The sequence below is a fragment of the Lampetra fluviatilis genome, chromosome 2 (genome assembly GCF_964198595.1).
Source record: "Lampetra fluviatilis chromosome 2, kcLamFluv1.1, whole genome shotgun sequence".
In the NCBI taxonomy this organism is placed as follows: Eukaryota; Metazoa; Chordata; class Hyperoartia; order Petromyzontiformes; family Petromyzontidae; genus Lampetra; species Lampetra fluviatilis.
In genome coordinates this window covers 3,812,340-3,884,428 of record NC_136276.1, presented here as the reverse complement: position 1 = coordinate 3,884,428, position 72,089 = coordinate 3,812,340, and the positions used below count along the sequence as shown (strand labels likewise).

General features: G+C 41.6%; 1 protein-coding gene across 2 annotated transcripts; it reads right to left on the bottom strand.

Moving 5' to 3' along the window:
- Nucleotides 1-15,550: 15,550 nt before the first annotated feature.
- On the bottom strand, nucleotides 15,551-49,306 carry LOC144939962 (glucocorticoid-induced transcript 1 protein-like). 2 transcript variants are annotated; one of them, XM_078866742.1, is made up of 8 exons: nucleotides 48,072-49,305; nucleotides 42,368-42,513; nucleotides 31,001-31,093; nucleotides 26,911-27,024; nucleotides 22,409-22,561; nucleotides 21,092-21,359; nucleotides 18,258-18,378; nucleotides 15,551-17,400 (listed from the first exon to the last, which is right to left on the bottom strand). In XM_078866742.1, the coding sequence occupies exons 1-8, from the start codon at nucleotides 48,526-48,528 to the stop codon at nucleotides 17,004-17,006; spliced, it is 1,749 nt and encodes a 582-aa protein (XP_078722868.1). In that variant the 5' UTR covers nucleotides 48,529-49,305; the 3' UTR covers nucleotides 15,551-17,003. The 2 variants fall into 2 exon arrangements, with proteins under 2 accessions (XP_078722868.1, XP_078722870.1); XM_078866744.1 differs by lacking the exon at nucleotides 31,001-31,093 and having other exon boundaries at nucleotides 48,072-49,306.
- Nucleotides 49,307-72,089: the final 22,783 nt, after the last annotated feature.

Sequence of the window (72,089 nt, the reverse complement as noted above, 5' to 3'; positions counted from 1 at the left end):
TAGCGTCATGCCCAGACATTTGTATACTATAGTCATAATTTATAGCCACTGCTGGATGAAGACACCCTCACTGCGTGTTTGGATGTAGGTAGGCTCGCGAACAACACTTGCCTCAATAGTCTGTTAAGGCTATACGGGGGGGGGGGTCTTTATCTTTGTTGGGTTGGTGGTGAAGGGGGAGACGCTCATTTAAAGCAATGTTGCAGGATGTTCCACGAAGAGAAGAATGAGGGCATTATGATGGCTATCCCAAAACAATGACCGTTTCAGGGGGTTTCCAAATGGACGCCCACCTCGAGATTATGCCTGAGCCGGGTCCCGCTGGATTCAAGTTTCTCCATGCAGCCAGAGAAGGAGCCGCACTCATAAATATGAAATATATTTGAAGCATCATCACGACTTCGTCAATCGTCTGCTGTGTGCAGGCACCTCCAAGCCATCACCATCTCTCGCGATCATGACGCGCAATAATGCACCCAGCACCTCAAAACGACCTGATTTCATTACTCCATCTCCTTCGGCATGCAATGTTGAAATGTACATTACTCCATATAGCTCATGAGCCCAGGTCAGATATTCGACTTGTTGGTATCACCTGCGGTTGCATAGCTTGAGTGGTGAATGTGGTGAACAACAGCGAATTATGTGACAACAATTTGAAATAAGTGGGTTATCAATTAATTCACTCATCTTATCCATAAAACCAAATCTGTACGAATAAAGTTTTAAGACTTTACGAGGTACCGACTTATGTTCTGGCACATCGACTGAAATAAGCGTATTATTTTAAGCACTGGTATTTCATTTTCAAAAGCTGTCTTTTGAGCCCTGTAGAATGTCATGTGATGTCACATATATGCAGCAGATAGTTTAGTGTATAATGACATTCGTACAGTCAACTTGAAATATATAAATGTGTCCCTTTCGTCTGCAACCAACCATTATCATGCAATGTAATGATGCCAATTGTGCACTGATATGCCAGTGAAAACGTTTCTGTCAATGCACAATGCATTTTTTTGCGAAGGCCAGGTTATGTTATCACGTGATACGACCATATTCTATTGCGCAGCAATTGTGAATTTTGTTTTTTTTGGCTCGCACTACATTGGGGTGTAGGGAGAGGCGTTCAGCAGCGTGATTTAGGAAGTGAGAGCAAATCCCCTTCTGGTTAAGGCTTTCTGGCACTCGTTCAGCGTCACATTTTAATTGCAAACACAAATACAGCAAAACACGCGCATCTCCGTGCAATGTGACACGAGAGAAATTCGATACTTGAATAGGCATGTAATTATCACGCGAGAGAACATTCTACATTCAAAATCTTAAATGGTGAAGGTAACCCGGTCGCGACATTTAGCAACATCGCTAACTCTCTTGGTCAACAATAAAAAAATAAACTTGACATATATATATTGCACAAATCTATGGCAAACATATACGTAGCTGAGCTGAAAATATTTCCCTGCCTAGGGAAGTGGCAGGGGCATCGGGGGGGGGGGGGTCCAGAAAATATTCCATGAAAAATTAAGCCACGTATACAATGGCTCCACTTAAGTTTTTCATTTGAACTTAAACCACGGCGGCTGTTACTGATTTACAGTGGACTGCTTCCACCGGACTCAAGTTATTAGCTGCAACGTTCAATTTGATTGACTCTCGTATTGCCCGCTGGGATTCGCTGCGGGGATTTGTGTAAAGTTGACGCGCGATCTATGATGCCCCTTGTGTTGGCCGAGGCTATTATTGCAAGGCTGTAGGAATGCGCGCCGACTAGCCCATGCTGTAATCAAATCTCCGTGTAAATATTGAGCTGATTTATTGCCCAAGCGGCCCTACCTTTCTCACCAGACGACGGTGTAGGAAGCGACGAGCTTGTGATGTTTCCGAATACACAGTTAATATTCTGCTGTCATTTTTGTTAAGGCTATGCACGGACTGTCCACATTTTTTTCGTAATGTTCACTGGAAAAAGTCGAGGCTTGTATTTCAACGCATTTCAATATCCAAACGACTCTTCGACCGATTGTTGTGCTTATCATGATTCTCGTGGTGAAAATTAAATGCACGTATTTTTTTTGTAAGGCCAATACTGTTCATGAGGTAATACAACTACAATATAATAACAATATTATCAATCCACAGTTGCTGTTCCACTCTTAGCAGTTTGCTATCACACTTACAATGGCCAGAATTGTGTATTCTTTGGTTCTTTCGGTTAAGTCACGTCTAAAAATAAAATAATAAATTAAAATAATAGCGACGTTTCGATTGCAACACAAGCAATCATCATCAGGCATAAAAGAAATAGCAATACAAATCTAACTAGAAAACTATAGACAGACATACAAGCAGACAGACATCACAAGGACACACAGAGAGAGGACACATATCGGCACAGAGAGAGGGGTCGTTTCTGTGACGGTCCCTTAAATATAGAGAGGGGGGGCGGGGACGGAAAGAGGGAGGGGGCAGAGAAAATTAGCATATCAATGAGTGGACGGCAACGTGTTGCTGCTGCGCAAGTAAGATGACGACGTGGCACGGCACACAAGCTTGAAAATTAGGAGAAAGGCACACTAAAATTAAATAACCTCGCAAAATATCGAAATGTGATGTAATGCAACACAGAGAGTCGGTCAACACACAATTAACGCATAGCCTGGTTGATTACGTATTTCAAAGATTGCTAAGTTAGAATTTAAGTGTGAACATTCCAAAAAAGAGGACACAGGCAGAGAGAACAAATAGCCAGAGAGAGAAAAAAGATAAGCTTAAAACTTCCCCGTAGAAGTGGTTCAATCTTAATTTTGGAGCTTTCGTGACTTCAGGAATTATTCTTTGGTTCTTTCGGTTAAGTCACGTCTAAAAATAAAATAATAAATTAAAATAATAGCGACGTTTCGATTGCAACACAAGCAATCATCATCAGGCATAAAAGAAATAGCAATAAAAATCTAACTAGAAAACTATAGACAGACATACAAGCAGACAGACATCACAAGGACACTAGAGAGAGGACCCCCATAAGAAATGCGATGGCAGTTAAATGTAAACCTCTCTACACTGATTGTCATCCTTATTTTACCAAGAAAAAAAAATATCTGGGGCTACAGTAAATAAGCATCACTCAAGCTTTTCAACAACATTTGGGCAATTGTGTATTTTTTTTGCATGTGGACAGAAACCAAAAGTGGCTGGAGAAATCCCCCGTGCGTACAAACGGAGAAACACTCAACCCTCAACCTCCGCGAGCTTCTCACTCTCCTGCCTTATGGACACCTCATGGTCCGACAGCTGGAGGAAGGGGGGGGGGTGTCTCATGCACACGTTGGCTTTATCTCGACACGATACCCGACCCACCTCGCTTACATATTCACAGGTGTGTGCCACCACACTTTGGAATAATGTATTAATTTATGTTTTATGGCAAAGTACAAGCAGAGGAGGATCAAATTATAGATACCGCGCCGATTTATAATGACCCTCTTACGTTTGTCGCTCAGCGGGTGATTGTTGACGAACATTCAACAATATCCATCGACCTTTCGTCCATCTACAACACAGTGCGGTGGAAGGGTCTCCTGCTGAAACTGACGAATGTCATCCGAGTACACACACCCCCCCCGCCCCCGAAATTTTCCCGAACAATACAATGCTGAGAGTAACCAAACTTTCCGCATGCACCTCGCTGACTGACAGAGCCACACACACGCACACCGGAGGGTGAATAATGGTCCCTCACAAGGGCCCGTCCTGGCAGCGGTCTCATTCGAGCTCTCCGTCAGCGGCATTCCATCAACAGAGTCTCGCTAATTCGTTTTACGCGGACGACGTTGCACTGGCAACCCAAGCTTCAAAGACGCCGAGGGTGCGTGGAGAAGCCTGGAGGCGAAGCTGATAATACTTGACGAGTATTTCAGAGCGTGGCTGCGCTTGAAGCCCCAATGCAGGGAACACGTTGGTATCCTTCCATTTGAGCAACATCGAAGTCTTGAGGTCAGTCAAGGTCAAATACCTCGGAGTCGTCTTCAACCAGACTCTCAGATGTCGTCATCACCTCGAAGCCACCAGCAAGAAGGTGACATCGAAGGGTCGATATCATCCAAAAGTTGGCAGGGACTTTCTGGGGATATGACACTGGAACCCTTCGGACATGAACGCAGACTCTGGTGCATTCTACAGCACATTGGGCTCATTGACACCGCAATCAATGCTGTACTGCGTGTGGTGAGCAGCTCCATAATATTCCGCCATCGAACATTGGAAGGGATGCTGCAAAGCTTGGAGAGCATTGGAAGATCCTCACTTTGGAAATTCCGAATCATCCCTTTGCATATTGCCATCAAATGCCTGCCACCCTCCTGTCTGAAGTCGACGTAGGCATCGGTCACACGCCTCGACTCTTCCGTCAGCCAAAAAAGGACCCTGCCACTCAGCAGTGCGAGATGTGGAAAAAAAAGCGGTGTCCCAAACAACAACCTTCTTGAAGACCCCATGAAGTGACAGCTCGGCTTCTCTGTGCCTCAACGACAGTGGGGACCGCTCTCAGCCGTGTCCAACCAACACGTGGACGGGGTGGATATTTCCCCCATAATGACAGATCAGGGAACACACGAAACTTCGAATGTGGTGAGGCGCAAACCACTCTTGACTGCCCAGCACAACGCGCGTATATTCTGGTGCAACGAGCAGACTACACCAGTCAGTTACCGCAGATGTTGTGGAATGGCTCGCAACATTAACGATAATATAGCAGTAGCCTGCTGTTGTGTTGTTTTTTTTTTTAAATGCCGTTCGAAATAAGAAGATTGAAGTGTCAAAACAATGGATCCACATCTTACGGAGTGTGGAGCGATGTATCACAGTGAGTGTATTGTTACTTGGGAGGAAGACATGCAGATGTTCTGAATCTGTGTATCTCTTATCATAATATATATTTTTTTCTCTTCGTGGGGTATCTATGAATGGTGCATCCAGCAGTTCGGACACACAGTGAAACTTTCCTATTATGATCTTGATTTGAAGCTTTCGTGACTGCAGGAATCCATACTCTTTGGTTCTTTCGGTAAAGTCACGTGGGTATAAAATAAAATAAATCACGACGTTTCGGGCGCAACACAAGCGTCCTTCATCAGGTGGGGACCACCACAGCGAAAACAATCGCTGAAGTATGCCAAAGAGATGGCTGTAACAAGGTGTAGAGGAGTAAAATGGGGACACGTGCGATGACGTCATGTGCGCTGGGCGGCTCGATGACGTCATGTCTCGTGGAGTACTTAAGGGAGACCCCATACCGAGAGCGAGGTCACTGTGGGAACGGGTAGAGTGAGAAGGGTAGAGAGGGTACCAGGGTGTAGACTGAGGGACGAAGTCGTGAGTCTGGAAGGACGCCGGTGGTAGCCGATGGAGGTGCTTCTCCCTCCGGTCGGTGGAGTTGGCAGAGTCCCCGATCCGACACGGAGAGAGAGAGACCGGAGCTAGCCGAGCAGGGACCAGGACTCAGCGTAGGACCCCTGACCCCTAACCCCTGGGAGTTGTGTACCCGTGTGCTAGATTGTAACATCTCTAATAAACCTTTGGCGAAAGCCATAGCATTACCCCCGTCTCCGAGTGCGTCCTGGGAACTCCTCAACAAAGAGATTATATAGCTGAGGGGGCGGGGGGTGAGTGTGGGGGTGGGGAGAGCTGCAAGGATGTTCCTAGAGTTCGGACTCAAGCTGTGCTAGTACGTTGGGTGATAGTTCGTCCTTTATTGCTAAGCCGTCAAGCACAGGGGACACACACGTGTAGATGCACATGACAGGGTCACCCCTTTTTTCCCGCACAAAAGACTCGGACAGTTGGACAAATGCAGTGGCTTCTCGGAGACTACTTCTGGGTGGTTATTTTATACGCAAAGGCCCGGATAATGATATCCCACGTCACCCCCTCTGCAATGCGTAAAAGCTCAAATACGAAGAAAAATTACTGCTCGGGTTAATTTTGCACATATCAAGTGGGGGCACATTGAATAGGCTTAGCGGATAATAAACCTTTATGGCCTTTTGTCAATTCGCTGCTGATGACAAACTCCGCAACGCTGTGTCGGTTACAAGGGTCATTTGTCATGCTTCACGACGCGAGTCAGGGTTCGTTTATGAATGAAGCCCTGGGACCGGTTCGGATTACACGTAACGCCGACGGTAGCTTCGGCTAAACATTATATTTAGGTCACTAAGTTCAGAGTGCAGTGATATTGTGCCACTCGTCCGAACCCCTTAATACAAGGCACTCGAGTAAGAGGAGTTTTAGTACTGTATTATACGTGAGCCCGTAGAAACGTGGGCTGTGTTTGCTGCATATGCACAGAGAGGATGCACTGGTAGGTCATTGAGTTCACTCCCTGCGAATGCGGCGATATGTGTGTGTTCTTGGGTAAAAAAAAAACACTCAGGACGGGCGGTAACATTTCCCACTAATTTTACAGTGCGATTAACCTCAGTGGGTATCTGTACTTTATCATATTATGTCACATAGCCTGGCGATAAATGCCAACATACACAAGGAAGTTATCGGGCAGCAAAGCAATGAGAGAGGTCATGGACAATTCTGTCACAAGCGAGAACCATTTCTCGGTGTTTGTTGAGTTTTTTTTTGCTTAAACACCATGTTTCTGCTGGACAATACATATATATTTTTGTTGCACATGCACAGACATCTCAGCAGCAAGTAACATATCAGTGCAGCACGGCGCTTGGCGCGATGCCACTAAACTGAGTGCAAAGCGACGCGCACAGCCAACTGCATCATGTGACAACTGACAGAACACGAGGGTGGAACGGATAACTTTTGGAAAGGGAACAAAACGCGTGAGCCAGATTCGGTGTGAAAAATGGGGCTGACATGCAACACAGCTCCATATGTAAATCCGACCTGTTTGCCCAGGCTCCGTTAAACCATCGCTCGGTCCCATTGTAGCACAAATCCTACGTAACACGTCGTTATTTATTTCGCGCAGACGCTCGTATGTGGGCCACACGGCACTACTGTACGAAGAACCGCACGCTTTAATCGTGGGGGGGGTGGGGGGGTAGTCATTATTCCAGAGGAAGGGGACTCATGATCTTTCCAAGGCAAACAGTTCAAGACACACACACTCTCGCTCTCTAAAGCACGCGCCAGAATAATTCGCATTTCCAGTGACATCGCGTATGGGTCATAAATACAAGGAGCCAATTGCTACCGGTTATACTTTCTGTGCCAGCTCTCTGCAAGTTTAAGTACCATGCACATTAAGCATGTCAAATTCTACGTCTTTTGTATCGACAGTGCAACGCTTCTTTAATGCACAGCAATATTTCAGAAGAAATGGCCAAAGGAGAGGTGGGAGAGACAAGTTCGCGTCCTTTAAATATTTAAAACGTTTGAAGAAGACACACGCTTCTCAGCAAGGGCATTGGGATAGGACCCCAGGATTAATTTAAACGTGCATTTTAAAATAGATGAAACTTTTTTGAATGTTACCCTTGGCAACCATGCATGATTAATCTACCAAAGCCTGAAATAATGACACGCGATCTTGCACATCCGGGCATGTCTCAAATATGAAAAGAGAGGAAATCCATTCGGGTGATTTTGTAGCGTGGGTTTTCAAATATATTGAAAGTTTTTTTTCTAGATTTTTTTTTTACATTCAGAATTTATAACGAGGTTAAGGTTCTTGTCTGGGAACGATTGTCTCCTCTCCATTTACACTGCCAAACAAGTGTTGTTACGCGAGAGGTCGCAACACTTGCACACGTTGCTGCATATACACGCAGACATTGATTCTACGCTGCAATGGTTTGTGACGCATAGGCAACCGTGCTAAAAGAGGTGCGGGAGAAAGGACAAATTAAAACACAAAAAGCGGCTCGAAAGATATGAGTTTTCAATCTGGACGATTTAAAAGTGCGTAGCTCCAGTGGCTTCCTAATATGAGATGGGAGAGCGTTCCAGACGGCCGCAGAAGCGCATCTGAAAGTGCGCGCGCGATGCAGTGGCCGTCTTTGTTCGATGGCTGAGCCAAAAGCCAAACGCCACTGCGAGGATGACCGTAGTTTGCGTGAAGGTTCACCTGTACGTTTGCTTTCTGTGCAACGTGTATCTTACCTTCCAATGGTAGCAAAAAAAAGATAAAATGAGGCCCCAGCTGCATCATGATTTTTTTATTTTGAAGGCAAATTTAGCATCTCTAAGGGGCAATTTTTTTTCCAATCATGTTGCAGTTGAGACTAAACCACTGTCCACTCCGTCTCAACGTAATCTTAGTTCAAGCAGACGCCTACCGTGCCTTGACTTTAATGAGGGTACTGCTGTTCAAAAGAAAGGTTTCTCTTCGTCTAATACCCAGTTATTTAGTGACCTTAACCTCTTACCACTTGAAAACCAATGTCCCTGAAGATGTTTCTCCATGACTCGGGGACTATTAGTCCCCCGAGTGCTGGGTCTGTAGGCGTTCCATAACGGAGGGCTAACACTTGGGAGTCATATTGTAAAACGTGAATATACAACAGCAATGGTGCATAAACACGTTCTCTCCACAATCGATACTATGTGGAAAATAACTTGCATTTTTATCGGCACATAAAATAAATGACGACCTTCCTTGTTTCTCCAAATGCTGCTTCGAGGCTTTTATTCAGAGCGCTGAGTAGATAAATTATCACAAGCTCGAGCAGAATTTATCTCTAAAAGCAGACATCACCGTTTTCCGTGCTCCTGGTGTGTCCAAGGAACATTTGTTGTGTGCAGCAGCTACTTCACAATGCAACCATTTTACTTTTTCCTTTGGATGAAACGCACAACAACAAAAACAATGAAAGGACATAATATCATACACGGGATCAAAAAGATTGATGACTACCGAACATAATTCCCTTCGAACAATAGCATTCCCTGCCAAAAAGCACTAAAACAATGATAGCTATTTTCAGATCACAGCTCTGCAGAATAACATCAGCAGCATAAATTTGTCAGTTCTAATATATTGTTGTAAGGAGTAATTAAAAAGCCATTCAGTTTATGAAGAAAAAATATTTCCACAATCTACACTATTGTAATTTTAAGCGCTGAACATGTTTAATTCTAGCTTGAGGGTTTATAATAATAATGGCATTTTGATTGGTGCTAACAGAAACAGTGCTGCAACAATTGTGTGTGGTGCAAGGGTCTTAATCTGCTGATGTTTTGCCAAGATCGGGTGACATTTCACAATTAAGGTTCTGTTTTAACAAACACTGTATGCAACCAATGTCTCAATAGAGATGCCCAATATGAATCTGTGCAAATTGCATATAAATTAAAATTACATATTAATTTGTTCACCTGATTTTTTAAAATATTAACGCTGAATCAACAAAAGGGCTGTACACGTCCACGTTATATTTTTTTGTATCAACCACTTTCAACCGACGATACCGTAAATAAATAATTCTACTGCATTAGTGGGCCAAATCGTTGCTTTGTAAACGACTTTAAAGGCAGACACGAATTTTAATTCACAATTCCTGCACAAGGCTCCTCGCCCGCACTGGCAAATGAGATTCGAGCACCACCACCCCACCATAACTCAGATCCCTCAAATGGCTCCCAATCCAGTCCCATGTCAATTCCCGATCCCTCCCGTTTAAAATTTCGCTCCACTCCCCTTCGCGTGCTCCCTGGCTGCTGCTGTAAACAAAACTCCTTGCAAAACCCTCATACATCCCCTATCAATGGGAGGTCACTCCTTCTCCGATGCTGACCTTCGGGTCTGGAATCCCTGTAACAAGTGCAGGCTAAATACCTTAAAATGCTCCTTTGCCTGTGACTAACTGCCCTCCGCTGCTAAAGTGATACCAATTGCACATTAATTTAAACATACAGCACTTATTAATACTCTACCTTCCTGTCGTCCCTCTCTTTGTATGTATGTATGTTGAACTTCTTTCGCACCGCACGTAGCCAACCATGCTAATCTGTGCACAGCATCTTGGGTTGCGGTTACATTTAGATGCTGATAGAGATCCAAATTTTATTTATACTGGACAAGAAAGCGGAAAGAGAACCACGTGACCCTTCTAAGCAATCATTTAACACGCACACTGGATGTTTCCGAACTCTGGTTTGGAAGGCCATCTAAAATTGGACATTTTTACGTCCAACACGTGTCCATTTCTGCTGGAAAATGTCAACTCATTATTATCTTGAAAACGTTAACATTCCGGACAGAATGCTGTATTTAAATTTCATGGCATGGCACAGGTATAATGTCACGGTACATACCGTGTGAATATGTGACCCGACAGTTGTGTGTTTAGTTTGTTGTCCTTCCCCCGCACCTCCGATTAGCACGGCTTGCTGCGTACGGCGCGAAAGAAGTTCAACCTACATACATGCGTACGTGCAATTTGACCACTGGCACAGGAGCACGTGCTCACTTATTAACAGTCAGTGCGGGACTTGAGAGGTAAGATGCTCCATAACTTCGGTATTTCACCGACTTGTTCACTTGACCAACGATCATTATTGACTGTCCTTTGTCAATCCACTGCTAAATGAAAGCCTGCTCACGCCATGTTCTTTGACCCATATACTGCACATTGATGATCAGAACTAGTCGGTGAAATGGGGGGGAGTGTGGGGGGGGCAGGCCCAGTTCGAGAATCACCCACCACCGATGTTAGACATAGCCCGGGATTGAACACAGGAGGTCGCGTTCATAGCTTCAGGTCAATCGCGAACCACTGTGCCACCACTGCACCAAACTTTACTTGAACTTGGCTTCAGCGGTTTGCACGCAGCCGTTGAAAATCGCCACCCCCTGTCTCATGAATCCCGGTCCGTGTCCCAGCACCTGTCTCATAAATCCCGCACCTCCGATCAGCGCGCCTGGCTACGTATGGTGAGAAAAAAGTTCAACATACGAACACACATTTTAGCATGAGTAGAGTTTGCGCCCCCCCCCCCGTGCCCCCCCTGACTGGTCACCTTTATTAATTTATTTTCAGTAGGTTACAATTAAGATAAAACATTTAAATTAATTACAAGCACCTGCGTTTCCTAATGTGAGGGACAAAGCGAACCCCTGCCATACCCCAAATATAGAAGTCAAACTCCGCATTTGCATTTTAGCCACAAAGCCGACCACCAGTACAAGACTCCTGCTCGATCGTGGTGATCTCAATGGACCATGCCAAATCCAATCTACCGGACAGAAGCACCCCCATTCACAACGAGCGAACGACAGGACGATCCACTCCCCACCTCAGCTACAACGACAATCCAAAGAGGGGAAGCGCAGACTGCAGATGTCACGGAAGTTCTTACACCTCGTCTCCCTGGCAGGCAGGTGCCAACAACTCTCCCTCTTTAATGATTCAGAAACAATGTTCAAGAGCCAAGAACAGCGTGGCGATAACGAACAGTGACAGCAACAACACAAAACAACCACAACAAAAAAAGACCGCCTCACATTCGTCTTTCCGACTGGATGATTCTACCCTACCACCTCATCTCCCGTGAGGGCCCCCACGTATCGGTGGTGGTAATGCCATTGCTTTTCAATTCTCTCGCTGGTCGAATGACCAGCGAATGACCCCAAGGCAGGTAAGCCTCTGAAATACAATCTCTCATCTGAGTCACCAGCCTCTGCTTTGTCCATAATCTGGCTTCCAAACAGAACACAAAGTGACTCAGACCTCCTCCAAATCTGCATCATCTTGACATAGAAAGATTCTGCCCCCCCCCCCGAACCGCCACATCCAGCTTGTTCAGATGGATAGATTCGCGCACTAACCCATGACACCTGGAGAGTTCAGATAATCCTCTGCACCGCCTCCGAGAAGGTGTTGCGAGACTTTGCCCATTCTCGCCCACCCTTCACATGGAAGAGTTCCCCTTCATGTAAACTTTATTTTTGTAAAGGGGCGCCACGGCGGCGAGATGTTATCCTTCTCGCCTGGTATTCAGGAGGTCGGGGGATCGATCCCGACCCTGATGCCTGCGGTATATTTGGAGTTTGCATGTCTCTCTCCCCGTGGTCGTGCGGATGTTGTCTCCGGGTTCTCCGATTTTCCCCTCCACATTTAGAAACATGAATTGTTATTAATTCGATTCTGGTGTTATAAATGTCCAAATGGTGGGCGACTTTGTTAAGCTATCATTTGTGGCCAGGTCGCTTCTGAAAATTGTTTTAATACCTCAGTGGGTTTTGCCGGGGAGGATGGTTTAGTTTTATTTGTGTTTGGGTGATTTGTTTACCTTTCTCGTCCTTTGCACTACTGTGTTTTGTACTGTTGTTGGAACGCTCTTACCTGTCCCTACTGGACAAAGAGCTTTATAGCTCATCGGATTCCTCGGGCATAAATATTTTGATTCTGAACTGCAGGCCCGCTCGGCCGCTGCATGTCCTGCTTAGCCTTGAAGATGGAGCCCCACAATTAACATCATTGTTTGCTTTCATCGAAAAAATAGTGGAACACATACATGGATTTGTGCAAAGGTTGCTCCATCTTTTTCACATCTGTCATTTCTAATAGATTTGGCAATTTCGGCAGAAACCCACTTCAATGGTTCCATCCAACCATGGGCCATCTGTTGGACACATTGTGATGCCAGCATGGCCTGGCACCATACGCAGATTAAGGTGGGGGCATGGAAAGCCAAGTGGGGAAGGGGCATCTGCCTCAAAAGGTATTTAAAAGCCTTGCAATCCAGTGCCATGGCATACATTTTATTATGGTACTGTTTCGTATATTTTCAAGAAAGGCATATATAATTACTATTGGAAGACTGCACATTCTTCCGCCCCCGCCCCCTCTCTATATATTTAAGGCCTCGTCACAGAAACGACCTCTCTCTTTCTGCCGATACGTGTTCTCTCTCTGTGTGTCTGTGTGATGTCTGTCTGCTTGTGTGTCTGTCTATAGTTTTCTGGTTAGATTTTTGTTGCTATTTCTTTTATACCTGATGATGATTGCTTGTGTTGCAATCGAAACGTCGTAGTATGCTATTATTTAATTTATTATTTTATCTTTATACGTGACTTATCCGAAAGAACCAAAGAATAATTCCTGCAGTCACGAAAGCTCCAAAATTGAGATTGAAGAAGAATAACTGCACATTCTTGTTGGCTGTGGTAGCTCCATGCCTTTATGCGATCTCTATGTTCTCTTTATTGCTCTCTTCTTACATAACTCGAACCCAACCACTCTTGATTCTGAATTTCCAATAACGTATTCAAACCAGTTTACGTCAAGATTGAGGGTTCCAGCTACTTGCTCGTGAATTTCCATGAGATGAAATGCAATTAACATGGCATCACTCCGCCCAGGGAAGACCTTTTTTGGTTTAATTACTTAGAAAAAGTGACATCTTCCAGCGTTAGCACAGATAGGAATTGCATTTAGCAAGGACATGCTATTTGCCGCACCCTTACTCAGCTTGGCAGAGCATACAAATGTTCCATCAGCCTCTTCCAACAGATCTAGCCAAGAGAATTGCGTTCACTTCTGGATGGTGGATCGGAGCCCAACTCACGTTTTTATGCCACCTTGTGTATTACTCAAGACAAAATGAAACAACATGGGAGGTTCATTGTTCATGATACATTGTCACATATTGCAGCATATTAAAGGTACAATTTACTAGCATGTCATTAAAGTATGCCTGATGAAGCCTGTTGTAATTACTGGCGAAACGTCGTACTCAAGATTGTAAATGTTGTGGTTTTGCTCTCCAACACACCGGTTGTGCAGTACTAGTGACAAATTGGCATGTTCTGTTAACGTAACAAACCTTACTCATTGGCTTTGTCGGGTGGTGACAAGTTCAACAACATATTTATATATATATTTACGCGATCTAAACAAAAACAAAACCTGTATTAAAGTATGCAGTTACTACAGGTAGGAACAACAGGTTCCACACTGCCCACCAGGGATTATTTGTCTGTCTGTCGTGCATATGTCTGTCGTGCACGAATGCGCTGCCCAACCAAGTTCCTACCTGCCCACTCCGAAGGAACGTGTTAAAATTACACGAAACAATTGGCATTGCGTAAATGTTAAGCCACTAGGGTCAATTCGTTATTATTTATATATGGCACCATGTCAAAACAGAAATGCATTTTTTTACACAAGCATTTCACCGATCTTACTTGGAATGCCAGTCTACCTCAAAAACGTGAACTACGTACGGTATTTTATAATTCCGCAGTCACTTTTACCCACGTTTTTCAAACGTTTAAGGATGCATTTTGAAGACTGTAATAGCAAACTTTGTGCTAATAGAGAATGGCATGTATTGAAGGAATGAGCACATTCGCAGCAACAATGTGGATATGGTGGAAATGCATGACTTGCAGATAGTTGCGTTGATTTCCTGTGGTTTTATGTACTTTACGAATGTTACGTGTTAGTTGCCCTTATCTAGAGTACATATAGCAACAGATTAGGATTATGGAAAGGGTTGACCATACTTGCCTTAATAAGAACGGTTAAATAGATGTTTCCAGCGTTACAAAAGATAAAATGTCTGCCAGCGTTACAAGTACTACACTCCTAAATATTTATTTAAAGTTCACCGCTGCTACATGAAAATGTAAGCTTGCCACCCTCCAAAATAATTCAGAAAATGCAGTCTACGGAGTAAAACGAAAATATAAAAATTAAGTTGCACAAGTTGTAGCATGACTTACCGATGCAAACTTCTCAAAATCAGATCGACATTTTTATGAAGCCGTACATGTATTTTTTACTTTTCCATATTTAGTTTATTATGGTTGTGTTCATTGCAGTATTGTGCAAAGTGGTGGTGGTGGCTTAGAGAGGGCCTTCATCCAGCAGTGGATTGATCATTACTGATGTTAGTACAATGCTGGTATGTGCTATTAGTCATTTTTATTTGGATATATTAAAAGCCACTACTCTAGCTAAAAATAAGTCACGGAGGTGCCAACATTTTAATGGGCAATGGGCAGTAACAGAGCCAGCAGCATTGGAGTTGGCCTTCACTTACATTTGCACTTATAACCTTGTGATGGTAAGGGCAGTGTTCAATGGAGGCAGTAACATGTTATCCATAATACAGACCACATAAATGTAAGTGTCGTTAGACCCGCCACGGCCAATGAGTAAGGTTTGTCACGTAAACAGAACGTGCCAATTCGTTACGAGTAGGGTGTTGGAGAGCAAATCCACAATCATTACAATCGGAGTACGACGTTTCGTCAGTAATTACAACCGGCATCATCAGGCAGAAGCCAGATGTGGAGAAATCCTCCTGTCTAGTTCCTTAGAGGGATATGTGATGACATCACGTGAGCCCCTTGTGCGAATTGGGGGGGGAATTCATTAATGCATTTTAGTTCATTTGAAATGCATTAAATTCTGAACCTACACTTACAAGTACTAAATAAACAATTGTATTTGCATACATGTTTCTGCAGATAAAAAAAAGCTAAGGTCATGTGTATGTCTCTCAAATCTTAACAATCTAAAATACAGATTTGTTTTATTGAAAACATAACTCTTCAAAATGAACAAACTTTGTCAAAACATTTCATAACACTTTTATTGTTTACTTTCAAATCCATAACCAGTTTGCAACGTTCAAAGGGTTCCATATAATCATCACCCACATGTCATGAAATGCCTTTTCAGGATACATCAAGTTGGTTTTACTTGAACTACCTGCCATAAATAAAATCCATAAATACAGCCCTAAGCAATCGGAAAGAGCATGCTCTGATAAAGTAAACTGATAAATGAAAAAAAAATGGAACAGGGGAAGAGGAACAAAACCTAACACATTTAACAGGCACAGAACCATGACGGAAACAGAACAAATACTAAAGCTGTGGCCTGCAATACGTGTGTATGAAGCAAGGAATGATTTCATAACGTTATAAAATAGATATTTCATTTCAGAAAAATACAACAAACAGCATTCAAACGCATATAGAAAGAGCATTTTGTAAAGATCTGGATGATTATACAAGGAACGTTTTGTAGAGTAAAGGTCTTTAAAAACTGGGGTTTTGTGAATTTTTATTTTTTGTATTTTTCTTTCTTTTTTTGCAAACAACCAACAAGGAATGTTTTTTATCCTTTAACATGGAATGTTGTACATTTGGAAACCACTAAACAGTTTAATACTAAAACACACATTTTTTTTTAACACGCAATAACACAATGGCAGGAAATAGCATTATAATACCAGTGTCTAAGCATGAATCACTAGACTGATGTTATACATCACACAGTAGATTTCTCTTCCTCCAAGTCTTTTTAGCCACTGTAGATCAATTCCATTGGAGTCCTCACTGGGAGAATCTTGTAAAACAAATGTATTAATGAAAGGCAACGTGGGAACACCTGACTGTTCATCCTGCAGCATTTCCTCATCACCAGTTGCTAATTCAACTTCAACTACTCTTTTCTTAACATTTTTTTTTAGCTTGCTTTATTGCTCTGTCCTTAATACCCACTGCAAACACGCTTTCAGTGAAAGTTACCTGAGTTACAACAATTAGTATATCGCCAGTTGGGCTCAGCCAAGGGTCTGAAGAAATTACCGAGACTGCATTACGTTAGGTAAAACACATACTTTCACAACATTACATTGTTTGACCTATTCACATGCAACTTTGGGTAGTTCTTTCTTGGAAAACTATACCAACTGTGAAAAGTTAATCTCAACCTTTTAACCCAAAACGCAATGAGACACAAAGAAAAACCAGTATATTGGTTTACAATGGAACTGAAAGGACACATTTTGTGCAATTGCTTAGCAAAAAAAGAAATTACACGGCATTTACCATACTGCGCGGCAGCCTATGTTATACATTTTCCAGTTAAGAAAGTTTATTATTTTGTGCATGTTTGCAGTGGCCGAGAGCTCTGAGACAAGTTACAAGTAATGCCTATAAGGGGAGTGTGTGTGTGTGCGTGTGCGCCAACACGGCTGCTAAGGTGCGTGTGCGGAGGCCAGCTCCGCGGTCAGACAAGCGTGGTTCCTGGGACGGCGAGTGAGGAGCCACACTGCTGTTGCTGCTGTGGCATCGTCGTCGTTTGGCTGGCAGGGCTTACCACCCTGCTGTTTAGCCCATTTGCATTGAGGTTGCTGTTGGTGCTGCTGAAGCCGCCCTCCTCCAGGAGCTGTGCCGTCGTCAGCATGGCCTGGGACGCGGCGTGGGCCACCACCACCATTGTGGCTGAGCCCCCCGTGATAGGCATGGGTCCCAAACCAGGGAAACCTTTTATGGCCAGTTCTGGGGTGAAGAGCAGTGGTTTCATAATGCTGACGGGGCAAAATGCAGAGCTCCTCTTCGGTATGAAGTTCACCTTGTTTTTGTCTGGGCCGTAAAACGTTGGAATCTCACCAAGTTGTTTGGGTCTGCAGGGAAACCGCACACACGTGCATGTCAACGTCAAGTGTGTGTGTGGAATACAATACGTGGAAAGAGATTTGCACATATACGGAGGGCATTTGTACCTATATAGATTTACATTTTACATCGTCTTATATTTCACCAAACAACATATCGCTTTGTGAAGGTATATTCAGTTACAGTTAGCTGAATGGAGAAAAAGAATACACTCCTTTTCATTACTTTTTTAATAAAACAAAATTGGATTTCTTTGCTTATCCAGTTTTGCAAAACGTGCATAATTGTTTTGGAGTGCAGAGAAAATACCACAACCAGCAAGATCACTACTTAATTGGGGAATTTACAGTTTTTGCACAATTGCAAAAGCTAAATTAAATCCTGTGCAAATCAATTTGCAAAAAGCTGCTTATGTGTTAAATTGCACGATGGCCTTTTTAGATTTCCCACTGGGATTCTAGTGGATATAGGAAGGATGGAAGCATTTTTTCTTAGATACGATACCACACTTGAAAATGTGTTTTTATATCTGACGAAAACAGAAATTTCTTTTTGACCACATCCCTTTAGGGTGATACTCAATCTAAAATTGGAAAACTCAAGAAGCAGTAATTACAGGTTTTCAAGGAAAGCAGATCAATTATTAAAAAAGAATAGAATTTGCCCTCTCCGAACACGCTAAAGTTTCAAAGAATCGGGGTAAACTATGTTATTTTTATTTAATCATTGATACTGGCAAAAAAGGTCCCATAATCAGATCAATATTTAACGCATCAGAAGGAAAATATCTATCGGCATTCAGGAAATAACATTTTCAAATCGCACACACAAAAAAAAGGACAAGGCATCAGGTGTCGGTACTCACAAAATTTCTTCAAAGACTTTGACTTTCTCGCAGCCCTCGGGTGGCTCCCGTTTAAACATGTAGCTGTTGTTGGGTTTGGGCGATGTGGCGTATTTAGGGAGTGGAGAGCTGTCACCATTTTCTGCAAAGAGGGAAAAATACATACGTTAACACGAGCGTGATTAATTTAGCACGCGCAAAAAAATCATGCTTTTTTTTCTCTCTTCACTTGGGTTTCTCACAATCCACATTCCACTAAAAGTAGTTTTACTCTCACTCTCTTACTAAGCTCTTCCTGACACACCCTCTCATTAACCCGTGCTCATACCAAAGTGTTTATTTTTTTACTAAATCCATAAATCTTAGAAATATAGGCAAATTTTATACCAAAAATAATGAGTATTTTAGAGTAGAATTACAATACTGCAATGTTGAAATGGCCAGACAGACAAATACATCATAGTGCTATGTTCTATTAGAAGGGAAGTACAGAACGTATTCGTTTATATTGTGCTACAACTTTTAGTTTTCACTAGGATGACTCATTCGCCCAACTCGTCATAAATAGGCTTTGCTCTCACTCCTTAACCTACTTTTCCTCCACCCCCCTCTAACACTACTGCACTTACCAAATTGTCCCATCTCTTTACTACCCCACCAAAGCTTTTCAGAACACAGGGAGGAACAGAATGTATACCCCGTGAGTTAAATTGTAGAATGGCAGTTGTGAGCGAGACCAGCAGATAAACACGCACACACACATAAAATATAAATATATGAAGCTACATGTGCTGTTAAGAACTACAATCTATTCTAGGACACAACAGAAATGATTGGTTTCACGGTTGGCTGCGTACGGTGCGAAGTGCAACATACATAAATACAAGGACAGATTTGTTGGGGGGTCCTGTTTAACAATTGCCAACGTTGCCATCTCAGTGGTCCAAGGGAAAGCCTCAGCAGTAAGGGTGGAGATTATGGCTGGAAACCATTTGGTCTGGCAGTCCCTCTGATTAGTTTCACATGTCGTGAGGCTAGTACTCGCCATTTGCATACTTGTGTCCATTAAGAGCTGGACGACTGTCAAGATTCTGAACACGGATTCGCAATTCAACTCGTGAAATCAAATGGAATTTCCAGGGGGTTAGGTGGCTGTATTGTACAGCCCAGCTTGGCGTTCCGGCTTGTAGGGGGGAGGAGGCCTGGTTGTTATCATGGAACAAACACTAATATAAATTGGCCAATGCCGACATAACAGTACCGATGGCGATTCTGTTTTGTGCGACAGACTTCGGATCATGTGATTTCACACAACTTTGATAATTAAAGACAGCTTCTTCATATAATTATTTTTTTCTTGCTGTAGTTGTCCCACCTGATGACGATTGCTTGTGTTGCGATCGAAACGTCGTGATCTATTATTTTTCTACCTACGTGACTTCACCGAAAGAACCAAAGAGTATGAATGGAACAAAGCAATAATACATGGCAGATAAATTATTTTAATTGCAAATATTTTATAGAATTTAAAGATCTTACAGGATTTGTCCCAATTCCATCTGCACCTGATGGGTCGAGTGATTACCATCAGACACAGGGAGAGCTAGTTTACCCAATGGCTCATTTGTCTATAGCTTGCTCATTAAATAACAAAATACCATTTTTTTAAAAAATAAAAACCCACCAAGTTTCTTCACCAAGGCACACAATGTGATACCCAATTAAAGCACTACAATTCAATTATATGAAACAAATATTTTTCATTTCCAAACAACCTGGACTAAAATGTCAACTCAATATACATATACAGTGCGCGCATGTGCTTTTGCGTACCGTTTTTATACATTGCTTTTTGTATTAAACAGGGCCCAATTGTGTAATGCAGTCTTCTTGCCAATAACTTTTGAATGTGCTAATCAGACCTATAAGTTTGCTTGTATGTATACATGTTGAACTTCGTTCGCACCGTACGTAGCTAACATGTCTAATCAGAGGTGCTTGCTTAAACAAAAGCTACTGGATAACATTGGGTCTGGAAAGCCAATAAGCTGAAATGAACTATTATTCTGAGTACATGTAAGAATAGAATGGATTTCAGCTTACAATAGAGCAATTATTATTTACTTAAACAGGCGGTTCAGTGTACAAGCATCTGGGGGCTCCAAAATTTTGCCAATATTTCCCCCCCTTGTATTCATCCCATCTGAGCGTATTTTGCGAAAGGCAGGCCTACATTCCATCGAAGAAACCATGAATATTGGAGGCAGAAGAATAAACAACTTAAGATATGCTGATGATACCACTCAACTAGCAAATAGCAAAGCTGAAATGACGACCCTCTGTTGGTAAACGTTAAAAAGCTGGTGAGAAGCCTGGACTCTGCCTCAATCTCCAAAATATGATGGCGACAGAACAGCGAAATGAATTTAGTTTGGAAAATGAACCAGTCGAGGATCAGCGCATTTGAGATGTGATGCTCTAGAAGAATGATACGTATACCATGGACAGCCAAAATATCAAACATCAAACATGTTGGTCCTGAAAGATCGCTCCCACTCTTCCACTCGAGGCCTTACTCGTGAAGCAGAAATTGACATTCTTTGGACAGGTTATGAGGACCTCTGGGCTCGAGGAATCGGTGTTGCTTGGGAATGGAGAAGGTAGCTGGGGCAGAGGCCGACCTTGGAGGAGGTAGATGGACGACATCAAGAACACCACTACTCGCCTTACACTAACCCAGCTACGAGAGGCAGCGAGAGACAGGTGTGGATTGTGAAGTCTGGTCATGGATGTTACCAGAGGTCGTACTCGACTTGACGGCACAAGGTGACAAGGTGATTCCTCCCAACACTTACCTTTTTCTTTGCACTGTGCCAGCAGCTCGTCGGTGCAGCAGGGGCTGTAGTTATTGTTATCGGCGGCAGCGGCGGCGGCCACGGAAACATTTGGAGACACGGAGTGTGAGCGGCTCTCGCTGCTGCTGCTGCTGCTCGTGCTGCTCGTGCCGCTGCTGCTGCTGCTGCTGCTCTCGCGGCTGCACTGCGGCCCTGAGGGCGTCTGCGTGTCCACGCTGCGCTGCTGGCTCGGCACGGGGGCGCGACGCCCATCTTCGCTTTCGCACAGCTGCAGGAGAACGACGAAATTTTTCTTAGGGTTTTGAGAATACCGCAGACTCCCGAGTAAAGTAAAGCTACGGCAAATTTAGTTTGATTGGTTTTGTTGATGCATGCTATGGGTGCGTAATGGGCAGAACTTTCTTGGCAGGCAATAGGTTTAAACTTAAACTAAACTTTTTATTTTACCAGGTAAGGCCCACTAAGCTATATAGCTCTCTTTCAGAAGCAATCCGGCCATAAATTATAGCTCAACGAAGTGGCTTATCACACGGAAAATTGTAGCAGCCAAATACTCTTAAACGCATGTTTCTACATGTGGAGGGAAAAACCAGAGAACCCAGAGAAAACATCCACACGACCACGTGAAGAATATGCAAACTCCAAATATAAAGGCGTCAGGGTCAGGATCGAACCCACGACCTCCTGTATACCAGGCGAGGTAATTAACATCTCGCCACTGAAATGGCAGATGTTCAAAACCACAAACAGCAAGATAATAAAGGCAGCTGTAACATGACATGGTAATGACAGAACCTGCCATTTTACCTTGACCTTATTTGAGTAACTAGATCAGACCCGTGTATTTTGTGCAGATATACTTTTCCTTGTATGATTTTACATTTATAACCGATGGCTCCATTACGTTTCCCAAGGCTTGTGGTATATGTGCCATCATGTAATTAGCTTTTCAAAAGTTACCTTCACAATCTTTGTCACGATGGTATTAACAAATGGTTGGAAATTAAAAGCTTGAATTTGCATTCTGTTCAAATCTGTCAAGATCACGAGTCTTTCAATTTATGCAAACATTTAGGCAAGAACAATGCTACTGCAAAGCTTTTTGCGGTTGTGCTTCATGGGCTTTCCGATGGATTGTCAGGTTGTACCCTGTTATTCGGCATGATGCCTGACATTTCGCGCCATATGCTGGGAGCTACTTCAAGAAGTGAGAGAAATGTCGGATATCATGCTGCACAACGTGCGGCCCAACCCCAACACATTAGAGGGAAACTTTGGCAGAGGAATAAACCATAAAGAATGCACGTGCAATTTTACCCTGAGAACGCCGTCTTTATCTCTGTCTTCACTGATGAACATGCGCTCAATCTCCTGGTTGACTCCTTCTACACTGTTCTTCATCCGTGGCAGAGAAGTGCGGGCGTAGGCAATGCTCGTCACTGGGATTGGAATGGCCCTTGAAATAGATACCTGTGCAAAGGGATTTCAACGTTTACCGGAGTGGAATCAATACCATTTTGTGCGGTGATAAATGAAAACACATTTTTTTCAACATTTATATTTTTACGAATCTATTTGACAATGTGAACTTCTACCTTAAAGCACAGTAAATTAAGTCAAGAGGTCAAGGCAACCCATCTGTGCATGTAAAACAAACAAAGCGAATGAAATCAGACCCGTTGCATACCAAGGTCTTTAAATGTGGAGGAAAATACCAGAGGACCCGGAGAAAATTTGACGCAATCAAGGGGAGAACATGCCAAACTCCAAATATTCAGTTTCAGTTTTTTCAGTTCCATTGATTAGGTATAGCCCTGTGAGCCATTCGGCTCTTGAATCGGGTGCAACCGCAACAAACAAAAACATGAACAAGAAACTATATACATAAACAGCAGGCCTCGAGGTCGGGATCAAACCTGCGACCTCCTGTATACCAGGCGAGATTAGTAACATCTCGTCACTGTGGCACCCCTTCCACACGGGCCAGATGTTGTGAAAGTGGTGGGAATCCTCACACTTTACCCTACGACAAGCGAATTGACTAAATTTGGTGTAAATTCTAGATTTGAAGCTTTCGTGACTGCAAGGATTTTAAATTTGGTGTACCCACATATAGTGCTGGGTGGACAGAGGCAGGGTTATTTAATAAACTTTCCCCATTGTGTCAACTGCCGTGCGAGGAGATCTAATCAAACCAGTGACCGCTGGATTGCAAATCCAGTGTGCCAGTGTTCCACCGGGGCAGCATCATAATGTACCTACATACTTTGAAATATTGTATTATTGAAGGTAGATTGATCCCAAGTAGCCAACGGGAAGGAAATAAAATACACATTTTGATTGATAATTACAAGCTATTTTATGTAATCATCATTATCATGCTTGATTTGAAGCTTTCGTGATTGCAGGAATTAATATTTGGTTCTTTTGGTAAAGTCACGTAGAAAGAAAATAAATTAAATAATAGAATACGACGTTTCGATTGCAACACAAGCAATCGTCATCAGGTAGAACTAAATTTGAGAGAGGGACAAAACACAGACACGAAGACACACAGACAAACACCAGCAGAGAGACACACAACATAGACATGTCTAAATTTGGTGTCACTGTGTTGTCTATCTCTGCTTATGTGTCTGTCTGTGTCTCCGTGTATGCGTTTTGTCTCTCTCTCAAATGTAGTTTAACCTGATGACGATTGCTTGTGTTGCAATCGAAACGTCGTATTCTATTATTTAATTTATTTTCTTTCAACGTGACTTTACCGAAAGAACCAAAGAGTGATCATTATCATGGTTTGAGCCTCCAATGCAAGTTGGTGCTGTTTTCAGCCGATTCTTAAATCTGACTTTATGCTTTACTACATCTGTGATCTATTTGTATTTTGTAAAATACTTTTACCATAGCCTACATTGGACACATTACCTATCCTGATATACAACCATCTGATGTATATGCTGCACGGGGCATACACCTGAAAATTTCACGTATTTAATTTACCAGAAGTAGTCTTATGTCAGCATTTACAACAAAATGTATGGCTAACAATGCAGACCTTGTCAAAAAATCAATAAGGAATGCAGCAGGAGAAAACTTTGACAATCAAATAAGAAAAAAGGTAACACATAAGTGCCCTATGTATTGCCCTACATTTGGAAATTTGGTTAAAATGCTACCCGCATAACTATTTAAGACTTTTCAAACCCAACAGCTATTCAAATAAATGCCAGCTATGAACCCCATATGTAGAATGGGTTACAGGTGTTGATCAGTCAAAGCGTTTACATTGCAGTAAACCTTGCAGCGGGACTGCTTTATGGCAAGAATGGGTTCTGTTAATTTTCAAACTGCTTGATATCCAGATGCCAAGCATGGTATAAAAGCAAACACCTGGGTACACTTAACCAAAGTATTAATGTTGTGTTTACACATGCATTGGCTGAAGCACAAATATATTAGTTCAGGAGAGACAATTCCAGTTTCACGTCAATGTCATATAGACTTTTTAACCCACATTTAGTTGCCTTGTATGATTCATATTGAAATGCAATTTTTTTTCACATTTTAACGTACTAAGATGCATTTTGTAAAATGTCACTATGCAAATATTGGAAATGCACATCACATGTCCAGTGTGGTATATTCTTTATTTATTATTATTCCAGTGTTACACAGCAACGTCTTACCGAATCTCATGACTTTTTCAGGAAGGTTTTGCAAAGTTTTTTTTACAGTAGGGGGACGATGGTTGCTATGTATAATCCCAATTTAGTAATTTGCGGGTCATTCAAACGTTGGAAAATTTGGACCATGATGCCACAGGATCTTTAACCTCCACTGTGAAGTAGATGGCACGTATCTTATGGTTAATACACCCACAGTAATGACCAGGGCTGCTGGTATTCAAGGCCTTAAATGGAATCGCTCCTCCCTACATTCATGACCTCCTTCAGTCATATATTCCATCAAGCTCATTAAGATCTTCAGATTGTACATTTCCCACTGTCCCACGGTTTAGACTTCACACTTGGGGTGACGGTGCCTTTGAAATTGCGGCACCTCAACTCTGGAACTCGTTGCCCTTCGAGGTCAGGACTTCTGAGACACAAAACTTCAAATCTCAACTAAAAACGTATCCGTGTAAAATTATTTTCTCTCTTTTCTTTATTTCAACCGTCCTTCTAATTTATTCTTTACTTGGTTGTTTTTAACTATTTTCCGCCTTGCCGTGCATAGCACCCTGAGAACGATTGTTCAAGGGCACTTCATAAATAAAAAATATATTATTATTGCTGCTTTTTGTACCGTGGACTATTTGCCACAAGCAGGAAACGAGCTACTGCCAAGCCATGTCACCACCCCAACTGCTTACACAGCTTCTAAAACTGATCACAAACGGGCTCTGCCGATTGTCCTTTTATCTGTCGCCATTATGCGACGCAGATGCCCTTCAAATGAAATCCCAGTAATAGAAAATATCTGTTACATACCCCAGGCCAATATTCAAATAATACTCAAGGTCACCCTATATTGTCTACAGAATGTAAATCATTATGTAAAATAACTCTGGCAGAATCTTTGGCTATTAAAAATATTACCAACAATTATATAGTTTGGAATATATGATTTATGTCATACTTGACTAATAATAGTAAGCTGAACCCATAAACACTGTTTATTACAGGCTACACATACTGTTCATGGCACATTCACAATGATTTGCTAATTTGGCAAATAATTGTAATAGTTTATCTTCGTACTTTCCAAATCAACAAAATTAAGTGATAAAATGCTAATCGTTAAGCCCAATTACTGCATACCAATATTCATAACCAATCATACCTCATGACACGTTTTTAAAAAAGTTACGTTTTTAAAGGCAATATTTTATTTGAAAACCAGTTCGCAGTAAAAAGTTTTAAAATTGGAAGAATACCGCTTTAACTGCTAGGGTTGGTAACGGTGTATCTATACGACCATAGCCAAATCACACGTGTGTGTGTGTGTGACTATACTTGCCAAGCCATAGGACACTAGAATTTCAGTTGTAAGAGGTAGAGATGAAAATCATTAACATTTTAAAGCACTGGTTTCAGCTACAGTACTTATAATCACATACCACTGACCTACAATGTAGAGATAACTCCTACTCTTGACAACCGTTTCATATGTAAACTGTGCTATCGACTGGGGCCAGGTGATTAGCAGTTTTTCCTATTATCCAGATTTGAGGTTTCATACACGAGAGGGAATAACAAAAGCACCATCATGGCAAGGATGCCATGGTTACTGGGAAGATTTTCCATTGCACAGAGGCATCCCCTGTGCTCTCTGTGCTTTGATACAAACTGCAACACAAGCATGACAGGAAATGATGCTGTGAGGCACATCCCTGCTTTAAAAATAACCATCAACTTATTTCTACACTCATGCCTGGGAATGTGGATTTTTTCACCCGAACGTGGAGGTCCATACCTCTGGATAAAACGCGTCATAAGGCGCTTGTGCACGCACCCCCAGGTGTAATTTAATAACTTTTGACAAAAGGAATGCCCCAAAATTGCACGATTAAAATTTTAAATACGGCTCACGGACGGCTTGATACTATCCAACAGTGATCTCTCGTCTCACTGAAGAGTTTTTAGATGTGCAACACCACTGGCCCTCATCATCACAAATATGATGAAGTATACTTTATTTTTTATCAAGCAAAAAAGAGCCTCATAGCTTATCCGATGACTTCCGGATGAATAACGTTTCTGATTATGAAAACACGGGAGTAAAACAGGACACAGCGGGGGGACACACTTGTTGTATACCTGTGCTGGGTGGATGGCTGCATGATTTCCATGCAGGGGTGAATGCCTCTCCTTGTCTCGCTGGTGCTTGCTGCTCTTTTTGCTTCTTTGGAGATGCTGTCGGAGCTTAGCAATCTGCCAACAGATAACACATTCCAGACACAGTAGTGCCATAAGTGTAAATCAAACACATTGGGGGGATACCAAAGTCTTGCTTCTTCAGCTGCAACCCATAGTTTTGAATTATTTTTCTACTGTTCATTAGGACCATCGAGCCTTGTTCAAGTTACTCTCCATTGCTCAATGAAGGGATCACTTGTACAGTCTAAATTGAGTTATACTTCAAGTGCGGACGAGAAATAAACACAAGAACACCACATCGCTTCCAATAACAAGCACTGCCATAAATAATAAATAAACTTCATGAATAAAAAAAACACTTGCACACATGCACTGTACACGAAAACATTTTCAAACATCAACAACTGATTATACGTTTTAAGTAACCAAATAAATAAAGCTGACAATACGTCTCCCTTCACATATTTGTCCCTTCACGTAAAGGTATATTTTTACACATCCCATGAGTCACGCGGCCTTAAGAGAGTGCATCATTTCAGCGGCATTGGTTAGAAACGAGCAAACTCTGGAACGGGTTCGACATTCATAGTCTCATCAGCAGCCAGGCTTTGCTTGAATCTGTTTAAGTGTATTTTATTTTTTTATGTGGAGGGATCGACACGTAAAGGAGACACATTGCCGGCTTATTTATTTATTATATTCTCCACAAAGAAACCGATTATTTTGCGTTATGTAACATGCAAGATTTTAAGCACACATTTTAAGGCGATAACAATGGGGCTGAACTTTACTTTATAGCAGTAAACATAAATCAGTTTGCTTCCACATTTTTGCCCGAGTATTTATCACCACAGCAGATGTAGCATGTCAAACTGATATATTTTTTGGAGACGTGTTCATAAGCTTGGCAAATAAATGGTGAAAGTGTAAACCCACGCACACCAAAAGCAAGCTTTGTCCTCGTTCATCAAATGCAATGTCAGCCGTCAAATTCTCACACACTGTGTTATCACTTATTTGAGCCAATTACGTGATTATTTTGCAAGCGTGAACCCAGCCATTCTGTAAACAAACCCTGCATATGCGGTTTTGATTATGATAAAGTACACCAAGAGTAGATAATAAATAAAAGTACACATTGTTAGTTTTGCATAATTTCCAGACTTATCAAAACTCACCATACGGTACAAATTTAATGAAACGCTTGTGATGAGTCATTATATTTCACCATGCTGAAATAGACTGCATTTTAAGTATTTTACAAGTACTGTATTTCTTTTCACAAAAGCATACATTGCAGCCCTCATAGCTCGGGGCAACAAGGGGCAATTTAAAAATACCACATTATGTGAAAACAATATGCAACGCACTTACATAAATGTGTGTGCATATTATTGGTTAGGATATGAATTACATTTAAAATGAAAATACAAGCTTCTACAAGGAATAAACACAAGTAAAAATGTTCCTATATGCAGGAAAACACATGTATAAATGGGCACACTGTTATGTTATCAGAAGGAACAATATTTAAAATCGCTTCACCTCAGCAGTTGGTAATATTTTCCAAACTCAACATTGACTTACAAGTAATTCATTTTATTATTACTCAAGTTAAAAATAGCAAATTTAATAAAAAAAATATCCTATTTCCATAATAAACTATAGGCCAATTGTAATGTGACTTTCTTTCACGTCACATTTGGTATTAAAAACAAGTACGCACAAATAAGCAGACAATAACAAAGTGAGAGGAAACATTTGAGAAGTAATAACCTGGCCGTTCAAGTGCAATAATGTAAGCACTAGTTCAATGCAGATAGCTCTTAATTCTTGTTAAAGTGAATAATGTTTAGGTTTGATTGGGAACGATTACATTTTGTACCTACGCAACCTGTGTTTTTGTTGAGTCAAAGGCTGTTTTTAAAGTGAAAATTGCAAGCAAACAAACACAAAAAACTTGATCAAGCTAATAGCTAAAATGGTTAACATGTGGTCATTGTGAATTGTGCACCTTCATATCAACGTAAACAACTGTGCACCAGTTCCCCATTCAGTAGGGATCACAAATCCAGTGGCACACACCACAACCCCACTGACAGAAGACTTAAAACCAGAAGCAGGGAGACTCGACTAAGTTCATCCACTGGTGGATCGATCTGTACCTCGATAGAGTCCACAGCCAAAATATATTATGCCATCATCTTGGTCTCAATTGCAAGTTGGGCACTCTTCATCAACATAAATAAAAAAACTACATAGGCAACGCTTCAGGAAATGGCCCTTCTTGATAGAGTGAAAGTTAATTTGCAAAAATAAGTTAAATTTAGGGCACAGTTTTATTGACAAATGTGTTTTTGTTGTCATCGGTGCTTTTGCACCACAGCCATTGCAGAATTGCAATCCCCCCCACTCCACCCCCCATACTAGTTTAGTCTAAAAAAAGTTCAACTGGTTTGTTCATAAGCCAGAGTTAATTGAGCAGCGCTGCCATATACTTGTAGAAGGGGAGGAGGAATGGGGAGCACGCGATAACACCGCATATCGTCTGTGACCCATCAAACACCCACGAGTTCAAACATGCACCAGTACAACAGCCATATCATGAAGTGACATCAAGCGCATTACTGCAATTATTAGTGACCTTGTGAGCATGCATGACGTCACTTGCACATTTAGTTAACTATAATAAAGTTGCTATATGCGGTGCATTGCATTCAATTACTTAGAAAGAATAGGTTTAACTGGAAATAAACATATTTCAGACCAATATTCTATGGACAGGTCCCTGACGTACTGGGCTTCTGACCCAGAAGGTCAAAATAAGTTTAGAATTAATGCTGCTGGATAACATTGGTCAGCAAGCCAAGAGGCTGATGGAATAACATATGTTTCTCCTTCATGTGAAGACAGAGAAGTTATGTTCTAGATTTGAAGTTTTCGTGACTGCAAGGATCCATACTCGTTGGTTCTTTCGGTAAAGTCACGTAGGTAAAAAATAATAAAAGTAAAAAAAAATCACGTTTCGGGCGCAACACAGGTGGGATCACCATAGCCAGAAGCAACTTTTATTATGTTTTACCTACGTGACTTTACCGAAAGAACCAAAGAGTAGAGAAGTTATGCTTATGATTTAGTGTTTGCTAGAAGAGCTCGTGGCACTGACAAAACAATTCCATACTGAATTTGATTATGAAATGCAAGGAACGTACATTAAATGCTTCCAATGATAAAAATGTCTTGATTGTAATGTTTTTTACAAGAGGTCACATTATTGGCGCAACGGTACTTTGCTGACTATGCGTGACAATTTATTAAAATACATTATATAAATTGACTGCATAAACATTTCAGGCTTATCTCCTAGAATAAAAAGGAGATGGGTAATATATACAAAAAAGACTTTGTTACCGCATGAATAACATATTTAAATAATAGCTTAACTAGTGAAAATATATACGTTTATGATAAATACATCTATTTTCTTCTTGTTATGTTTCAAAAGATCAGCAACTCATGTGTATGGCTGAGAACTTAAGGGATTGAGTGAAAACTTGGAAAATTGTAAGTCAAAGACATTTAAATCGGTGACATAGTTAATGAAACAGTCGACTATAGCATGCTGCCAAAACAAATGTAGGCAATCATTTATTAGTGTGTAATTAACTTCTAAACTCAATAACAAAAGTGTAGTATTGAAACCAATGATGGACTGTAAAAAGCAATTAAATTCTAGACAATCGGTCACATTTTATCGAACTATGCGAGACATCTGCGGATTACGTACGGTCCTATATAGCCTTCAGCCTTGCACATCCAAGTATCATAGCTTTGGATATCACCAGTAGTTTCTAAATATATGCATGAGATTACATGAGGAAAACAACTTAGTTAGCTAATGAAGTAGTAAATAATTTTCACAACTATTATTGACCGATCTAAAAAAGTTTAATTATTTGATTACCTATTACTCTATTTTATTAATGACAAACACTGAATGATATTTGTATGATTCATTATGATTGCATACCTCTTTTAATTGGTCTGAGGTTCCCCAAGATGCAGAACGTTTGTGCGAGCCTTTTTTCTTCTCAGAAGAATCTTTTGTCCAAGAACTTGGAGTCTTTAAAACATTGAGAACAAAAATACATTTATGTAATTATTCATACGCTTCCTGTTTTGACATCGAACGCACACAAAAATTAATTCAAAAACATTCAAAACACGGGATGAAAATTAAACTTGCGTTGCATTTCACTGGGACGACATCGTGCACAGCTTTCGCACCATCGTCGCTGCTGCTGGGTGGCTGTTGTGTGGGAAGAGTTATGGGGAGAAAAGAAGTCTCTCCCTGACTTGTTTTAAATGCAAAGTGCGCACAAAACACTTGTGGACAGACCTGCCGGGGGGGCGGGGGGTGGGAGGTGTATTTAATTTGAAATGGGCATTCTTACAAAATAACACCTGAATTTAAGCCAAATTATCAGGATTCCAGCTAAATATCCAGCGAGGTCGTAAAATAACACAGGAAATGCCTAAACTTTGCAAGCTACGCATGTGGCTTTTCATGCTGTACATATTGAAATGTTTTCACGGAAAATCTGCGTGATTTATTCCACATCTCTTTTGGCCCGTGCCACCTCGGCCCTGCAATATCTGGCTGTTTTACTGCAACCGCAAATTACAATCTTCAAATAGAACAAAGATGTTGTATGTCACACCACCGATTTAGAATGGTTGGCTACGTATGGTGCGAAAGAAAGTTCAACGTACATACATAGATGCACGGAATAGTTGGATCTTTGAAAGCAAAACAAATTGAAGGTAGGACATCAAATACATTTATTTTAAATCACTGCAAGTTATAAAAAACAGGTATGCATTATTGGCAAGAAGATTCAAATGTACTTACTGATTTTCAAATAGAATGATTAAATTATTCACAGTTAGTATGATATGGACTACTACAGATCAATTGCAATCAGCATACATACAATATTACAGTCGCAAAAATAACCCTATTTTAGAAATAGAATCCTTACCTTAATTGCACATATTTAGCAATTTTTAAAAAAGATGTGAATACACACCGATGTCTTAAACATAATAAATGGGTTTTATTATTTCGTGTCTATACACATCAAACTAAAAATCATGTGGGATTATTTTAAAATGAGCTCATAAAAGCACTGGCCAAGGCAAATTCTCAATTATCAAAGCATACGAGGGCGATTGATGAGCAAGCCCGAGTTTGCCTGCAGTAGGTGTGGCTGTGCGAATGAATGAGCTTGACAAGGAAAAATATCAAACAATTCGATTAGTTGGCTGTGAACATCCCACAAAAGACCTGCGTGCTCATTTACACTGCATGTATAATCTCTACACAAGCTGGCCACCAGTACATTAAACGAGCCTCCATTTTGTCAGAGGGGATTCAACTGAATAATAAAAAAGTGTATTTGCCCAGATGGAGCTTATACCAAGTCAGCACCAGCAGCGGTGTTTTAGCAGCCGCCATGTGAAAGGGTTTGCACAAAGATCAGCTGTGCCACATGGCGAAGCATTTCTGTATGAGCAGAGACAGTGAAAAACAGAACTGATAAATGGCACACATTGGGAGAACTCTTCCACCGGTTCAGTGAAGCTTTCACTGGATCAAACGGTGCATATCATGGGGTACACATTCATGGCAAACAGAATTCCTCTGAAGTACTTAAACTACATATCCGCTAATTGCTCAATTGGACATTTACACCTGGCAACCATCGCCCCCAACTGGCAGACGAATGTCCGCTTACAGGGTAGGTGCCGAGTCACCTTGTGCCAACATGGATAACTGCCACTGGGTGTTCTCTTTCAAATGTTTTGAGATGAGATGTGACGCAAAGCGCACCGAGATACTCAGGTGTATAAAGAGCCACAATCAAAAACAAATCGTCATTATTAATACGGTATACGCCCACCATCAATCAGTACCGCAATCGTGCGGCGTCTTCAAGCAATCAGGATTACAATTTGCCAAGGACTGTTCACTAATCTTTAAAACTGCTTCATGAGTTTAGTTTGTTGTCCTTCCCCCGCACCTCCGATTCGCACGTTTGGTTATGTACGGTGCGAAAGAAGTTCAACATACATACATACAAAAATACGCATTCACACATCACGGTATCCAAGACACAACCGTAGATCGACAATCATCACACCTGCATGCATCGGTGAGAGCTTGGCCCTCAAACCAGTTTACCACCTTGCACTCAAAGAACCCAGCGAATACACCAGAACCTCCCAAATCCAAACGCGGCAAGGGCAGGAGTGGAGCACGTGGTCGACTGATGCAATCGGTGAACCCGTGCCCTTAGCCATGGCATCCTCGCAGCAGCTTTTTGGCTAGCCATCAAAGACGGTCACTGCTCTTCCTTCCGATATTTGGAAGCCACTGGAGCTATGCACTTTTTAAACTAGATTGAAAACTCGTTTGTTGCCCTTCCCCCGCACCTACTATTAGCGCGGTTGGCTACGTACGGTGTGGAAGAAGTTCAACATAAATGCACATACACAAACATGTCGATCTACCGCCCACTCTGCACTCTAATTTTTGGACGTAAAAAAAATTATGACTTAAAAAAACATATTTCCACTAAAAATAACATTTCTGCCCCATAGGAAAATATTTTTACCAAGTGCCTATGCCTGCATGCCCATATTATACTTATGAAAGCTAGTGTGTATGCACATTAACATAACACCGGTTCTGATGAGGGTCCATCAATGTAATAAAGCTAAATTCGTTAAAAACCCAATCCGTTTAACCCTTTTGCATATCTTAAAGGCACACATGCCAGTGCTTGGTATATAACGGTAATTGAGAATTATGTTTTTGGTTTTTAACAACAGCAACAAGCATTGCATTATAGAAGTGTAAGGCTTGGAAAAGAGCCTTTACGCACAGAGGGGCCCAGCAGCCAGCACAAGACGAAGCAACGGTCCATATGGTCACAAACCTTTTTTCTCTCACTGGCAGCCCATTGCTACACTGCAGTACAATTTGATAATTATCAACGTATTATACGTGTCATTTTCTCTTTCTACGGGAAGCGATTAGTGGCGAGTTCACAATGATCTTTACTCAGTCCTTGCAGTCAAATGTGTCTCTATTTACCTTCATATGCATGCAGTTATATATTTTTCAAGACCCTACACGGTGCGCTTCTGCACATATAAAGGCATGTATTAGAGCGACGTGTAAAAGTTGTAAAGGCATGTATTAGAGCGACGTGTAAAAGTTTTAAAGACTGTAATCAATGAATGAGTTGGTCATTGAGAATGCGTGCCTGGATTTGCATTCCAGTATAAAATATGCACACACACACAGGACATAAAACACAGTGAAGTTTTGGAGAGATGTTATTGATATGTTAGGTGGTGCAGAGGGCAGAACACTCAACTTAGAATCACTGTTCAAATGCTGGTTCAGGGTTAAACTTAAGGCAATATCCTTTCTAAGGTCGATAAAATTAGTACCACTTTGTATTAAGACAGCAGTGGTTGTCTTTTGAGGAGAACGGTTCCTGCCTTAGGAATCTAGAAATTCCATCAATGACGCAGGGCTTTCAACAGAGTGCTGGACAATACTCACCACGGAATCCTTTAAGTATGCTCATCATGCATGTTAATGCAATCGGATTATATAAACATGCATTTTATGAACACACACTTTTATAAACTGGATGCATCCGTTTCATATGCAAGACCTTTGAATACCAATAAGCCGTAGTCATTTAAAATTCTTACAGTCCAAGAAAGGGAAGAGCAAACACACGGGCAGCGTGAATGGCATGTGCCTGGCACTGGTGCCAAACTTTCCACGGCTGTGCAGTGGTGACACCCTCATGTCCACATGCCAAAAAACTGAATTCTGTTTTAGTGCAGATTTAAAAAAATATTCGGTTAAGTTTAACATTGAAAAGTGGTTTACCATTTTAGAAATGTGCACAGTTATATGTAAAAAGTAATAGTTTCCTTCCGACCAAACCTCAATTCATGTGACATCAATGTACAAGCGGGTAAAGGCAGTGTGAACTAGGGTATATTATAAATGAAAAGCCAAGTAGTTGGTTTTTAAAACAATATGGCATGTGCCAACCCAGAACTGTGTCTCAGCAGTTTGATACATTTAATATTTGCCTGAGATTTATTCTGTAATTTTTATTCCTTTCAAATGCTAATCTGGAAAGTTCCTTCAAAAGCTTCTTAGCATCAGTTTACCAAAGAATGTCACTGTAACTAGATTCTTATCGAAATAATCTCCATTATGTGAAAACTTACTCCTTAAAAATGTACACATTTACATTTTGTCAAAGAATGCATAAAGTTGCAGGTCACAGTAAACAGTCACTAAATTCACATTGTTTTGGTCACCCCCAACAAGCTTTAATGAAGAATTCAAGCCTAATTATGATTGCATCTTAGAAAGGGGACATTTCATATCGAATCAAGTGTAAATTGTACACTTTTTAAGCGATGCAAATGTATAACAAACAAAATAAACCTACTCACCATTAATAGCGTGATAGGAAGTTAAATCAAACGCCTTGGGGTGCACTGTGCCTATATGTCAAGTTTAGTCAGGCACTGTTTTGTACCTTGGCAGTTGCTTAAAAGTCATGCCTTTAGTTTTGCCTTTTCATGACAACCACAGTAACTGCGGGTACTGCTACAAAGCCTGTCAACAGTATGCACAAAGGGCAACATCATCTGGGAAAAAAGCATTATGGCTGAGAGAGAACATGCCTTCAAAAAACACCACACAAGGCTACCAAAATATGCAATGCACCAACAAGGGGATAGACATGGGACAAATCACAAACAAGGTTAATTAGCACAAATTTTGCTGACTCCAGGTGTGTAATGGGCTTCATGGCCACTAGTGTTGAAGAATATGAAAGTATTTTCCAAGGTTTTGGATTCCACTTAGAATTGAAACTGATAAAAAATGTTCCAACGGTCTCTTAAAGACCCAACTAAAAGCAACTGCTAACAACAGTGAGACACAGTAAGACATCTCCACAGAATCTCTCCATTTGGCTTCCGAATTGAAGCCTAGGCACACATAACAATGCTCGATAAAACCAATTAAGCAGTGACGAAAATGTTTTCTATTGTATATATTTATACAATCCTTAAGCAACATATACTTTCAGCTATTCACAGTCAGTGTATCTAAAGAGTTCAACTTATGTATTGTCGAGCAAGATGCAGAAAGTAAAATGTTTTAAAAGTTAGACGCAACTTATATCAAAATACAATTACATATTTAATCAGTGGTGAAATTAAAGCTTTGTGTAGATGATATGAAACGCACATTAAGTATATCACAAATAATTTCACTTTTTACCCAAAAACATCGGCAAACTGCTTGGAAGATGTGCATTGTTTAGAAATAACACGGAGAACGAAAATGGTATATACTGTATACGACTAAACGTTGCAAACTGTTCAATTTTATCTTTGAAGAAGTACTTTCAGCTTGCCCAGACTTTGATGAATGACTGTGGTCTGGATAAAAAAAACCTAATTGCTTCTGTTAACATGAAATTAAATGCAACCTTTCAAGTTTTAACAAGTTTCTATTGCTTTTAATTAACAAGAAAGCAAGTGGGCAATGCCTATTATACCATATGGTGGCTTTTTTCTACACATCCTTTTTACTTTATGCTGTGTTGCAACCAGGACAATCAGATGGATTACCAAAGCAAGTTGCACGCTTTCCATATAGTCTGGACCGAGAGAGAGCGCGAGAGAACAAAGGGCATCTAGTACAAAGAATATTACTGTGGTCAAGTTAGGCCAAACTCAATATTCGATGTGTGGAATTTGATTCAGGACGTTTAAAGGTTCAAATAAACCATAGCCCTCTATAGTTCTGAGCGACCAAGAATTATTGGTTCAGCCACCATTAGGTATAAATATATATGGCACAGAGATGCAAAATCTACGACTAGAATTTTTTATTAGAGGAAACTAAAGTGTTTTAATGAGCTTCAACATCTGTTGCAGGTGAATAACAAAACTGCATGTACAACACAATTAGTAAACATTTTGCCACGTTTATAGTTGTAACAAGGCAGCTACACCACAGGATGGTTTGGGGCGTTTTTGACCCTATCATAATGTTCAATGTCGCTTTAAAGTTGACTTTGGACACTGTGTGTGACGCAGTTATTAAAATGGAGTCGCTGCAAATAGCTATTTTATAGACATAGATTATTCGTCACATTACTGTCACATTCATCACATCCAGAATAAACTATTGCAACTCTCTATAGCCTCCACAAATATCTCATGATCTCCAAGCTCCAAATGGTCTAAAATCCCATCAAGATACTCCATGGACTCGCCCCTACCAATCTCTCCCCTCTCATCTCACTCAATTCTCCTACATGCCCTCTCTACTCCAGAAATCAAGGCTTTGTGTTGATTCTCCAAGTCAACATTCGCTCAGTGGGAGTTTGTTCGTTTCCCTCTGCTGCCCCAAGGGTCTGAAACTCAGACCACCCGTGATGTGATGTGTGGTGTCGACTCAGTGCCCCAGCTTAAGTCCTTGCTCGAGACTATGTAGTTACACCCTGCCTATGACCAACTGCCTTTTATCGATAAAAATGAATATTCCCATTGTTTCCATACAGCAGCTTGAAATTAGTTGGTCATTGTGTGCCGTCATCATGATCATAATTTTGTTACAGATCGATAATTACCCGCAAATTACTCTATTAAAATTGCACATCGCAATTAACACCTCCTACTGGAAAATTAATGCCTGCTCAGAGGCCAGGTGCTGCATCACCTTGTGCAGCAACGAGATGGCTTCCAGTGCAGAGTGCCCTTTAAAATATTTAAGATAAGATTAAAGTCACTTATCACGTGTAGAGCGCTTCGAGGGGTAACCTATCAAAAATAAATCATTATTACAACAGCAATTAACTGCAATGCTGATCATGAGCATTGTTGCGGTGTGAATTTAGAAACTTGTAGAGACCAACAGTTTATTAAATAAAAGGTTTGTGACCATATTAATTTTCTTCGTCTTAATCAAGTTGTCAACGTTATTATTTACTTGCTACTATCACAATTAACTGCTGTAATCTCAATTTAATACAGTAATAACGAGGACAATACAATTATTATTACTATTAAAACTATTATAGCAATTAACAAATGCAGATATACTATAGTTTATTACAGTAATGGTAGAGCTCGAACAAGTAGTCGATGATTAATCGACTAAAAATTTGAATCCACTACTTATTTTGTTATCAATTACTCCCGAAGGCAGGAAAAAAAACCCTGAGAAGTCACATGCGGCTGATAATACCAAAGACATCTATCACATCCCAACCCGTGGCACACATTTGAGGGGGGGGGGGGAACAGGTGACAATTTTTTTAACCCAACTATTTTCATGTTATAATGGTAGGAACCTCCTGGTTACACCTGCCCACAGGGGTTTATTGTGTCCATCCGTCTGTCGTGCATCCAAAAATGGGAGGGGTGGGGCTGGGTGGAGAGGGGCTGGGTGGGGAGGGTGGGGCTGGGTGGGGAGGGGAGGGTGGGGAGGGGCTGGGTGGGGAGGGGCTGGTCACCCCATGGCGCCCTTATAAAACTCAACGTTAAACCTACTCACGCCGGCTTGTGTCCGCCCTCACAGTCGGGCATATTTGCGGAATACACCACGCCGCCGTTGACCGAGCAACCCAACGTTCCTACCAGCTCCCTCCGCAGGAATGCGTTCCAAGCAGTTGAGGAATCGAGCCAATAATCGGCAAAGTAACCGATTACTTAAGTAATTGGGCAGCCCATTTCTAATTAAAACCACTCATACCAATTAACGACTGCAGCAACATTGTAACTGTAATTTACGATAAATAATTATACCAATCACAACTACACTCGCAAATGACTTAAAGTTATACTGTACTGTAATTACTGTTTATGACAATGACAAATACTACAACAAGAAGATGAATCCCTGCAGTCACGAAAGCTTTAAATCGAAGTAAATACTTCAACAGATAGAGAGCGAGTGAAGTGGTTAACACTTCTGTTGTGCAAATTGAATTACTGTATATACATTCAGGTAGTAGTGATCACAAATATTATTTTGTTTTTTTACGCTATTTAACTGGGCACCGCAATGGATTACAACCGTGATCATGTGCGACCACTGTCATATCGTTTCAATTGAAGGACATTTATTGAGACATGTTAGGTCAAACTGCAAACATTTGAGCATTTAAAATATGATAGCGTTGCAGAAAACCTCAATAGCTTGCAATTCGATTCCAAAATTGTGCAGGTGGGAATTGTGGTTTGGAAGAGATAGGGATAGAGAAATATAATGTATCCGTATATATAATATCATGTATACGTATATATAACCATGCACAAGCTAACAACAATAGAAATATAAATTCACTTACAATGGCTCAATATGGAGCCCCGCAAGAAAATGTAAAAAAAGTGCACTGGTGCATAAACAAAAAGTAATGAGTGCATTACTAATTACTCGGGAAATACATTAAAAAATGACTATTAACATACTATTAACATGCTAATTGTTAAATTTCGATTTGAAGCTTTCGTGACTGCAGGGATTCATCTTCTTGGTTTTTTCGGTAAAGTCACGTAGAAGTGACTTGGTTTTTTTGGTAAAGTCACGTAGAAGTGACTTTACCGAAAAAACCAAGAAGATGAATCCCTGTAGTCACGAAAGCTTTAAATCGAAATTTAACTGCCTCTACGGGGAGGGATTCCACATAACTTTGAGATCCTTCAACAGGCTCCGTGATAAGAAGGCTCAGCTAATCGAGTCTCTCACCTTTCTGAAGAGATGCCGCGACTACTTCCCTTCTACGTGACTTTACCGAAAAAACCAAGAAGATGCTAATTGTTAATGTGGATATGTGAACCTGATAGGATTGTTTTGTGTAAAATTAGGTCTTGACAAGGCTTCACATAATGTTGTGGGGACTTGTAAATATAATCTATAAACACCACCAGAAATGTATTTGTGAAGCAACTGAAAACAACATTTCCACTTCTTTGTAACATGGTTTTCTAACGAAATGTAATGCTGTCTTGTATTAAGCCAAGACACAATGCTTTGAAGATACTTGTCACACCGCACCAATGCTCTGCACTTGAGCAAGTGGGTTCAGGGCCTTAATACTGTTCCTCGGTATTGACCTTCACAACCATCCAGGTATTAAAGTATTTTACATGTGAAGGTGACGCTTACAAGCATGACACCTGATACAATGATCATTGCAAACATGAGTCAGTAGACTCATTCTCAAATAAGGTTCAGAGGAAATATTGACTGCTTGTTATTTGCAAGGGTTACATTTCAAAATAAAAGCACCACATTCTGAACGTAGTCCAACTTGTGCAAATAAAACTGAAACTATGTAACTGGTAACAGTTAATTAAGGAAAGGCTAAATTTTGTTGGGAGATTCCTAGGCTCTATCCTACTATCCGAATAAATTTGTACATGAGGATACATGAACAATTTTGCGAGATGTTCATAAACTGTAACAAGCGACGTCAATAGCACAAATACCTGCGTGCAGATACATGTAAACAAAGACAAAGATCCCCCTTACAGCCTTGACAGGCTGTTGGAGCAAGTGCTGTTAAGCAAGTAGCACCTATGAAGACCAACACGGTATACAAGGGGGTGCGTGGCCGGCACCACGCCTGGCCGCCTTTGTCTCCCCAGTGGTGATGTTTTCACATCGCACACAGGTCCTCATGAGGCTGAGTCGACCAAGGGAAGGCCCAGAACCAGTTAAGATAACCGTCAGCGCTGTTGGCCGTGAGCGGGTATCAAACTCGGGTCGCTGGGTTCGTAGCGCAGCAAGCTAACCACTGTGCCACCACTCACCATGCAAATACACAGAGCCACACAAATGCATCACCAGCCATAATACATTTTTTCCTGGATGAAGGCTTCCCAAGCCACCGCTATCTCTCACGATCCTGTGATGAAATAATACATCCAGCATCTGTACATCAGCTGATCTCAATGCTCCACATTTTGGACCCATACGCCTAACCTTAAACAATACCAATTTAACCCCGATGAAGCATGGAAATCTGAATGGAGTTCAAAAGAACTCACAAAATACCTTGGGGAAAGACCAAACACAGAATATCTCTGGTTTTGATCTTCCATGAAACTCATGGTCCCCCCTAAACCGCATCTGCACAAACCATGGCAGATGCGAAAACCTGATGCACAAATGAAAAATTTAAAATTCTCCTGCGCACGACTGTGGTCATCTAAAACAGACCATACAACATAAAACGATGCAATGCCCCGATCCACAAATATGAAGGAGACATCACAGCGATGCACTCCGCTGCTCCTGATGCGGTTGTCTGGCTTGACAACCTGAATGCGAAATTGTAGCTGATGCTCTGCATTTACATCCGCCATACGAAAGACGAATCGCTCCACCTCCTCAGCAGATGTCCTCTCGAACACGTTCTATCCCTTCACAGCCAGTCCGTCGTTACCCGTGACCATTTACCACGAGCAGTTCTAGCAACTTGTGAGGAAAAACTAGGTAAGGAACAGAACGCCTTCTTGATTTCACCATTGCTACATAGTGTATAAAGTGTAGACTTTATATGAAGGAATCAAACCTTTTTTTAAATAATTACACTGGGACATTGCTGGAACCAGCGATGTGAGAAGGGGATAATTCCCTAGATACACACATGCATATAAAAACTGAAATATTGCATCGTGTTAAAAGTGAGTGATTACAAAACTGCATTCCGGGCAGAAGATGTCTTGTGCTCTATTGGCTCGGCAAATAAGCTTACCCCACATGCACATGTGCTTATAGTCACAAGCATGCGTTGCATGCATGCACACTAATCATGTTGGCACCCACCAGAACCTTAAGTTTTTCTTAAACTGATTTCTTTATTCGTATTTTGTTGACAATCTTTCCCAAACATGTCAATGTTTTTGGTAAACTGTGTAGCAAGCTTCATACTGATTCCTGTAAATGTTTTAGTTTTTTCTCAAAGCATGGGAAGCATCCAAGGAAGAACGGATGTACTATTTCAAAGGCACAGAAAATCAGTAACTTTTCGACCCCTTAAAAATAGTTGTCATAATCCAGCCATAAAAATAACTTTTCAAAGTCTACAAACGTAAGTGAAACTGACTAAAAATATATAGTTAAATTCTGCAATGCGACCATTTTTAGATTTGCTCTCAATAGACACGGTCTTAAAAGATCTTCAAAGGTCTTAATGGTGCTAAAAGAGCTTTGAGGAGTTGGGAGAGGGGGGAGCGTGACGGCTGGCAGGCGATGGAGACTCACCTGTGTGGACTTGTCGCGCATGCAAGGAGAGCCCCTTCCAGGCAGCTCACGTGGCCACTGTCCTGTGAGGTAGGGACCTGTGATGGTGTCCAGTGAGGATGTACGTCGAATGTGCGAAGGCGCGTGCTGAAACTTGTTCTTTTCAACTGTAAAAAGAAAATACAAAATGGAACGCATTATCATGTGGTGTTCAATCGAATGGATCGCTGCACTTGCATTAAAAAAAACTTGAAAGGTATTGAATTTCCATTTTTCTTTTATTCTCATCACAGTTTTGCACGTTTAAAATAAGTCCTGCCATGTAATGTACAGCTCTTCATTAATCCATTGCTGGATGAAGGCCTTCCCACAGCCTTTGAACATGGGTGTGGTTTGATCACACTTCACCATGCTGGTCAGGGTGGGTCGGTAAAGAGGGCGGCACAGGACAGGTTGAGATATCAGTTGCCACTCATGTCAGCTGTGGCCAGGAATTAAACTGAGGTCGCTGCATTCATAGCACAAGGCATTAACCACTGTGCCACCACTCCACCCCCCCAGTTCTGCAATAAAACTGCCGAAATAAAGCCAAGTGCTAATACAACTTAATGACAAAATATGATCACATTACCACATGCGGTTCCCTACAGGTGACTAACAATGGCAGGCTTGCACTTTCTCTACAAGAGGGGCAAATAGGCCAAAATATTCAATTCCTTCATTGCATTTCTCATACCAAATAAACTGTACCATGTTATTTGTATATATTTTTTTAAACACACCAGGCCTAGAACATCTAATCACACACACGACTGTGCAATCATGACCCCGATGCATTTTAACGTGGATGTAAATGTGTTATTGTACTCGGCATATCAAATGAAAATGATTTTTTTTTATTACAAAAAATAGGTACGGCAACCATTAGTGAAAGCAGAACAATGTGACTACTGCAATACAGTTTTAGATATCCCATATTCTTCGTGCTATAATCCAAATTATTTGCATGAATCATTGATGTTGGAAGCAAAATGGCTTCCAGGATACCACAAAAGCCTTGGCCCCAGCAGGAGTAGCAGCAGCAGCAGCAGGCTAACACTCCTCAACAACTTTCATCTGCGGGTTCTCCCTGCCTGAGGGAAAATTCGCGCACTTCCAACTGTTACTTCACTCAATACATCAATTGTTTAAAGATGGTGTGTTGTGACTCCTTTAAACATGGGGCCATTTGCTTTCACACAATGGAGGAAGGAATGCACTTTAGAAAAACATGCTGTATAATTTGCAGCAAATGTAGGTTTCCTCAACTTAACCTGATATATAGTCTTTGCAAATTTAAACACATTGGACTATTAATGGCAACTCTTATATTGCTTTATAGCTACCAATTGCTTTTATTTAGTTGACAGAAATGTTATATTCCAGCTTGGACATGTATACTGTATTTATACAGTATTACAGTCGGTGAGATAAGACTTCATTGCTTCATTTTGGTGATATCGAAAACTTTTTTTGGTTTGGCCATGTTTGTTTGTTGTAGACGGAGTTAGACTGATGGCCTTAATGTTGTCTTGTGGTTGTTGTTGTTGTTTGACTTGCATCCCACTGCGATTTTTGCACACAGCGTTGGTGTACACGGTGCTTTTTTTTGCAATATTTTGCTGTCTTCTCTTGGATGATCTGTTTGCACTTAGTACATAGTCACTTTAAGATGTTTTCTTGTTCATGTTTTTGTTTTTGTTTGTTGCGGTTGCACCCAATTCAAGAGCCGAATGGCTCACAGGGCTGTACCAAATAAATGAAACTGAAATTGAGTCAAAAGCAAATCACAAGAGTAGTTATGAAGGAGAGCAATACAAATATACTAATTTGAAAAATATAAAGTTCTAAATTGCAATATTTAATTATGAGAAACTGAAGGTTCTGAAATCAGGAAAGCTTTTACATAAGCAATGTAGAACTTTCAACAATTATCTTATAGATTTATCTTCCAACAATGACAACTGTATAAAGTAATTCATGAGACCACAATGTTCTAACTGCTCAGTTGCAATGTTCCACGTGTTTGAGGGAAACGTGGAATGCTTCATTTAATGTAAACTTTAGAAGTAAAAAACAATTACATACTGTCGATATTCCGATAACTTTCCAGCTGTGAGAAATCAGTCTATAAAACGCCAAACTATTTTTTATTTTATCAGGTAAAGCCGACTGAGCTATATTGCTCTTTTTCAGAAGCGAACTAGCCACAAATGATAGCTCAACAAAGTGGCTTATCAAGTGGAAATGTATAGCAACCAAATACTCTAAACCGGAGAAAAATCCACGCGACCACGGGGAGAGACATGCAAACTCCAAATATACAGCAGATGTCTGGGTCAAGATCGAACCCACGCCCTCCTGTGTACCAAGCGAGGTAGTTAACATCTCGCCACCACGGCATAGGTTGCACAAATGTCCAGAATAATGTGCAAAAATGCCCACATCTGCAATTTATTTTAAATATATTGTCCAAATATTACACGAATCCCCTCTCACAGATGCAGACGTTAATGATTAGCAGATCAATTAAGATCACACTCTTCAATGCAACATTCCAAACGTGTGGAATTAGAGATTGTTATAACAGATTAAAAATACTAATATATTTAACAGTCTAGGAAAGGATATTTATTTTTATTTTTATTTGTTTTAATAGCAGGGATCACTATTTTGATAACTTGGTCAACTTTTTTTTTACAATTGATAAAAAAACACCCCAAAAAATACGTGTACCCAAATTATATGTTTGTTGAAAACTCTTGGGTATAAGAAAAGTAACTTCGTTTCATGTCACATTTCGTCATGAACTCCTCCTGTTAAAGACACATCGGCAAGGGCACACACGTTAAGCAAACCCCCTTTCACGATTTGGCAGCCGTCCACTGAAGATGAACTTGCACCCACCCCACCACCACACGCTTGCAGCGATTTTGCAATATCCACAGCTCGCCATTAACACACACACCAACACTGCTGGTTTGCAGCTGATTGCAATCACTGACAGGGGGGGTTGTGCTTTGAGTTCCTTCCTTCTGAAAATAAAATGCTGCTTTTGCTGTATAGAATGCGAGGTATCTTTTTTTACCTCTTGTTTAATCCACTTGTTTATTTTCACGTCACCGTGCCAACATTACGGTAATGTGACGGTGCCACTCATACACACACGAGTAGGGCAGATTGAAAGACGCTCTCACAAAAAGTGACAAGCTACAGAAAAAGGCAAGCAACTTGCAGAATATCTGAGGCCTATCACCTGGCTTAAATAAACCACGCTTGCTGTTAATAAAATAATAATACTGAACAAGGGTCGAGTGGTGGTGCAGTGGTGGACACATCCGCCGCCGCGGCTGATTTTAAATTGGGGAGTGATATCTTGAAACAGCAGATCCCCAACTTCACCAACCTGTACCGTACTGAGCAGTGTGGTAAAATATGGTCAAACAACCTCTATGATATGAGGCCGCCTTCAATTAACAGTTAAGAGCTGTTAATTATTTGCCCGAAAACCGAGTGAAACACACACACATGTCTGCGTGTGCTGCATTTACAGTGAACTACACTCACAGACGTTCTTCACCCATTGATTTGTACGATCCGATCTTTCGTCGACCGAAAAACAACTATTGCAATATGTTTCACAAGAAGGAGCCCGCTTGCCTACACAACATGCTGCGGGTAAGACATTGCGGTTGGGGGCAGGTAACTAGCACAATGCGTGAGATCGACAGTCGCAGCAGCAGCAGCAGCAGTCTCTAAGTGCGATATTAGGCAGAGGGGCGCTTTAAAAAAGACGGGGGGGGGGGGGGCTTGGGCGTAACAAAAACAGAGCCCTTTTGGCTTCCAAGGCTGGGGCTGAACGGTAGGGACATGTGAAGAAGATAAAGACAAAGAACCCCCTCCCCGTATATCCTACACAGGCTGTTTGGGGCAAGTGCTTGTTAGCGAGCACCTGTGAATGCCGGCACGCCGTGGCCTGCACCACGCCAGTGAAGAGGAGCACACACACACAATGCCCGACGTCCTAATTGGCAAGGCTCAGTTTCAGAGATAACACGGGGTGCCCATTTAACTTACACGTCTTCATTCATTCAGCAACAGCCACCAGCCCCACCACCACCAACCCCCATCCGAAAACAGCACCGAACCCAAAGCACGTCGTCGCCTCGACCGAAACCCCCAAGCAAATAGCAACAACCCCCATTCCCGACCCCGACGGCCCCCCCCCTTGCTCCTCTTAAACACCTGGGCTACCTGGGACCAGAGCCAGCTGCTCACGCTGCCGGCAATTGGCACTATTGGGGGACGGGAACGCGATGGAGACCCCCTCTACTACCCCCCGACAACTCCGCCTGGTTTTTAACGCGTGTACATGCAGGCATGTGCATGTTCGTGTTACCATGTGGTGGTGTATATGCGTACCGTCGTGTAGAGATTATCGCGCCGCGCTACGAACCCGACCACCCGAGTTCGATTCCCGTTCACGGCCACCGAACGTGAGTGACGATTATCTGAACCGGTCATGGGCCTCCCCTAGGTCGACCCAGCCACAAACGAGTACCTTGTGCGACGTGTAAACATCGCCACACGGGGAGACAAAGGCGGCCGGGAGTGGTTCTGACCACCCACCGCCCTCGTGTGCCGTGCCGGCCTTTAATAGATGATTGCTGCTCGCTAACAACACTTGCCCCAAAAGTCTGTCAAAGCTACACGGGATGGGGGGGGTGGTCTTTGTCTCTGTACGCATGTAGAGGTGTTCGTGTTACACACAATACCGTAGTGCACGTACGGCTGGCGCGGGCGGGCATCAGTGGTACGTGCTGTGTGTGTGTGTATTACGCATGCACATTATCCCCAACGCAGGGCAGCATTTCCGTTATGTGCCTACGTTATTCATCAGTGCCACGTACGCCCGCCTCTTAAATTGTGCGTGTGCATGAACGAATGCCGAGTTGTGCACGCGTTTAAATTAACTTTCACCATGCACGACTACACACACACAGTAAATGCGTATACTATGCAATACCTAGGGTGCTTACAACCTGTGCCGCGCAAACGTCTATAAAACAACCACGTTTGGTGTTTTTTCCCCGTACCTTCGTGCATAACCCGTGCATGTTTGTAACACACGTGTGTATACAGTAGAGTATATCTTTCACACCAAACACTTACACGCGGGGGCAAGAAGCGACGACAGCCGTCGTCGTCGGTGCTGATTTTGTTGATGCGCGCGTCTGGGTTTGAGGTTGGTAAATGGGGTTGTTGGGTTTGGGGGTGGCGTTGCGAAGGTTGCGGTTTTGGGGGCGATTGTTTATGGTTGTGCTTGTTGCGTGGAGTCGATGGAATTCGTGTTTTTGTGAGTCGGGGAGGTGGTAGCGTGCGGGTTCGCTTAGTGGTCGATAGAGATAAGAGTTGGGAGTCGGTGCCGGCTGGCGGATCGATGATATAAGTTGGTAGTGGCGCTATGTCCTCAGCATATTTATACTGGACGAATCCGATGTGCTACAAAGCTCTTCCCCCACCCCCCTCCTCCTCCCCAACACACACAGACACACGCGGGGCCAAATTGGTTGTCCTGTCTGGGCTTGCGGGTGATGCTGCTTACGTCTGTGCAACTTGCTGGTGGGAGCATGTGGGGGTGGCACGAACACACTTCCAACCCGCCCGCCGCTCCTCGCCAGCCTACCTTTACACACGGGGGAGCTGGGACTGCGCCTCTCAGGAGAGTCCCTGTGCTCTGGCGAACGCCGGGGCCTCAGCCGCCCATGCTCGGCGGCCCCCCACGCCAAGGAAACCGACCCTGACGGGGGGGTCGGCGACGACGCAGCCGCAGCCGCCGCCACGGAGGCAGCCGGAGACAGTGCGGGGGACGGAGGAGGAGGCTGCTGGGGCTGAGCCGGGGACGGAGCCGAAGCTGCGGGCGAAGAGGCGGACGACGACGACGACGCAGCCGGCGTCGTCGAGGAGGGGTGCGCGGTGCCGCGGGTCGGCGAGCCGTGCTTCAGCTGGAAGGGCACCGTGGCTCGCAGGGGCTGCGGCCGGCTCGGGCCACCCGCGCCTGGCGGGGTGGGCGAGCAGGTGCCACCGGCTGGGGCCACCACGCCGCCGCCTCGGCGTGTCCTCTGGGGGCCCTGCGACATCATGGTCCGAGGAGGAACCAGCAGCAGCAAGGAGCAACAGCGGCACCAGGGACCACCCTGGAACCCAGCAGCAACAGCAGCAGGCACCACTCAGCACGCCACTAGGTAGCAGCAGCCAGACAGCAGCTGACGGCAGCAGGGCAGTAAGCACCAAGAGGCTGAAGCAGCTGGAAGCAGCAGCAGGGGGGCTTGGACCCCCACAGAGACTGCTGCTGCTGCCCTTTCCCTCCTGCCCGGGCAGCCGTGCACTTTGGCCGTCCCTGTAAGACCGATTGTTGTGCCCAGCGGGTTTCCGATCCACAAGCGTTTGTAAAAAAAATCTAATTCAAATTGAGCACTGCAAATGCGAAAAAATTGTGAAATGACAAAAAAACAATTACAAATAAACAACTTCGAACAGCAGTAGTAGTAGCGACGGCAGCTTTGTGGCTTAACGGAGTCGTCGTCCCCCCCCCCTTCCCGCAACCGCGTGCAGATTTCAACACAAAGCGCCGCCTTCTTCACTCGCGCCGTCGCCGCTGCGATTGTTCTCCTCGCGATTTGGTAAACGCCGTTTCAAGCCCCTGTTTATCTTTTCAGCAGTGCCCAATGTTTTTGCTTTACAACGTTCTCTCGCCTCGGTCCCTTCCGTGCAAAAATCAGTCGTAATTGTTGTTTTGCCTGGTGGTGGTGGTGGGGGGGGGTGACGCTTCGTTTCGAAACAAACAAAATAAATGTGCCGCACGTGCACGGTGTGAGACCAAGGACGGCGAGCGCCGCTCGCGACTGACGACCTCGGGGGCCGCGTGCGCCAGGCGACTCGCTCGCGCGCCACCCCCCACTCGCTCCTCCCCCTCCCCCCCCCGCAAGTCGCGCTCCCATTGGTCAGACTTCTTCAGGACACGCCCACGTAAAGGTTAAACCCCGCCTACTCTCACCACAAACTCCCCCCACACACGCGCCCAGGCAAAACACGCCCCACAACCAAAGCCCATCGCACGCGCCGTTGGCCTAGATACGCTCCTCCCACATACATGAATATTAATATAAGCTCCTCCCCCCACGCCAACATGAATATTAATTAGTTGAATTTAAATATTCATGAGTTTGAGAGGAAACATTATTGGATATTTATGAGCGGCGAGCCGGATGTAGTTGTTCACGGGCGTCTTCGGGGAACAGGTCCCCCCCCCACAATCGCCGCCACAAGAGGGGAAACAAACCGCTAGCGGCCCCGCCGTCATTTGGTTCCGAGTTGTTCCGTCCCTTTTTGTTTTTACTTTCTAAGAATTGCATTGACGGCGAATGAGAGGCGGAGTTTTTTGTTTCGCTCCACTCGGTTGTTTCTTAACATTGCAGGCTGTTTTGAGGTTTAAACGCCGCTCTTTGTTCAGCCCGTTCACAAGTATTTTTCGTGAACAAAACAAAAACGCACATTGCATTATAAATGTTTTGCAGGACAGTAATAGACGTCAACATTTGCCGAACAAAGAGCGAGACTCAACACCCCACTTGCCCTATCCAACCGCACGTTCCAGCACGGTATAATAAAAGCCGTGTTATTAGCTTGAACATCTGTGTCGATTCACACGGGAGATCGAGACATAGTGGTTACCGGTACCTTGTGCTGAGGATACGAGGTAGTAAAACAGCGTAACGTTACATTTACATTGCGTCTAGCATACAAATGCATCTCAACACACTCGTTAGTCTTTAACCAGTGACACATAAACACCTTCGATTAAGCACCAATGCCTACGTACGGTGCGAAAGAAGCTCAACATACAATACAGTTTTTTTTCATTAACAAAACAATCGCTAGGTCCGTCAGCCCGCGGTTAATCCCTGCTGTACCATTCACAAGTAATTACTTAACTCACCGAGTTTTCAATTAAAAGTTGGGAAAGAAATAAAACTTCACGCGACTTTTAAACACATTTTACCTCAACACCCCCGTTTGTAATTCCCAGCACGCACAAGCGCCCACACCGCGTTCCCTCGCCCCATTGGCTGGACGCCAACGAGAGGGCGGAGCCAAGCCGCGATAGCGGCACCTTTGATTGGTTGACGCGCGAAAGCAGGGGGCGGGGCCTTCCTAACCGCACTACGACTTACAGTTGGCCGTCAACGTCGCCGCTACTGCCTCGTCGATTAGTCGCGATCGATTATGATCAATAGCATTATCAATTAACCACAAATCGCCCGTTTTCATTTGGGCTAAGCTATTCAAACGAATTGCTTATGCCCTCGCGCGCATTAGTTAACGCGTTTGTTTCGTGTGAAGTCCGCTCGTCTCTCTCGCGCCGAATTAAAATATCGACACTTTTTTGGGTCATCGATACATCGCCGTGGTTGGCATCAGCCGTCGATAAATACTTTACAATACGTAAATAACTACGCACACATCCGTCAATAGCACAGTGTTCTCAAAAGGGAACACGTGGCGGTGGCGACGTTTCGGGCAAGGGGCCTTTGTCTACCGTTGTGAGTGTTGTTACTTCTCGTGGAGATGGGGTTCGGTGACAACGGGAAATCCAGGTTAACCAGATCAAGTTGTCACTTTTATATATATACACGCGGTATATTTGTATATACTTAGCACATTATACAATCTGGACGGAAATGGAGATCCATCGAAATGCTATGAAGCCACATTGCCCGAAACGTCGTTTATTCGAGGTACATATCCCGCGTTTCATTGACTTTTATGGCCGTGTTATTGGCAAATGTGTTAGTTTTATTATTTGCGCCCCATTGCCAACGTAGTATATCACGCACACACATAAACACAACCTTTTGCACAATTTTATTACAAAACGTGGTTGGGAGGTGGTGCAGTTGACGGACCTCGTTCGGAAACCGGCCACTGCAGTGCTTATTCACCGTTCACGTCGGTGGCGAGTTGTATTAAAACTTGCTCTGTGCCTCCCCTGGGACGACTCGGCCTTAAATGAGTACCTGCTGTTGTGTGTAAGCACATGAACTGGGGGGGAGAGGCGAAGGCAGCCAGCCGTGCGTGTCACGCTTGCAACCTCTACCCCCCTTCTTGCTAACAGCACATGTCGCATGAGTTTGTGTACGCGATGCGAGGCATCTGTGCAAAAGTTCTGAAAAATAAAATACTTGCGCAGTCAAGAATGATGACGGGGGTGGATAGTCAAGAAATGAATGGAAAGCGTACGGAGAGTACATCCACCCAGGAGTTAGAACGCCGAAATCGGCTCATGTCCAGCTGCTATGTGGATTGTGAACACAGCAGGAGCGCAAGACATGACGGTGGCTCTTGGTTGATGCCATGGCTAACGATGATTGACAAGCCATTCATTTGGCATAAATATAAATTTTTATATCACTAATAACGAATAAAAAACAGCATGGTAACACTACTGCATTTATTCACAGCATTATAATATCAATCCCTCATAGCAAATATATTCTGTACTGGAAATAGTATTTCATGTATCTGTGTTCTATTCTTTCTTCCCACATAAGTCTACACACATTCATGGAACTGGTCAAACATCCCAATGCTGCTCTCTTGAAAACATTATTGAGACTTGGGCTGTCCTGTCAAATAATTGACATACTGATTTACAGTTTATTATTGTAACAAGGCAAAGTAAATTACGAACCTGATGCCTGTATATGTATTACTACTGTACTGTTAATTGGTAGGTGTGCAGTATTTGCACTTTAGCAGATAATATGGGTACTGTTTAGTGATGTGTCCAAAGCTGCCGCAGTGTTGAAAATGCAGCAGGAATATTAAACACTGCAGCCATTAGAGTTTGCTTGGATACCTTGACCTTATTTGAATAATAATAATGTTATACTGTACTAGAATTGTAAAACCATAACATGAAACTATGTGTAGAGTACAAAGTCACATATCATTTGCATATCTGCTTTGACATTTAATCACTCACACCCGTTATCATAGTTGGGTCATGGTGTAGCTCATTCGGCTTGGTATTCACATATCTGACCATTTCACATCCGTCTGTACGTCTGTTCACGGCGAGTTAGATATGCGACATACAGTACCACATTTAAATACTTGTCGGCGATATACTCAGCTAATCTTCCCTTCAGCCTTGGAAAAGTGAACATTAATGAAAAAAAATGATTGGCTTATAAGAGACTAGTCCCAGCACAGCAATAGGGAATGTTGTCGACGAGACGAGAAACGGGCATTTTACTTTTTATGAACAGGAATTTTATGATAATGGAATACCCGATCCTTTTCCACGATTTTATTTCCCCTATCATAAATTATGACAACAAAAATTATCAGCAGTGTAAGCATAAGAAGGAGCACGACTTCCAATAACAAAAATGCTCATGAAAGATATGAGTTCCCTGTAAATAATATTTGCGTAAATATGCTAAGTCCTTCATAGAAAATGTTATGTTTATACAAATACACTGTCGTAGAAAAGACACCCAATCTAAAGAGACATGTTTTGTGTTAACTTTCAGGCAAGATCCTAGACATTTTAAAATTTCTCAATCATACATTACTACATAAATTCTGAACAGTACAAACCTCTCTCTACCTTACATGGATTTTAGATACAGTACTGTATATGGCGTTTGTTAATTTACATGTAAACTGCTTTGGGAAAATCAGGCAAACAATGCAAAGGACCCATGCCAGGCAGGCCAACTGTAATGTACTAATTAACTTAATGTTTTCCACGTTTACCTGTATTTCTTTTTAACAACTGCCTCAACATGACATGTGCTGTTAGATAATCCATGGTTAATATCTCAAGTAAGATTTTATTTCACAATAATCCAGTTATTGAAAGTGGCATACGCATCATTTTCGGCCATGTCCTTTTCTTCATACAGTATTTGGTATGTGCTACATAGACTGTTATTCCTCATCATGTCTATCACAAGGGTCATCAAAATATTTCTGGCTTCCCATGCATAGCAATGACAGACCTTGATGTAACTGTCGTTTTACCGACCATATCGAGTACAGTAGAGTTAAATACATGTTATCTGTGTTGAAATGCGGCGGGTGGAGGGAGGAAAAACTACATGTGAACAGATCTATGTGGGGGCTTTGAATATTATCACATACGTGGATTTATTTGGGTACTGATACATTCTCTTATGTGCAAGACACTTTTTAAAAATGATTTGCCCAACCTCCCAATGAAGGAACCTCCTAAAACATAGTATTGAGACACAGAAGCTTTCCTGGCATTAAGCAGCATGATGATTACAATTATCATCATTGTCAACATCAGCAGCGTCATCACCACCATCATTTTTTTTGCGATAGAATGCATATTTAAGCAGCGCCAGCGAATTCAATTTCATTGTTATCCAGAAAAAAGTGTGGATTATAGATTTGACTGTTGTCACCTTGCTCACAAACCTCTAAGTTAAATGTACAAATATATGGTGGACCTTAATCTCTTATTTTTGTCCACAGGCATAATGCATGTAAGAGGCTGCGTCATTGGTGACGGGCTTCAGGTCGCACTGAGACTGCCCTGTTACTCAGTGGTGCTGTCTTGACTGCCATGGCTGTCTGTGAAGCTTGTGTTTGTCATTGGTTCTGGGCCCTGAGTATCATTGCACTCTCTCTACTCCTTTCCATGTTTTCCCTGCCATTACACCCCCTCCCCCGCCTTCCTCACGCTTCTTGAAATGCAGTTGCATATAGACAATATAAATGTAAATTGTTGTTTTTGTTCAGGACTGTGTCAATATTCGTTTGTTTGCAAACAGTCTACAGTAGGTGGTATGTGAGATACCATATTAACAATGTAAAAGGTGTAAGGTCCAATGCTTTGACTGTATAATAAATAACTTTTACTGGTAACCAAGGATATGAAATTGCTTAAATGTAAACCATGTAATCTGCTGATCGTGATGAAGTTGGGGAGGATGAAAGATTAATGAAAGGTTGCTGAATGGTGGGTCAATTGGCCAAGAGCAATACACAGAGGTGTTCTTTCTGCCCAACCCTCAACCCTGAGAATAGATAATGCTGTACACAATGTTTTCATTGCAGATGTACATCCTGACCAACCGTTTCAATGCACCCACATATATAAAGAGAATGAAAGCTTTGCACAACCCAAAGACTTCAAGTATATTTGAAAAACATGCCGCATTTAACGTGATGCGACTAAATTTAATTTGTTGAATTATATTATCGTTTTCAAATGCATATTATTGAGACTTGGTGGAACGACATATCCTTGGGATATCAAGTATATTTACATAATCTAATTTGGAATGCAGTAATGCGACATAGTTCACATTATGTGGATTGAGAACGTTATGTATAAACAAATATTTTAAAAGGCTGCATCATGTATTGTCATTACTTGACCACATGTGCTGTTGAAGTGTATCTTTTCATATCACTTTATGATATGATACTTTAGATTGGTTGCAACATTTGTTCAATATATAATCACTGATCATTTAGGTTTTGTTCCAATCACTTAATTTATGCTTGCCAATTGATTTAATTTCAAAAGTGACGAATATTTAGTTTAGAACTTCAAAGATCTGAGCGAACTCTGATACTATCCAAGATCTGAACTTTAAAACAGGAACATTCCTCTGTAAGAACTCCCTTAGCGTAAACCTATCAATGCTTGGTGGATTTTATAAGCAAAACTTGTTTTTAACACAAATCTAATAAATAAAAACACATTAATAGTTTTTTTACAATGCTAAGTGTTAAACTGACATTCATATTACTTTTAAGCAATGGTGCAATACAAAAATAAAATGGAATGTGAATAAATCCATAGAGAGTACAGTAAGCACAAGAAACTCAGATAAAAAAAATTTAACCCCCTCCTGTCACTTAACCACCTTCTCTCCTAACCCTTCCTCCACAACCTCTTTGCCAACTTACCCGGCTGAAATATTTTTCTCTCCATTTCACCACAGTCTCCACATTACGGCACGCACATTGTGTAACAATAAGTGGTTTTGAAGGTGGTGCCCCAAAAGGGCATCTTGTGATATGCAGACAGGTGTTACAGACACTTGGCATAGTCAAGTGAAAGTGTCTCTTCAAATGAACAAAGGAGTGGCTCTCTTCTCTGTTGGTGGTCTTGAATCAATAGCAGTAATTCCACATTCCCATGGTGAGAGCCAGTGTTTCAATAGGACAACCACTTTTGACTTTCCACCAAGTAGTCCTAATTGTATTGGCAAGAATTGGTTATTTGGGCACACAGTGGTTAAACTTGTGCCTCTTAGGAAGAAGTGACTGGGTTTGATTCCAGATTCGGTAGCTTTTTTTGTGTGGAGTTTATATGGCCTCTCCCTGTTCCGCATGGGTTTCCTACAGGTTCTCTGGTTTTCTGACAAAGCTATACAAACATATGCTGGAACTGGTATTGCCCAAATTCCATTGCTGAAAAAATATCCGGGATCTCACAAAGCAACATTGCCCACTACTGCAAAAACTTGGCAGGACCCTGCTGAAAAAGTCATGAAACCTAGTAGGGATTTCCTTGTTAAACAAATGTAATAATACTAATTCATTGGTGTGATTTATTCCATTGTAAGTTACAACTATTAGTATAAGGATTTTAACACGACTTTTGCATTGTATTTATCATTTTATCATAGGCAACTTTACCACCATGACAATAAATAAGTAATATTAAAAAAAACTTTTTTAAAAACATGCTTTAATTAAATGACTCCAGGAAGTGGCCCCGAAGCTTGCCATAACGTAAGGGACCGTGGTGATTTACAGCCAACGTTAGTTGAGCGTGGACAATTAGACCCAAGCCGAAACATAACATATAAAAGTATAACCCGTAAAAACTAAGTTTTTCACTATAAATCCTTTATATGCGTGGCGGCTAGAGTCCTCTCGTCCTCTGGCTTGAGATGGCTGCCACCTATGGGTCAGATGATTGCATTGCACCATTAAGCAATTGGTAATTAAATATAATATTTTTGTCCTAAAAAGTGTAAAATTTTGGGAAAATTTTTTTACGAACATTAATTGTCACGCACAACGAGTCTGTGTGGAAAATGTCAGCTCGATTGGATCACGGGAAGTGGGTTAAAAAACGACCGAAAGATTTGCACGGTCCTAAGCAAGCAAGCGAACTTAATATAAAGAATTTAAAAATGATAGAATATAGTATTGTCATCAGTATGACATAAGTATACCAAGTTTGCAGTCGATACCACATTGGGAAGTGGGTAAAAATTGAGTTACAAGATTTGAGGATACAACAACGACAACACCAAATAGTGGGTTAAATAAAAGCGTGTAATAAAAATAGTATCTTATACACTGATGCGTGTAGTAATACAGTTTTATTCCTTAATCTAGATTTGAAGTTTTCGTGACTGCAGCGATCCATACTCTTTGGTTCTTTCCGTAAAGTAACGTCGGTATAAAAGTAAAAAATTATCCAAAGAGTATAGTTTTATACCTGTAAAAAGTAATGTTTCAGATATTGGTCCTTTTTCAGAGCATTGCTATAACTTTGTTAGCATGTACATCAGCCTCGGTGCCAAACGTCGTTGACATTTTACTCTATGCCATCACACCTGACTGGAAACAGAGGTGTAAACAAAGCAATGCGTGGTGTTACGAGCGGGAAGACAGCCACGTGTTGATCAGCACATTGTCCTGATGCAATTGGTTTTCAGCTTTGACAAGCAAAATGTAATCATGGATGACATCCCAAAGTCATTCCTCATGCATCTTGTCACCGCTGACTTTTCTGACCCCCATCCTTGGTGGGCGTGGGTCATGCGGCCAGTGTCAAAGGTCATGGTAAAAGTGCTCTTTAGAAGGAAGACTAGGCAGACTGGCTGTTGCCTGCGGGGAATAAATGAACGAGTGCTGATTGCCAGGATAAATAAACAGCACTTTTCGTCTTTCAAATTCTGGACATTGTACTGTATTTTATCAATGTAAAGCTTACAATATGCAACAAATATACTTACTACAATGTTAAATAAAAAAAGAAATCCTGATTAGCCACCTTACAATTCTTCTCAAATTGTTACATTGTTATGAAGATTGTATATATTTATACTTAACTGTGTAAGACTTGTACTCCTTTTTTATCACGATTTTTCAAACATTTTACTTAAAAAATCGTTTTTTTAGTGAGTTAATTTAAATAATGTAATTGTCAGCATGCAGACTTCGAAGGGTTGGGTAAAGAAATTGTTTAAATTCAAAGCATGTCGGTGTCTGCTGTACTTTCCACAATCATTCAACTCATTCAAGCAACAGATCATTTTCTGTTCGCATGCTGCCACTGGCTAGAGAGGCCATCTTGGGGCAGGCAGTTTATGAGGCAACTTCATGGTGATGGGCATCCACAGCTCGTGCTGCTATATCCAGCCACTGTGACACTCAGAGACACATAATAAGCACGTGCTATGAAGTCAATGTATCCCAAGCCTGAAAATGAGGATGTAAAGTAATTATTATATATGTTTAACTGGGATTGTTTGGAATCTTGGACCAACATCCTTGGTCTGGTTAAGTCGAGCATTACCACGCTGCCAATGTTCCCTTTTATTTGAGTATAATTAACGTAAAATGTTTCCGAAGCAAAGTGCAGCATGTTAACATTGTTATTTTATATTAAATTAATAATAATAACCCACCTGGCACATGTTTTTTTTGCCAAGGCCAGCATTATATTGTACACTTGTTTGTCATTTGATCAATCAGCAAAAAAAAAACCCTTATCATGGTTCTGGCAGACACGGCCAACATCACATTGCCTTTGTCTCCCCGCGAATGAGTGAGAGCAACCTGACCTCCGTGCTATGTTGGCCGATGTCACGGCAGCGATCAAGCACAAAGCAAGGCTGATTCTTTACTCGCAGGCAGTGAGGAATGAAAATAAACGTGCCTTTGCTGGGACTTGCCACTTTATCAGCGGGGGAACTACTGCTGTTGTCCACTGCTGTAGTTCCCACTATTTGCCTGTGATGTGTGTGTGTACTTGGAAGATGTATTAACTTGACTGACTGCCTTACTACAAGGTCAATGCTTGGAGCCAGTTACTCTGGAAGTGATCGGTCAGAGCAGCTGCTTCTCTTATGAGATGATACTCCTGGGTGGTTATTTAGTGGGGTTTTTTTGCGATGAAAACACATTTAATTTCAGCGCGGCTCTTTAATTCCAAGCTCACTGAGTCATTTCCAATTCACGCTGTCAGCTCAGCAACCTAACAAGGTGAAGAGGAGAGCGAAAGAAAAAAAGAAACATCTTGGAGCCTCGTCTAGTTCGAGACGCACCAGGAAATGGGTCGCCGCAAAACTTCAGAGAGCTGTGCGCTGCGAAGAGGTGCCCCTCAATCAAACTCGGGCCAAAAGCTTAACCATGGCAACGTCTGCTGTCAGCCTCACTCTCTCCAGAAGGCTTTTCAATTTGAATGCATCCTTTTGCATGTCGAGGAGGAGGAGGAGAGAGGGGAACAAGAGTGGCGGTGCTACAAGTGTGGGCATGAAAAAAAACCCACACAATTATGTAATCTCAGTTTAACACTTAGTAGGCTTTCGCGACCAATATCATCCATAATAGAGATAATATAGATATATAAGTGTGTTGTTAAACCCGCCACCACCCGACACAGCCAATTAGTAATGTTTGTCACGTCAACAGAACATGCCAATTAGTTACTAGTACAGCACACCGGTGTGTTGAAGTGTAACGAATTGGTATGTTCTGTTGACGTGACAAACCTTACTAATTGGCTTCACGACATATTCATATTCATGTAATCTGACTCACCATTTTCTTTATATTGATACCAGTGGATAGTTATTATTGTGTACGGGGAGTGCTGCTCAGATAAATGTTTTCTCAGTTTTCACTGAAAGTACAGCGGGTGTTTGGCAAGTTGTGTGTGTTGTAATAGATGCAACGTTTTGATTTTAAAGTGCGAGATTTAAAAAAAAGTACTGCATGTTATGAATGTAGGCATCTCCATTGAGCTCATATTAACATGGAGGTATGAAGAGGATGTTGTATTTGATTGTTTAAAAGTATTTACTACTAATTAATTTATGCCATATACAGTACTGCGTATAGCCGTAAAGGATCAAATGATTGCTACGTAAGATAATATTGACGCATCCGTTTTGAAATGCATAATTTTGTTTAAATTAGGCATTGGCTTTCATCACATTGGAGCATTATGTAGTAGTCATGTAGTGGGACTTTAATTTGCTCTGATTTTCCTTAGAGTGTGTAGAGAATCTCATTAATTTCAATTCTCTTTTCATCTGGGATTGGAAAGGGTCATGTTTTGTGACCTGTGCTGTCAGTCTTTCCGAACGAAGCCCCAAGATATTCCATGATCTTCTCAAGCCTAATAGTGTTATAATTACCCTGGGTCTGCGCCAGACGAGAAAGCAGGAGAATTTTATTAAACAAAATTGCTGTGATGCACAGATTGATGCTTAGACGACAGGAACAGGGCATACATTAACAAGTTACTCCAGTAAATATGTTTGACAAAAATCAGGCACTGCTATATATATTGCATTCCAAAATATTACCATAAATGAATGAAAATATATAAGTTAATTATTCTTAATATGTAAATAATAAACACATGTAACATAAGGCCCTCAATAATGCTGACAACATAGCTTGTGAAATAATTCCTAACCTATTTATTATTTTAATCTATGGCAAAAAAATAACATAAACCCTTCGGCATGCTCCATGCACTTAATAAAAAAAAATTGTAAACAATATTATAACAATATTTTCGTGTTAAAATCTTGTCATATTTTAATAGTATGATTTATCGTAAGCACAGTTAGCTGACCTCAGAATAACGGGCTCGGACGAGCTGTGACCTCAGTCTAAACGGCTCAGGTTAGCTTTGAGCCTGGGCTAAAAATCGATCTCTAATAATTGTAAATTGCAAAATATAGTGGCTGTTTTATATTTACATTTATTTAAGATCAGCACTGGGGATAGAGTGGTAGCACAGTGACCCCTGCTCCCTGTCACCAACCCACACCAGCCAACGCGGTGAAGTACGGTCAAACAAACCCCTTGACTCACAGCACGGGGAGGCACTTGTTCAGCAAAGGATTGACAAAGTTCCGTAAATATGTATTATTAATGATCAATATTGCTTGCTATATTCCATATTATGAATGGTACATTAAAATGTAACACAAGCGTCCATCAAGCATGCTTTCCCACCTGATGATGGGCACTGGTGTTGCGCCCGAAACGTCGTGATTTATTTTATACCTACGTGACTTTAATCTTAATTTTTACCGAAAGAACCAAAGAGTATGGATTCCTGCAGTCACGAAAGCTTCAAATCAAGATTAAAATGTATTTATAATAGAGTAATGTTATTAAATTAAGTGAACTAAAATCACAGTAGAGTACATGGTACTTCATATGTGCCCATGTACTGCTTAGCTAAGCTTAATCTACTGAGAGGTGGGGATACATGTAATACACAAAATAAATTCATAATATTATTTCAATCTTTTTTTTAAATGGCAGGCGTTTTTCGTCATCTAAAATGAATATACCCTTCATACAAGTTTACCTCCTTTAGTTCTGCAATTTAACTGTAGAGCATAATGAGTGGAGAAAGGTGCAAGTATTTTTGAGTTTGAGAGCTCTATTGGATTTGTAATGTTCTAAACGAAAGAGCGTACTTGATGTAGGGTGAGCCCTCTTAGAAAAAAAAAACGTATTCTTTGTGTATGCTATCCACTGCACTGCCGTGGAATTGTAATGGAATTTCTCATTCCCGCAGTATTTACATGCGACTCTGAGAGAGCTTGACACTGTAGAAGACACAAAGGAGCTGGTTTATACATTATGTGCATGAGTTTCCCAAATGCTTGCGTTTTCAAACAATAAACACACGCTGTTCGTCACAGCAAACATGCCACATTTAATGCTACGTACGTATAATGCAGCATATTAGAAGAAAAAGTAATCGTGTAAAAGTCCCCTAGAATTGGAATATCATTTCGCCTTTTATGTTATCCTATATCAATATATGAATTGCCATATATCTGAGGCAACTGCAGATTGCAGATTTTTCTTTTTCAAACTCCATATTGATTTTGCACATAAGCTGCTGCAGGCTGTCAAAAGAATGCTTGTGCCAAATTCCAATTTGCACAGCATCACGTTTTCTTCCCTGTGTGCAGAGCCCATTATGATGTGTGTATGTGTTAACTATGGATATTCATGAAAGCCAGACCTCAGGCAAGTGTTCTCCATAACACATGAGTTTCATAAATGGATGATGAAAATTGATTTGCAAATAATTGGGATTCACTCCCAGTTATTTATGAACCAAATCCAATCAAAGCGATGCCAGTGTACAATTGTACACACACACCAAAGTTATCGACATGAGAGCTGAGAATATTGTGAAATATGCAAATATAGGTGACTCTTTGAGGAATGAACACGACGTTATTAAGGACTCCTGATTGCTTTTCTAACACTTCACTATAATGTTAAGTAAAAAAAACACGCATGTTACATACATGCTATCGTGCTCAAATGTCCTTGAAATAATGTAATGTTCATATTTCATATTACCATATATAACCCCAAGTGAAGCATATCACACAGCAACACTACACTTATTTGCTATATACCACAGATACGTGCTTTTTATATAGAAGATTTAATCTCGAATTGCTTGGCAATCTGCCACTATTCTCTTTCTTATGTGCAATTTGTTTGCTGTTAAATGCATAATTTCATTTTCAATGCTCAGAAGATATAATTAATGAGACCAAGTGTTGCATCATAGTTATTATTACTGAGATCGAGATACGGGTGCATGTTAATGTTTGAGAATTACGTAATTTTTTAAATATTTGATTACATTTCAGTATAGCACACATTGGGAGGACAATTTACAACATGCACCACCGGGACAATATGGACCCCACTTATCTCCCAACAATTGTGTGTTTGCAAAATACCTGGTACACTACTACCAGAATACAATGTTTTAAAGGATATTTTCACGTATTTTAGTTGTGTCAAATAGCAAGCAAAATTATATTGCTCGTGAGGTTGTAAACATTTGTATTTTATGCACAATATCCTGGCTCTTATTGAGGTACAATCATAGCATGTGAATTCTATGAAATACCACTCTGTCAATTAAATATCTAACCTAGATATCAAACTGTTGTATATGTGTCAATTGGACACCCCAGACACCTTTGCGAATGAGATGTTCCATCTCAAGGGATTATCCAAATGAAATATTGGAAACATTTTGTTTAAATCTACGCATATACATCCACCACAAGTTAAAATGTACCGTTGCCTGGTCAAAATAATATGCTATATATTTATAATTTGGAAAGAAAATTAATGGGGGAAATGTGCCTTTAGTAGAAGCTTCGGCCTAACTAGACACGTCGTGCCCTTGATTTGCTCAAGCTTGGTACATTGGCAAATGGATAGACTCCCAACCAGCATGGCTCGTCTTGAGGAAGCAGATGTGGTGTGAGAGCCACTAAAATAACTTTACGATTCATTTGCAATGGCTTTGTTGCTGCTGCTGCTGCTGCACACACTAAAAAAGTATCGGTGGACTGCAAAACACATTAGGCTCCTGTGGATATTTGAGCACTGGTAAGCTGACTTATTGTCTCTTGCATTCCCTCCAATCGTGGGCGCATACAGTATGCATCGATGGTGAAACTCACTCTGTCTGCTACTCGAACCCAAACATCTTTTGCTGGAGTGCAAAGCTCCGAAATCTGAACTTTTAAGTGGGCGCACCCGTATATTTGTGTAAACCGCGCCGACCGGGGCTCAGACAAACGCAACCTGGCAAAGTCGGTGAATAGGAAATTAAACAGCCTACGTGGATTCAGCTTTAGGAAATGGACACTTTGAAGTCTGAAAGGCCTGTGCTTGGGCCATGGATGTGGAAAGCAGTGTAGAGTTGGAATGAATGGGTGGTTATAGAGGGCAACAGAATTTGCATTTGCATACATTTCATTTCAGAGGCTGAACATGCTAAGGGAAGGCTGCCAACTGAATCAGACATTTGAATTTCCTTCAAACTTAGCTGCACTGTACTCGCAGCCTGCTGTATCTTCGACACACTGAGAGATTTGTTCATTTTGCAACGTATTAAATACAGAATTGAAATGGGGTTTATTGTTGTATTATTGCGGTGTAATATTTAATTTCCTACATGATGTAAATTAATTAGAACATACATAAATGTGATCCTTTTCAAATACTTTGTACAGAATATGCATTCTTTCAAGTTCTTGCGTGTTTCATAATCAATTGGCTTTTATGAACGCAAACTGTAGTGTGTATAAACGTAAAAATCGTTAATTTTCATAACTTTAATTTGCGGTCACCGCTGAAGTATTGACTTGTAAAGAGTATCTTTGATGCATTACAGTGTCCTTGTTTTATTCCATAAAGGGCACACAGCTTTAAAACCCATTAAAAAAAAGACTGAGCTTTCAGACCCTCGATTGATACGTACGAAGGTCCCCATGAGCAATGGTTCCATATTTGTCTTTTGTGAACATAATCCTGCTTTCCATCACCGTGCAGGGCACTCCGCCGCTTTGAGCTGGAATAATGCAATCAGTCTCACGTTAAGTGTTGGTGCGGTTCGCCTGAACTAGGAGGTGCTTACGTGACACAACAGCAGATTAACAAAGCCAACCTCACCGTGCGCCAGCAGCGTCACACGTCAGGCTGTGTGACATTCAAAGGACTTTAAAATGAACCATAATCAAGCAACTGCACGTCGTTGTACATATACACTAGGTATTATCCCGCTCGGCGAATGTCTCCTTCCGTCAATTAACAGCAATTACTGTCAGTGTGCCACTAACCTACGGTGGTTTCACAACCCCCGGCCCGCACGCTTGCCCTGAGCTCGACAGATGGTGTGGACTCCAGCGTGCTGGATGAACTTGTCTGGACCGTTCCACGAAATCCTATTCAATGTGCTCCGCACCACCCCCCATGCCCACGCTTCGCAGATGTGTCTGGTTGGGAGGCGCATGGGCTTAGGATCACCAGGGGGGGAGAGGGAAGGGGGAGGTAGAACACGGAATGAAACAAGGTCTGCTGAGAGACCACTCAGGTCGTTTCTGAAAAAGAGGTTAATAGCTTAGTGGGCTTTACCTGGTAAGATTAAAAAAAAATAGTTCAGTTTGATTTGTGTATTTTTATTTCAGTGATTTGCTGACCTTTCCTATATACTTTGCAGTCCTGTCGTGGTTTTGTATTGCTTCTTGTTGTAACTATCTGACTCGCCTCTACTGGAGATCTGTGGAAAAGAGCTTCATAGCTCATCGGATTCCTCCAGTGTCAATAAACATTATGATTCTGAGCTGCTGAGGTGTATCATGAGAACAGTCACATTGTCGGTGTGTTGTAATTGTATTAACCATTACTTTAGCTCAATTCGTGCACTTGAAACGGTCTCCTGCCATCAGGCTGAGGCTGATTCTGGGTTCTTTAGGTTCGCGCTGCGATGTTCATTTGAAATCAAAGCAGAGGTAGAGGAGAATGAATTGACGATGAGATGAAAACATAGAAATTACGTTTAAAGGCCCACCAAACTGCACCCACAAACATTTCAAGCGTCGTAGTGTTGTTGTGTTCTCGTGCACCCTGACATTTACGGTACAATATTTATCAATTGTCTGCTGGTAAAAGTATTATCAGCAGGGCATGTGAGCTTTCATATCCTGAGCAACCTTGTAATTGGACTAATAGGATGTTATTACACACTGGCCCTGATATACATCTTGGAAGGATTTACTTCCAAACAGCATTAACTGGGGCTAAACTATTGTTTCCCCCGCTGTGAAATGCCTCGCCTTGTTGTCCGTTGAGGGTAAAGTCAATTTAGTGGCTAAAGTTGGTTTCCACTTATAAATAGCACCGACACATTCATAAAGGCCAATTGTGGTTGGCCATATTTGTTTTAAATATCAGTATACACACTACACGGTGACGGTCTGCTCTCTTCAACAGTGCTGTGGAATATTGTGCGACTTCAAGCACGCGCGGCAGATGGCTTTATAAACCGCACAGGTCTCGGCAAGCTAGTGAGTAAATCGTTTCAAGTTTCTACGTTTCCCATAACAGCGTCCTAGTTGTACAAGTAATTGAACAGCGTGTGCTTTCTTGTGTTAAAAAAAACACCATGGAAAGTGTGCTGTTAAATGACCTGTGCAGGTTTGTGATGAGAAATCCATTGACTCTATCACTCCATTACATCTTTCATTGCGTACTGGTCTTTTTGTCCTGCAACAAATGGCATTCCTAGTTGCTCAACTGTTTGTGCAACAAACACAAGTCTGCTAACTTAAGGTGTAAAATATGCTACTAAACAGGATGTGGTGACGGAGCAGTGCACAGTGGTTAACGGATTGTGACCCGAGTCCGATTCCCTGCCATGTCTAACATCCTGTACCATCTGTGTTTCAGTATTATGAGAGATGGGGTGCAAGGGAGGATGTGATATGTTTCGAGTTGCTACCAGTTCTGGTTTACCCAAGATCGAGGTAGCACCTGTCCTGGGAAAGCCTCTCAGTTTTCAGGGAACATTAAAAGTCAAGGTTTTTGTCAGTTGAACAATAATTCCCCACTCAAGACGATGAATTTACATTTAGTTTCCTCCTCTTCGATATTGTGAGATACTCTTCTCCCCATGTTTACCAGCTGTTTATTGTACTTCAGAGGTCACAACCCTAGATGTGCTTCATCAGATGAGCTACATACAAAAATCCTCACTGTGAAGAGGCTGTTGTCTTGATGTACCAGCTACACTGATTTACCACCATAATTGTTTTGTTTAATGCCATTTTTTTCAAAGCAAACTATTTTAATGAGAACAAATTCACGTGAGACTTGGAAATCCTGTAAAAACATCAATTACCTTTACTTCGAGGAGACTACTATCAAATCATTGGGAAATATTAAACACAACAAATCTTCAATACGAAATGTGATATCATTTTTAATTGTTAAAAGGAACGTTAAACAACTGTCTCCCACTGCGTAGGTTTTTGAGCTTGAGGTGCATAGACCTCCATTTTTTTTTGGGTTGTTACCGCTCGTCTATCGGCATGACGCCCGACCTTTCATCCCCACATGCTGGGAGCTTCTTCAGCTTATTCAGAAACTGAATTTATTGGAGAGCAACCGGCAGTATGTTTAAAATTATATACATTGCCTTTTGCGGGGTAAGTGTGGTAACACTGCCCCCAAGGCTAGATTGTATTAAATCAGGTAATGTCAGGGCACAGGGCCCATCTATCCTGGGGGTCTAGAAAAAGAACAGCAACAGAGTGTAATGGTTACCCCCCCCCCCCCCACTGCTGGCCATGATGAAACTATTGTCTTGTGACCTCTACATTTGTGACCTTCACAAAATCATGGCCCAATTATTCCGCAGTGACAATAGGTTGTTGCCTATGGGGGGCCCAATGAGTTCAGAATGTAACAGCATCTCTCAAGGTACAGGTCAGGTAAAGGAGCAGTCCTCAAATGTCTTGCTCATGCCACTGCTGGTGAAAGGTGCCCTCTCTTCAGAGCCCCCGTCTAGAGATTTTTGATCTACTCTTCCATGCTGGCCAGATGCCTAATTGTGGAATACTAAATTGTACCAAATTATACTGCCTGGTGGACGGAGGTGGTGGGAATTAAGAAACGTGCCAATTATTTCAACTGCTCTGTGCCAGGAGATAGAATTGGAAATCTGTGGATTGAAAGTCCAGTTTGCTAACCATTGCGCCACAAGCAGCCTTCCAAAGGCATTGTAGGGGGCCCAAAATATGGGTCTGACTTAGGGCTGACGGTGGCCATAATTCTGTAAGAATGTTCTTGTTCTGTAACGTCAGTATGCGTCACGCCCTTTTGTCCTGAACAAACAATCCAGTCTAAACGTGGCTAATGCACACCAAACAACATCAGCACCAATGCTGACTTTCACACGAGTAATTCTTAAACATCAGAAACAAGTTCGGTGTAGCATTTGAGCTCGGCTCATTATCCTAAAAAAATAACTAAGCATGTTGCCATAGCTTGCACTGCCAAACAGAAATGTCGCTGTTAATTTAAGAACCTTGAAACGTACGCTTCTTTTCATTTTAATTCACGAATAATTGAAGTGAAAATGCAAACTAAGCATTGCTAATTCATGAGTTGTATACCGCAGCTCAGGACGCAATTACACAGACGTGCCACGGTTTGGGTTCAGCAGGCCCTAACCTCCTCCCCACGCTTCCCACAGAGCGACACCACGGGACATCATCACTTGGGCATGCATCCTATAGAGCGAAGCCAAAGTCTTGGCTTCGAAAAAAAAAGTCCCACCGTTGGCTCCCATCAAAATAGCATTCCACTTAAAAAGTATATTACCCAGACTTGAATTCGAAGCACTGCACCAAAATGTATCGCAACAATTGAATGTAGTTAACTGGGTTGGTTTTCAAATTAAATCCATATTGAGAAGAAATACTTTTTACAAAATGCATTCCTGGTAGGTATGCAACAATCGACCCTCTCTACAATTCGACAAATTTATAAAAATTCAGGGTCACGTTTAGGGTCAATATGTGATCCACAAATCAATAATTTTTGGGGAATTGTAAAGCATATAGAATCAATAGTGGTGGCAGGATTACCATTTGCATACAACATACATTTTTACATGCAACATAAATAATATAAGAAAATAACATTTTCATATGAGCGTTGATCTTAACTGAAGAATAATTAAATACCGTGTTTAAAAGTATAGAACAGTGGGACACATTATTTGCACTGATATGGAGGGTACGATTATCAGATTTTGTCTGCCTTTGTTGGCGCAAATAACTTCCATTTGTCAATCCAGAGAGCCATGGATACATGTGGATAAAATGATTTGTTTTTACACTCCTTACAGGTTATTTAGTGTTCATCATGCACGACGAAACAATGCAAAACTTCCAGGTCATTTTGGGTTGGGTAAAACCCATGGATGAGCGTGGGAAATAGGATACATTTCCTGTTGCTTCCAGATTGCTCCACTATTCTGTAGAAAATTGCATAAAAATAGAAGAATAATGGTACGGTCTGCAGGCATTTTAGGGGGGGGGGCAGATAGTAGGGAGAGTGGGTAATGGGAGAGTGGGTAATGGGAGGGTGAACAAGAGGAGTTGGCGAATATGTCGTGATGCACAAAAAAATAACTAATCCCGATTAGAGGATCGGGATTAAAAATCGTTGCCAAGAGATTAGGCCCAAGGAATCACGGATTGAATTTGATTTGTGTGGAATTGGATACGGGTCATGATCAGACCTGACATGACCTTTATCCATTGGCCTAGAACGATGCACCCCTGATAAATAATTCAGTAAACATCACTTAGAAAAAGGGTACAGAATATGGCCTGCAAATAAATGTACGTTTAATACAAATTAAATGATCATATTAAAATGCAATACTTTAACACTAAAAGTGTACAATGAATGCAAATGTGTTACTTGTAGTACAGATTCAATTTGAGTGACTCTATAGCTTCATATATATAAAAAAAAATACAAACATAAGACAATTTCAATGAACAGGAAATTACTTTCAAAAGCCATTTTTAAAATAACAATTATGAATAGAATTAAAAGTTGCTCCAAGTAACAGTGGCTGCTTTGTGTTACTTCAACGTGCAGCTGCTTGGCAAATAGTGTATCAATTTATTTATTTACATCATGAGCTCGTGTTATGAATGTGTACACGTTTCGTGAGTACAGCCCTACGTTGTGAGTTTACGACTGAATCAACTGAATCAAAGGTGCAACCTAATTATTGCCTTGGCTGGCTCTGTGCAATTTCCGTGCACAGTTGAGCCTGTGGTTAACATTTCACGAGCTATAATTTAATGAAGCATATATATAATTCCCACTGGCAAGAGAGTGCTAGATATAGGCTCTCATTTGGTCCTGTTCAATGATGTGCAATCATTTCCCTGAATTCTTCACACAGGACATGGCCCAAGGAAAAAAATTAAAATGCAATATGTGCCAGTCATTCACATTGTATGGATGTACGTTCATATGTTGAACTTCTTTCGCACTGTACGAAGCCAACCATGCTAATCGTCAGTTTAACACATGAATAACACGTGATAATCGTGCTAAGCACAATAAGATGTACGAATGTTTTGAAAACCTGCTGGAGATTTGTCCAATAAAATCATGTTTCATTTTCTGTTCAGCTTTTCTCCGCTTTGCTCAACTGTACTCTTTATCCATAGGAGAGGTTTTTTGGGGGGTTAGATCGCGTAACTATAAATGTGTCGTTAAAGCCGCCACCACCCGACACAGCCAATTGGTAAGGTTTGTCACGTGAACAAAACATGCATTTCGTTCCTAGTATAGCAGACTGGTGTGTCGGAGAGTAAACCCACAACATTTACAATTCGAGTACGACGTTTCGCCAGTAATTACAACTAGCACCTTTATACATTTATATTTACACGATATAACGCTAAAAACTTATATTATGGATAATATTGATCACGAAAGCCTACATGTTAAACTGTATTCTTTATCCTCTTCTGCTGCTGTTTTAGTTCTCCGAATATAAGTACATTATGGCTTTCTACATGGATACAAAAAATAGTGTCAAATTACGTGAAATTCTACCCTCATCTGATTCGGAGTCAAAAAAATAATTTGCATCATTGTAGAGAGTATAAGTAACAAAATAAATAAGCGGATCTGGGATTGCATATTTTCAGCCTAATTGATTCAAGATCTAGAGCGTACTTGTCTTGAATGAACTAACAACATTTTTTTTACTAAACATGTGCCTAAATAAGAATGTTCATCGTCAGTACATTGCATGCATGCTATGACATATGGATCGGAAACACGTACGAACACGAACATGGAACAGAAGATGACAATCTTCTTGGTTCTTTCGGTAAAGTCACGTAGAAGATGACAAGTCTGTAAAGAAGCATGAAGAGATGCTTGCTGTGAATTGCTGCTAGATTGCTCTCGACTGCTCACAATGCATCCTATACCTGCTGTTATGCATGGTGGCCACCCCATCTAAACACGATCCAGGCTCAAACTTCGTATCTGCTGAGATCTGACAGTATCAGGTGCATTCTGGGTGATGTTGCAAAATTTTATGCAACAGCCAAATATTGTCTGTAAACGAATGCAAACGATGTTTACTCATTTGTAATGTATGTATATGTATGTATATCATGGGACCTTATTTGCCAGTATCAAAGTATGAAAAATAAGAATGTATGTACGTACGTATGTTGAACTTCTTTCGTATCGTACGTAGCATATCGGAAGGGTGCGGGGAATTGTTTTACTCCTCTCTCCCATGGCAATTACCAACGCCCAATCAACAGGCAAGCAACACACGTGCAGTGAAAAGAGGGGGGGGGGAGCTTGGTGGTTAATTTGTACGTTTGGAAATTGGAGAAATGCACCCAAATTAAGTGTCCAGCAGTATCGTTGACGGCAAACGAAAGGAATTGGTGAAGGTGTGAACTTATTAGTTGCGCTTCGAACTACATTTTAATGAGCTGCTGGCAAAATGCATCCTTAACCCTCGCATACATGAATTATTCAAAAGTAAAACTTTTTTAGTTTAACGTGATTTTTGGTAGTCAAAGGAACCCACGAAATGTGTATCAAATGTTAAAGTGGCTTCATGCAAGTAATATAACGAAAAGCGGTTTTATTAAAGCGGATGTGCCAACTGACAGTGTGTGAGCAATATTAACAGTGTTTGCAAGGATTACTCGAATGCGTAGCGGTAAGGTGAGAGTGAGGTCAGTGAAATTGTGCTTGTTGTGAGTAATAACATAAATAATGGCATCTTCATTGGCGGGGGGGGGGGTGAGATAGTGGCTCTGTATATTTGTGAGGTTGACCGAGTGAATCAATGGGAAGAGTTTCACATACATCACAGGGCTACTACGGTAGTGGTGAGAGTAAGATTGGAAGAAGGGAAATCAATATTTTAAACTTGCCGGCTTGGGCAATGTTCAGTTCTCCAACGGCGTGCCAAACTGAGATCCAAACTTTTGCGTTGCAACTCCAATGAATGAAAGCTAATGAAAGCCAGAAATGTGCAAAAGGTTTAACACTGTGGGTATTCCTAAAATATGCAAGCCACATGCAGCAAATCCTCGGCGCTTTTACTGCGACGTTCATTGCTGCTTTAGACATTCTGCAGAGCAAAAATACCCCTTTGTTACATGGAAAATGGGGGCATTCTTTGTGGTTATTTGTAACAGCTGGTGCTCATATAAAATGTTTGCATAAAGTGTGTAATGCTAAAGTTGGTGATCTACAAGCTATTTCCCCCCTGTTATGTATTATCAAAGAAACAACCGATTTCGCATGTAAAATATCTTGGTACAGTGTATCACATTTTTGGTTTACTTCGAGGCCTGTGCAAACCGTTGTGCGAACCTGGTGACCTGAGTTCGATTAATTTCGATTGCAGGCTACGGTTAACATGGACATCTGTGAAACAGAGCTTTACAGCTCATCGGATTTCTCCAGTATGAAT

Bases quoted from the DNA above. Each gene is read 5' to 3' on its own strand.
- LOC144939962 (XM_078866742.1), bottom strand. From the start codon at position 48,528: ATGATGTCGCAGGGCCCCCAGAGGACACGCCGAGGCGGCGGCGTGGTG. The intron at 18,379-21,091 runs GTAAGTGTTGGG...CCCTCTTTGCAG, and splicing joins GGCACAGTGCAAAGAAAAAG to AAAATGGTGACAGCTCTCCA. The intron at 17,401-18,257 runs GTGAGTACCGAC...GTTTCCCTGCAG, and splicing joins AAAGTCTTTGAAGAAATTTT to ACCCAAACAACTTGGTGAGA.